Source organism: Haemaphysalis longicornis, unplaced genomic scaffold (genome assembly GCF_048455015.1).
Source record: "Haemaphysalis longicornis isolate Haplotype H1 unplaced genomic scaffold, Haemaphysalis longicornis Haplotype H1 scaffold_71, whole genome shotgun sequence".
NCBI classification, from domain to species: domain Eukaryota; kingdom Metazoa; phylum Arthropoda; class Arachnida; order Ixodida; family Ixodidae; genus Haemaphysalis; species Haemaphysalis longicornis.
The window spans coordinates 1,162,025-1,224,563 of record NW_027526425.1 but is presented as its reverse complement, the minus strand read 5'-3'; the positions used below and the strand labels follow the sequence as shown (position 1 = coordinate 1,224,563).

Below are 62,539 nucleotides of genomic sequence, written 5' to 3'. Positions count from 1 at the left end.
CGGAGGCCGTGGTCTGTACGACGTCGTGCAGACGTCTGATTGGCGGGTTGACGAAGATGTGGGCTATGACAACCGGTGCATATTACCGTTATGATGCGTTATCTGAGCTACGGCCATTGCAACCGCACCTTGCAGAGCCACCGGCCTGTGCCTTGCGCATGGCGCTCGCCTTTTGGAGGCGCTGGGTGGCATAAAGTGGGGATCGGCTGCCACGCCTCCGTCTCAGCAGGAGAACGCCTTCGAAGCTGTGCTGTGTGTCGAACACGAAGACCAACGGGACCCTAGCATTGAAACCACGATGGAAGTGCTGCTCTTGTGGGCGCGGAAACGTGCGACAATGGCGGACATCAACGCGTTGCTGGTGGGACACGACGTTGCACTCGTGTAATTACCCAGTGGTCGTGAAGAAGCTCCACACCAGAAATGAGTTGTCTTCTCACTAAAGACAGATCACGCTGAGCGATGACGTCATCGTGCGCTCGCTGCGTTAGGGAAGGACTCATGTCGCCCCCTTTCGGAGGCGCTGTTACAACTGGTACGAGCATGGCTTTGGCAACGCGTCGCGGGGAGCTCGATCGCTTTGTCGCCTGTTGCGACGAGTGGTGCAGTTTTGACGGGGCAAAGAGAAAAATTAATACCAAAATGAAAGAATTGCCGAAAGTCCGAAAAGCGATGAGGTTAATGAACTTGTTAATTAGCGTCTCACACGCCAGACCACACAAGCCGAACGGTGGCCACCGAAGGAGTTCGAGATTTTTGTGCAAACGCTCGTCCCGCTGCACCCTCCGCTGTGGAGATTCACCGAAAAGGCGGTGGGTACGCCTAAATTGTACATACTTTAAAGACGGAGTATGGGGGGCTAACGACGACACCACGTAGAAACCTTGGCCGAGTCTCCAAGCATAAGCACGCATAAACTTAGCCGAATTCGCTGTTTGCCCAGTCTTTGCGCCAGTAGCGTGTAGCTGCCCCTCCTTTTTTTGTATTTCACAAGGCATTCATTGCGAAAAACAAGCGACAAGAACACCGACCCACAGAAAGCACTGCGAAGAGAACAACTGCTATTCACCTGCATGGCAAGCGTATGGTAATCATGGGGCTTTGACCCACTCAGCGATTGGGCCCCTGTTTTTTTTAAGTGCGAATCCCCAAACCATCCACCGCCGGCGGCGTTGGCGTCCGCAGTGCTCCTCTATATTTGAATAAGAAACAGCATCCGGCGCCAGGTTTCGATCCGAGGACTTTGCGGCCGCAGCGCGACGCGCTACCGACCAAGCCACGGACGCGACGGTGATATCAGTGTTAGTGACGCGCCTTATAGCTTTAACGAATTCAAACTACGTCGTCAGCGGCGTGCGTTGGCGACTCAGCGGCGTTATAGCGGCTTGATAACTGCGTGGTGTACACGTGATACTACAAACCCGATGGAAGAGATGGAAGAGAAGGCGGCGAGGCGGTGGGCTGCGGGGGCCGAGCGCAAGCGCCGCAAGCGGGCCGACAACCGTGCATTCGCACTTTCACATTCTCCCCCTCGGGGAAATGCGGGGGAATTTTTTATTCCTTCCTTTTTGGAAGGGGGGGATCTAGTGGCCGTGGAATAGTTATAGTCAACGTTTGTGCTAGTTCACTCTAAAAAGGGCGCTGGACTGCAGCGTTGCAGCGGTTTTAGCACATAGCAGCGCTTCCGCTGCTGGCTGCATGGCGTGTGGTAACCGGAGTGACCGGAGGTTCCTGGCTGTTTCACTTCCCCTATTCTAGTTCACAGTTTACAACGCACAGAACGGGCAGCACAAATCCAATCAACAATGAATCCTAATCAGTACGTATTCTCCTTTCTGAAGCTGCGTAAAGGTTCCAGGGGTGAAAGAACATGTCATCATCATCATTGTTGTTGTCAACGGCTTCATAGAGTGCACTCTAGAGGTGGGTGGTTTGTGATGCACAATTTGTCCATGCGTACCGGTGAAAAGCGCGGGCTTCTGTAAAAACATGTCTGCTGCCGCATATTGAAGTTTCACTGGGTTTGTAATCGCGATTTCGTTGTCTACAGCCTTTTCTGCTTGCCCGAATATTACGAGCGTGCTACCCCTACTGCGGAGATGTCTATGAAACTGCGGAGCAAGATCCTCAAGAGCTTTCAAATAAGAGGATTCACGTTGCGTAGGTGGGTACACGAGCGGTGTGCGGAAAACAGATTCTTTCACTGTTTGTGCAGAAAGTTGTTTCTTCTCGAGACTAATATCAGCATCCAGTGATGCCGATGTACGCTATCAGGGTGGTTGCCGGTTACTGAAATTTTGTGACTTTGAGCGAGCCGAGCCGGGTAATCCTAGCTGAAGTCGGGCTCACGTTATCGTAGCAATGTGCAAGCTTCAATCGAAACTAAAGGCTGAGTCTCCGGGTGGTGTGATCGTGTAAAAGGATTGGTAGCAGCGACCTGTAATGGTAGCGTTGCTCGTGCATGGTTCGTGCACAAAAACAATGCGTTTTTACAGCACATTGTACCGTGTCGGCGTAAATGCATTAAAGCTAATAATAAAGATGTAAATTTGTATATTTATAGATACTGTCGCTTACCCTCTTGTATCACAGCTCACTTGAAAGGACTATAAACTGCAAAATGCTGTGGGCACAAACTGCAGTTCGGTTGGAGCAAACTGGATTGGTTTCGTGTGGTAATTTTAAGCAAACTGAAGCTGGGATAATTCTACCGAACTTGTACCCGAATTGAAGCGACATGAACGGCATCGGTTTGTGGTGACTCTGATAGCTCGCATCCTTGCGGAGTCGGGCCGAAAGGGGCACGTCTGGACAATGTATTAACATAGTGGTGGACTTGATAATTCTCGTTTGATTTCCATAGCGGCAGCAGCGCGCAGTTACAGACAACGACTGCAGCACTTGCCATTTTTGTTGATTGTCACGCTGTTCAGGTAGCGAAAAACCTGACAAATTGAGCAGCTAACTTTGATGCTCAAAATCCCAATAAGTCAGCTGTAAAGCGGCTGGCGGGATATTGTAAACAAGCACTTATGGACTTGGGCTATGTACAGACTATACCGACGCAAAAGCCATATCGGGATTTTGTGGACTGTAGAAAAACGGCATTCCACGCAGTTTGGTTGGCTGAGACGTGAAATTACGTTATTCTTTGAAGTTATTACTACAGTTGTTGCGGCAACAGTCTGAACCCGGTTTTACAGTCACCTTACTCACAGCAAGCAAACATTACGCCATTAACCATGCTCTTGAAATTGTAGCTTTAAAGAATGCTGTATTCTCCCATAGTATAACCAGGATTGTTTCGGACGAATTTACTTTTTTTTTTTCGGCAATAAAATAATTGCCAAGGTGCTGAGGCAAAAGGCCACTGCAATAGTAGCCTGACTAGGCCCCTAGCACCTGACAGCGCAAGCGACAGGAACAGAAGCAACTATTCATCCCTAAATAAATACAAATACTCCCACACACTTTTAGGGTAATAGACGGAAATAATACCTACTACAAAAACATAATGGCTAAAGACATAAATACAGACATACACGCTTTTCTTACGTAAAAAAATTAAAATAAAATTTACCGTGCAAACACTCCACTTTTGCAAAGGACACAAAAACTATGTAAACACATACATAAAATAACAAAAACTTAGAGGAAAATCTCACACATCACGTAGAAGATATGTTTTCGTTTTCCATTCAAAATGTGCTCAATCATGTCAAACACTACCGGGTGACTGTTCAGGAGATTAAAAATTTGCCATTTAAGTGTTTGAGTGCCATAATTCCTTCTTGTTCGTATTTTTGTAAAGTTTTTATGCCGGAGATTATATGCCCCTTCAGGGCTGCATCCTCCTGCTGCTCCTTTATTCGACCTTTTCTTACCCACATGCTATTTACACGCTGCATTGACGTGTTCTTTTTCGTACTAGTGTTTTAAGTTTGCGAGAAAATAGTGTTCTCTAGAGATAAATTCCTCCGAATTCTAAGTGAATTCGTATTTTTATGCAGGTGTTACTGTGAACAAAACAAAAATATAATTTTTCTGTTTCAGTAAAGCCACCGGGTTATTTACTTATTTTTGTTACTGGCGGTACATAATTAACACCGCCCTAAAAATATTCCTGGCTGTGCCACTGGGTACAATCGTGTTCCCCTGCTGTTCAGTGATGCGAGCAAGTTCCTGGTGGAGTCCATGGAGCCCCTGGAAGAAGAGCGGCAGGACGTGTGGCTGCGACGGGTGCTGGGATGGCTGGAGAGCCAGCGCCTGGAGGGCCCCTTCCTCACCAAGGACCAGCTGTTGAGCTGCATCCGGGAGTTCCAACAGGCCGACAGCGACGGCACCGACAGCCGGCTTCTGCTGGCCGACGCCTTCTCCCTTGTTCCACTCACCTACTGGTGGGTACACGCCCACACATGCTCCTGCCTCTCGCACAAGACTCATAGTGGCCATACATAAGTTGATGTTAGGTTTAATGTGTCGATACAGGCCAGTTGGGATACCATTGTAAGGTTCAGGTTTGTTTAAGTGCCAGGCACGATTTTAGGAAAAGGAGATGCTAGATAGGACGGAGGTGCACTGACAGCTAACAGCTTGGTAGTTGCTAGTGCGCCTCTGTCCATTCTATCTTATTTTCTGGAAGTTGAACTTGGCGCTTAAACCTAAATTTTGATATTAGCTTCTCAATGAATGGCGTGATCCATCCAGTATTCACCATGGTGGCTCAGTGGCTAATGCATAGTGCTGCTGAGCCCAAGGACGGGGGTTCGATCCGAGGCATGGCAGCGGCTTTTCTGATGGCGGCGAAAAGTGAAAACTCCTGTGTGTCGAGATTTTGGCGCCTGTTAAAGATTCCTAGGTGGTCGAAATCGATTCGTTGCATTGCACTATACAGCACACCTAATAGCCCAGGTACAGCTTCGGCCTGTTACACCCCATCAATAATAGTAATATTAATAATAATGACACCCCATCTAGTAACATTTGGTGCAAAAGTGCTATTACCCTACCTCAGCCAGCATTGCAAGAGCCACGTCTGTTTGTGCTGTGCCTTTTTAAAACTGCATTCTATCTTGAGCAGGATGTTGCATGGCTACAAGCAGTCGATTGTCACTTTACGGCTGTTTCTGCTGCTCAGTCTATGTCTTGCTCGTCTGAATATGCGGCTCCCTAAAGATCACAGCATACCTGGCTGCACACATTGGTGGCCAGTTCATAGTTTACATTGCAAGTTGGATGCAGCACAGTGGCTGCTACACTGCTCTCAGCAATCCACCCACATGAGCACACCTAACTCACCGCGACATTCTACAGTGGTCGGGCAAAAAAAAAAAGTGGCATTAGGTGTTCGAGCCTTGGAGGGACCTGTCCGACCCCTTGCTTGGCAGGTGGAACTGAAATGTCCAAATGCCGCTGCAGTAAAACCTCATCACAAAAGACACACAAGGGAGACCCGGGAAACATGTCTCTTCTAAACAGGGTGTCATGTCAGGCTAGATCACTTTATATACATCAGCACCGAAGCGTGTCTAAACATATCAACTGAAAATTGCTCAGGATGGCTCAAATAAGTCTTTCACTGTAGTTATAGTGACCCCAGATTGTATTAGCTTCCTTCCCAACTTCTGGAGGTGAAGCACCTCTCGTTGCAAGCCTTTCTGTTCTCAATATACCATTTAAGTGCTGTTAGATATTTGTCACCCTTAACTGCCAACCAGTCATGGGCATGTTATCAGCAAAAAGTAACAGTGTTACAGTTGCAGTTACCTAAGCCAAAAAAGTAACTTTATTACAGTTACACTTACATAGCTTCCAAATGTAACTTGTTACAGTTACAGCTACTGTGAAAAAGTAACGTTGTTACATTTTTGTTACTACACAAAACTAAGTGATAAATCAAAAACCAAATGATTGAGTTTATTTTATTATAGAAATGTACGAAGGTATGCGTGTAGTCACAATTTCCAGCGGTGAATACCTAGATGAAGGGAACCTACAAGAGGGCGCACTCAAGCTGAACACCAACAATAGTTGCGTACGCTTAGTTTTCTTGCATCACGTTTTTGTTGATGCACCCTTGGCGTCATTTTGGGCGCCCCATTATCAGTGGGCCCCTCTGCGGTGGCTTTTCTTTGCAAGGGTAGGCCAGCTACCTCCCCAGTGAGGTCTAGTTGCGTTTCGTCTTCTTTTTGTTTCCGGTTGAGTAAAGACAAAAGAAAAATGTTTGAAGAAATCACCTTATAGATTGACCTAAGACCTCGGTCTTCTGCAGGGAAGATGGCCGCCTCTCCTAAACTGCAAGGGGAGCCCAGTTGCGGAAAGGTTAAAGGTGGAGAGGATATATGGGAAAGAAGAAAGTCCAAGAAAGTGGAAAGCACGATCTGTATGTCTGCATTTATGGGTTGCTTCTGGATTTTTTTTTTTTTCAAAAAAAAAAAAGGAAGTAACTGTAACAGTATTCTCTGTTACAGTTACTGTGAAAAAAAAGTAACAGTGTTACTGTTAGAAGTTCCTCCAACTTAAAAGTAACTGGTTGCAATTACAATTTGCTGAAAATAGTAACTAGAGACTGGTAATGCGTTACTATTAACTAGCTACTGCCCAAGACTGCTGCCAGCACTCTGCCCTGCAATGTCCTCCTCCTCTGGTCCATCTTTTAGGGCACCATTTAGTGGCACGAGCATCACATGATCTGTAAGCTCCTTAAGAACACAAGGTCCACATCTTCGGACACAAACTCCTCAAAAGGTTCTGGAACTTTTGTGGTTTCTTCGATGCTGGCCCAAGTTTCATCTTCAAGGCAGTATTCCACAGGATCTTTCATATAAGGCCCCTTTCTCCTCTAAACAGTGAAGAATTTGCTCTAGGAATCTAAAAAAGTTGCCCTCAGTAACGGAAAGTCTCTTGTAACCATGTCTTTTGCATGTGGTGTTGCTAACGTGGGAAACAAGAAAACCAACCAATCCATCTGAAATGTCTTTCTTACGACCATGTGTCTCTTGACATTGTTATTGTGACAAAGTTTTACTACAATGTCTTTTCTTGACCAGGCCTCTTTAGACTCACTCGTGTAAGTGGATTGTTGAGAACAATGTAGCATCCACAGTGCTGCACACAGCTCGTGAGATAAACTATGGCTGTCTACATGTGACAGAAGTTAGAAGGAGCAGCTAGTGTTTCGTTGTATTTTCCAAATGTGGTGCTCAACCGAAGAACTTCAGGTGGACCATTTAAGTAGGGCTGCCGCAAGCTTGTGGAAAGAATTTATTACCATCTCTGTGTCTACAGAGCCAGTTTTATCTTTCAAGGATGCTTGAACTGGCAGCTACTGTAGGACTTGGGGTGAATCTCACAGCAAAAAAGGTGTGTTTTTGGCACAGGAGTATACAGAATCTCTCCCACGTTCTGTTGCTGAGCACGAAGATGTGGGTTTGATTCCTGACCACGGCGGCCGCTTTCCTGATGGAGGTGAAAAGCAAAAACACCTGTGTGTCCGAGATTTCGGCGCATGTTGAAGATCCCCAGGTGGTCAAAATTAATCCGGAGCCCTCCAATACGGCACGTCTCATCGCCTGGGTTGTGTGGGCGCGTTAAACCCTACAATCAAAAAGAAAAAAAAAATCTCTCCCAGCGGAAAACGCATGGGGTAGCCTGAAAGGGGAATGAAAGGGCAACCGAATATGAGCTTGTGAAAAATAAGGAGGCAAGTAATTGTGTTTCAGACAGACAAAAAAAAATGCATTTAAGCTGTGTGTTGATTGTGAACATCTCACAAATCACAAGGGGAATGTGTAATGGCCCCCAGCTTTTTGTTTCTTTAAACACACCCATACCTTTATAGTACCTTGGCAACGGTAGGGAATGGGGCTGTCAGCTGTCAAGGCTTTGATTTTCACACATTTCATGGTTAATATATTGGCTGTTTGTTCACGTGCTATTTGTGCAGGTTGAATGTACTAGAAATGCACTAAATATAGACCAGTGGACTTTCCAGTCTGTTGTCGTAGTTGATGTCAGCAAATTAACTGGGAAGACAGGGCAAGGGAAACTTTCGAACGCACTTCCGTCAAAAAGAAACAAAATTTGTCTAAGTCGGCCCGAAAAACTCAAAACATGGCCTATGCATTATAGATTTCAATCTGATAACGCAATTATACAATGTTTACAACTCCTTTCAGCGTCCTTTTAAGACGTTTGAAACAGGCTTCAGTTCTTGACATCCCGAACAGTACGGAAGATACATGGAAAGCAACCTGCTCAACTGGAGAGCCAACTTTGTTGAGTGCTTGCCTGATATTTGGTTTGGGACTGGAAACTAACACGAACGCGGTCGTGGTGGCTACCTACTTTTTAGACGGAGGTGAAAAGCAAAAACCCCCGTGTGTTGAGATTTCAGCGCACGTTAAAAGCCAATGCACTCAAATTTCACCATAACCAAATTTCTTTTAAACAAGCAGTATATACCACCAAACTAACTGAGGCAAGACTGGTAGCCCTTTGAAATGCATTGTTAACCAGTTAGAAACGCTTAGAATAGCTCCGTCACAGGCTTTGCTGTACTTGCCGGTGCATCATGCAAATGGCCATGCAACGGAAGTGACATGACGGGGTGCTCAGTCCTCCAGCTAGCCAGAAAACCGGTTGAGAACCGCTGAGCATGCCTCTCCAACGGTTGTCGCGTGTGCAACGCTGTTGCGCACACGTTTTCTCTTGCTCACTCACAGGCTGCAACGCCAGTTCAGCCTGGCTGTAATGGCCTCGGTCCTCTCAATTTCGGTTTCAAAAACGCAGATTTTTGCTGGTCGTTTGCACCATGCACGCGCGCATTTCAGCGGTCATACTTTGCATATCACAGGCTCTTGTAAGCGCACTACGCGGACATAGGGTTTTCAAGAGGTCAAAATTTTCAGTGCTGTTCACCTTTAAAGATCCCCAAATGGTCGAAAATGATCTGGCACCCCCTGCTACAGTGTACCTCATAGCCCAGGGGTAACTTTGACGTGTTGATCCCCATTATTGATATAAATGAGAGGCTAACACAACTTTGTGCTGTGGTACTGAAGATTGCTGCTCTGTCTGCATTACAATGGAAGGGCGACGGCAAAAGTTTCTCTGTGGTTTGTGTCATACAATCTTTCTCAAGTAGCTTCCTCCAAGTTCTAAACATAGTTGCTAGCTCTGGGAAATACCTTTCATGAGCACATTCTCAGGGGGTTACTTTTTAGTAATTTCTTTGAGAGGGGGGAAGCGGGATTGACTGCGGGTCACAAAGAAGGCTAAGCTGCCGTCACCTTCCTCCTGAACTCTATTCTCCACCGCAGCCAAGAGCGGCGCAAGTTTGTCCCCCGCAAGATGGCCGGCCACCCACTGTCTCCGCGCCTGTTTGGCGATGCGGGGGCCAAGGCGTTCTTCTTCCGCGAGCGGTATCAGCTGGTACTGCAGAAGACCGCCCGGCACCAGTGCTTCTCCTCACGGCTGCCTGGAGCGGCGGGCTTTGACCTCCGACCTGTCGAGCACCTGCTGGGCACCAGGGGGGACACGGTCGTCGTGCTCGGCATGATCTGCCAGCTTGAAGAGGTCGGTCTGCATCCACTCTCCTTTTAAGGCGAAAGCCTTTTAAGTGCCCCATTCTGTGAAAAAACACCGTATCAATAAAAAACCCGTTGGTTCCGATTGGATTTGAACGCGGGTCTGCCTAGTAGCGGCTCAGTGCTCTACCAACTGTGCTACATCCGTACTTTCCAGTGTGAAACAAAAGTTGCCGTCGTCATTGCTGTTCCTTCATATGCCCACATGCATGTAGCACATGGCCACATGGTGGACTGGCCAGGAATCGAGAGTTTTGAGGGGCGATGTGCCTGCTTCACAAAATTCACTAAGCTATGAATTGGAGAAGTAGTAAAATGGTGCATGTCACGTGACACCTGAACGTGAGGGCATATGAGCAGAACTAGTGCGCACCAACCGTGCAGAACTCTACTTCTAGGGAAGCTGTGGCATGTGCCAGTGGGCACTTGAAGACGAAGAAATGAAAGCCAAGAATGGGTATCCAATCCTTCTTGAATTATTTGAATTCGCAAGCAGCTATTGCACAAGATTAGAATGTTTAGGCACTGTGGTTTTATTGACTGACTGCAAGCGGAAACTGTATGCTGAGTAGAGTAACCAGGCGCTAGTTTGCACGTGCTTAGTATTCATGTGGTTCCTTGTTATTGCTCGACTTATTTGCAGGGGAAGTACTTTCTTGAGGACCCGACTGGATCTGTAAGAATCGACACCTCAGGAACGGTATCCTTTGCTTTTTTTTTTGTGGATGAAGCTGCTGATGGGGGTGCAGGGGTGTCTTCCTTATTTTGAGGTGGCAGGAGAGAGGGACAGTGCATCTGAAAGATTGTCCCTGTGTTGTAGCAAACTTTCTTGTGATCAACATTTTGTGACATAGAAGCATTGGCTACACACAGAATCACAGTTGGTGGTACTTTTTCGTTTGTTGGCGTGAAGCTTTGCTCTTTTCGTAGTGTTGTTGCGTAACCTTGGCAGTCTAGCATCATTACTAGTTCTTTGAAGCAGTCATTTGAAGCAGTGCATTTTAGTTAGTGCTTTAAACATTGCAAACCCTCAGAGGAAGCACACCAACAAAATTGACAAATCTGTCTGGGTTAGTAATCTGCTGCTTAGGTCAACGAATTGAGTTGAAACCCTGAACAAAACCTTAACGCCAAACTTCCTCAACAATGAGGCTCCTGCAGTAGTGAATAAGACTAATTGAAGATGTATTGGTGGTTCCTTAAGAATGCATGAAAATCTCGCCCATCATCTCCATGGGGAACTTGTGAACGCCTTGCTCCACGTTCAGAAGTCCGAAATGCAGTGTTTCTCACACATCTTTCGCACACCGTGCCAAGCGTGCTTAGTGCCCTAAGCGGCTAAGCATCCCTGCTAGTTTCGTTGTTGCAGGATTCGACTGTGCTGCGATTTTTATGAACACAGACTTCAGTAAGCTTCGAAACAAGCAAAGTGGCAGAAGGAAACACATCTTCATAACAATTCTCAGGCGATCGTGGCTGCTTACTGCTTTTTCCAGCAAAGCTGTATATGGCTAGGTTCTGACCAAACCTGTGTCAATTGACAGAGCCGTGCCAAAAAATTTTCGTCTCCAGAGCTGGTGTAAAGTGCTCTGTAGCTCAATATAATGGACGTATCTTCACAGAAATCATATACTGACACTGACTGCTAAGACGGCTATCAATTGTGCCGACTTTTATTTATTTGTTGTAATTATTTCACGGTGAATTTGTTCACATTACAGAATTACCATCAGCTGACTTATGTCACTTTTTAGTAAAAGAGTATGTCTGCAAGAAGACATTTATTACTTCAGAGCCCCATATGGACAATTAGCGCAGACCAGTAATGTATCATCACACTCCCTTTAAACTGGACGGCGAAGGCGATGGCCGTGCAGATATGAGTCAAGCAGAGAGTTCACATTGATGGGAGTGGTAGTTGTGGTTGACCGGCCATTTCTGCCCTCTTGTTCGAGAAGCACAAAAGCAACGTTCTGGGGAAGGAGTGGGAAGAAGCAGCAAGATTGTGGGAGGTGCCTTGACCCTTGAACACCCAGAAATTCACCTCCGACCTCTTCCTGGAGAACAGCTTTGTGCTGGCTGAGGGCCGCTACGACGATGCCGTCTTCCAAGTGGACGCCATGGGACTGCCACCCATCGAGGTCGCAAGCGAGTCGCTGTGAGTGGCAGGGCTTCCTGTTTCATCAAATGCAGTTATTACCTCTTTTGCTATTGTTTTTTTCTTTTTTTTTTTTTTAGAGACGATAATCTTTCCAAGGCCACTTAGACCAGAAAATTTTGGGCTGTCTGCCTGTCTCTCCCTCAATTCAGCCGCCTGGCCAGACGTTAAAATGAATTCTTGAACAAGACATTTATATAGGCCAAATCTTTCCACACTACTAGGTCTAGTACCATACATCATACTTCTCAACATTATTGAGCAAAAAAAAATCCATTAGTTATATTTGAGGATAAAAACATCTCAACATAACTGGTACTAAGCAGTGTTCCTTTATTGAACATAGATCTGTGCTGGATATTTGCAATAGTGATTTGCAAATTTGTGGAACTTGTGTAGGCAATTTTTTTGAAAAGCACGGTGCAGCCATGTACACATGAAATAGAAGTGTCTGGTTAGCTTTAGTTGTAGTACGCACGCTTTAGAAAAGGCACAAACTTCAACTTCATAAGGATTAGCGAACGGCAGCCTCACTATCCCATGTAGTAGGCATTGTTTCAGTCTAGGTTTTGGCCACGTGTTTTCACTTCGTGAACAGCTGTAGTGGAAAGACTAATGAAGCTGAATAAGAGTGCAACTGCTTGTTCTCAATGCCAGCATACATGTGTCCAACAAACAGTGGTGAGGCAACGAAGCTGGCTGTCGACTTACTGTTCGTGCTTTCTGCACCTTCACCCAGGTGGCAGCAGCTCACTGCTTTGTGAGCATGTTGGCGGAGCTTGATCCTCTGTGTTTTTGTGACGCACTGCTCTACGTCGTGCGCAAAATTAAAGGGAAACAGAACAGAGAGACACCAGCTGTAAATGTTTGCTTGTGAAAAGAAAAAGATAGGGAAGGCCGTGTCATTGAATAAAAGCTGAAAGAGCTTCAAAAGCTTTCAATCAAATTAAGATATTTTCCAACCTTTAGTGTCACTCATTTCAAATAAGCCAAGAGGAAGCAGTGAAAATTGCTTCTTTGTACACAACTAGTTGCCATTGGAAGTACAGTAGACTCGTGATAATTCAAACTCCGATAATTCGTACTTTCGGTTAATTCAAACAAAATTCAAATTTTGGGTTGGCCCGCTAGTCTTTCAGTGTATTTAAAAGCCGCTTAATTCAGACTCCGTCATTCAATTAATTCAAACTTTTTGCGTGTCCATACCAGAAAATATCTACTGCTTTCCCGCAAATATCTGAAAATATTGGTGCAGTTATGATTGCCGTTTTTGGTGAAAATTTGAAAATCTGAAATCTGACATTTGAAATCTGAAAATTTTGGTGCAATTGTTATGATTACCGTGGGCAATCATAACAGTTAAAAAATGAAAAATAAGCGCCTCAAGCCTTCAAGGAAAAGGGCGTTGCTAGTAAACAAACATTCGAAACGAAGCACAAGTATGGTAGACCGTGATGTTTCTCAACTTTCTAGCCTTCTTTACCGTTTCTACGATGTGAATTAGAAAAACAAATCTAACAGGCCTAAAAGAATGTCTAAACATGATTGACTTCCTACCTTGTCGAAGTGGTCAAAACCATACGGGCCACTGTCGCAAAAACAAAAAGAAAAATGCACAATCACGCAGTCGCATGTCGCAGGTCAGCAAAAAAAATAAAAAAGAAAAAGAAAAACGACACAGAGATTACGAAGTGACACAAACGGCATTCGGCTTGTGGACCTTACGCCTCTGCTTTCTGTTTATTTTGCGCAGTTAGCGTTTAAAAACGCTTAAAAATGAGACAAATGTGATAAAATCAAAGCCTAATCCTAATGTATCCTGTCACCTTGCCCATACTCATATATATGAGAACTTCTGATAATTCAAATTTCGGTAATTAAAACAAAACTCTGGGGTCCCTTCGAGTTCAAATTAGTATCTTATTATATTATTATATAATTATTATATCGAGTTCGAAGAGAAGCATTATCTTCTCTTCTGGTCCTCTTTTTGTTGCATTTGACTTGTTTTGTTTGACTCATACCAAAATCAACTGAAGCGTGCAGATATCTTGCCGAGCGCTGATTGTACTGCCCCCCCGCCACACTCCCCCTCCCTCCTTTTTGGCTGCAGCAAGTACATGGGTGGTGCGAGCATCTTTGACCAGTTCCCCGAAAAGGCGCGGACTCAGTTGGAGTTGAGCGACGTCCCGGAGAACGCCATGTTTGTGCTGCTCTCGGACGTCTGGCTGGACCAACCTAAGGTGGGAGTGCCACAGGGGGAGGGGGGGATAGGCATAGACGGGAACGCCGGTGGTGAAACGCTGGTAACACCTGGATTTTTCAGGGCAAAGTTTGAGCTCTTAGTAGAGACTGACTTGAAGTCTGAAAGAAACGTAGACAAATTGCAGTCAAACAGTGTTAGCGTAATCGATATAACCCACATAAAATGTAAGAGTTTTGATTTGGTATATATAAGCCTCTTAATGCTGTAGGTAAGCTTTATTTTCCTTTTTTTTCCTACTGGTTTATTCAGCATGGTACCAGCAGTTCAACACCGAGTGCATATACCACTGCTTCTGGTTGAAAGCGAGCGAGTGAAGTTTTCAGCAAACACTGCCCCGGCGATGAATTTGTGTTGTTCTAGCGTGTTGAAAGGAACAATTCAAAATGTGGACGTGCTCTCTCACGAAACGGTTTTAAGTGCGACTTTCATGGCCGTGCGCTAAAATGTGGCCACAAACTACAACGTGTTGCACTAGAGCTGCTTGCACCCAAATCCAAGTGCACTGAATGTGTGGCGAGTATGCTCTCTGTGCAAAGTATTTGAAAACATGACGTTCAATTGATTTTTCTTTTTTTGGTATTTACAAGAATGGGGCCAGAGTATACAAATGCACCCAATGGTTATGTGCGGGACATTGCACTTGTGGTCTCCAGAGGCAGAGAACCGTGGAGAGCCTAATTAAGTTGGTGGTGCTTAGTTCTGAATTCAGTTAGTGGCGCTCAGTTCTGACAGCCAACGTTAACTTTTACTTTACTACAGTTGAACCTCGTTATAAGAGACACTGATGTAAGAGACAAATGGGTATAAGAGACACTATTCACCCACATGGTTGGCTGCCCTATCTCTCCCATTAAATCGACCTCTTTTATAACAGATATCGGATGTAGAAGATTGGTTATAAGGGACAAGTCATCCTTGAAGTTTAATCAATAATCTCGCTTGTAACAGACATTTTAACTTCAGACGCAGTGCCACCAGTCACTAATTGCAGTTGCTTCCATCCTGGAAGCACAGGTGGACGACAGACACCTGCAGTTGCTATTTATTATAACTTCAGCAAACACAAAGTGGTTCAGTCAGCTATGAAATGACAATGAGAAGCCCTGCCAATGAAAATGCAACTTACAGAAGTGGTTGAAGCTTACTGCCGTCCATTGAATGGAGCACGATCACACATGCGGGCTCTCCCACTCGCGTAGCTCCCAATCAAGAAGCACTGCAGATGTTGAGTCCTGCAAGCGTAATGAATAGCCTGAGCACACAGCGGAAGAAGCTGTGCGCTCTGGCTATTGATCAGGCTTGTGAACTCGACATCTATGATTCATCTTCCACAAACAAGGAAAGGAAAAAAAGCTTGTAGAATTGGTTGTAAAAAACAGTGTAAATACAGTCATGAAGCAAACAACGTTTCATAAATGCTTGTGCCAAACATTAATTAGAATGAATCTTTTTCAACATGCTGTAGCGTTCTTTTGAGCTTATTTTAGTCATACGGTGCCCGCAATGAACTATGGGTTGATCAGTTGGTAAAAACATGGCACCCTGCTTATAAGAGACATCTTATATAAGAGACAGAAACTGCTCCCCGGTACGTGTCTCTTATAAAGGGGTTCAACTGTAGCTGTTGGGTTTGGTTGATTCCCGCTTGTATTTAACCCTAATACATCTTACCATGATGAAGCTGAGATCTCTGATGAAAATGCATCAATGTATTTGAAGAAATCAAGTTCCAAATGAACAGGATGCAACCCACTGGCACAAGCGTAATAAAACTCAAAAGAAATAATACATGCAGTACACCCCACACTATCAAAAACTACATCGTTAGTCCTAAAGATTCCCTATTTCGTCCCCTAAATCGTCCCCTCTGTGCCATAGGCATTACGTCCTACCACAATGGTAGGGGCACCTCTGCAATGTGGATGGCGCTGTCCATTTGCATGGTGGTCATGTGAAGTGGCAATTGTAGCTCGCAGCAGCAATGTCCTGATGGCGGCACGTGCTGCTTGCTAGCCCCCAGGGTCACCAGGCCCCAGGGATTTTAGGGCTCGTAAATCTCGCTTGTGTCTCGAACACTGTGGGAGGTATACAGTAAAGCCCGCTTATATCGAAATGCGCGAGGTTTGTAAAATAGTTCGATATAGCAAAAATAGAAAGTGAAGCAAAAAAAAACTTACATGAGAGCAATCTTGCCAGCAGAGTCACGAGCTAACGCTGAGCTCTTACCACCCTGCAGTTCACTATTGATACGACACTTTCTCGGAAAGAAAACAATCATTTATTGGGGTGGAAGAACTGCGTGAGTGTAGCCTGCTTCTTGAGCACAACGCGTTGCTGGTGGCTGCTTGCTCCACGGCATCTAATCAGTCGACAAGCACAAGACCGCTGCCCTCAATGGCACTGCAGTATCGCCGTAGCAGGGCCACGGCAGCGACGGCTTTGCTCGTGCTCGGAGGTGGTACGAAGTCCTCGGCATCTTCGACAGAGCGGGGACAAGCATGGTACAAGCGAATAACGGCGAACCCAGCGAACCGAGCGAGTGCGCGCAGCGAGTGGCGCGGACTTGAAGTTCGGTGACAGCGCAGCCCGCAGCGCCCAATGTGGTGCTTTCGGCTCCGACAGCATGCATGCGTGGAGCTCACTGGTGGTGGAGCTGGTCCACTCTGCCATGGCCGGTTTGGACGCGCCCAAGCTCGCGCGGGAGTCGCTAGCGACACCCGCACTGCTCCTGCGCGCCGATGTATTGCGGGAAAGCCTGCCCCATGCCTAAGGAAAGCGAAAAATCTTGCGCGGGAGAGTTTGATGTATCCATTGTGGGCAAAATCGCGTTCGATATAAAAAGTTTTAAATACATGTAATTTTTACCAGAATTATACAAGGGTTCGATATAGGCAATAATCTGATATATCCGTGTTCGATATAAGCGGGCTTTACTGTAGTTACCGAAGCCAGTGGTGTGGAGCTGCCGGTGCATTGGGTGGGGCAGAACACCAGCAAGCCAACAGAGTGAGGCTTATGTGGGGGCATGGGGCAGCAGGAAGCCAATGTTTTCCTCCAGATGATGATGATGAGTACCCACAAGGGGTGATTGGCCAGGGCTAAATACCTTACTGTAATTCGTGAGGCCCTCAAAATATGAATTTATCTTGGAAAGATAGACGCTGTGAAGTGAAAGTTTGCTGTGATTAAAACCCAAATGACCCATTAATTTGTACCCTTCAGCAATTCAAGCGACCTGAAGCAGAGAGAAAAGCTTGAATTCAATTATATATATCCCCTTTTTGCATATCCCAAATTTGTTGCCCCGATAGATAATACAAGGGGAAGAGATACAGTCAACCCCAAAAGCTCAGTAGGGTCCTTCAAAAGCAGTTCTCTAGTGGCTCCCATCACACATTCCTCTTTGAACCCTGATCATCTTCCTCTTCAGCTCACCTTTCATCGCTCTAATTTGTCAACACTTTCTGCTTCTTTTCTTTACCTTTCTTGGGTGTCTTCTTCATTGGTGTAATTCAAAAATCTGCCTAGCGATCTTCTTATTGGCTGGTCCCTCTTCTTGCTCTTTTATCAGTTATTTCTTCTGGCCATGGGCAACCTCTCTTGGGCTATGGGCAAGCTCTGCTTCCTCTTTCTTGTCTCTGTACCCCTCTATTTGCCACGTGACAAACACACACCTTAAGATAATTTTGGCCCCTGTGTCGGGTGCAGTAGCTTGCGTACTCTTGAGACAGGCTGTGCGTTAAAAGCATTTGAAATGTGCTTGGCTGGGCCCCTTAAGTGGACTCACCCGTTAACATTCCTATAGGATGATAAGAGGTGACCCACGGGCTTAAAAACCATTGTGCACCGTGCACCTATACAAAAAGTTTCGCATCTCCATGAAAATGCTCCAAATGGAATAGTTTGCTTATTTTGGAAGTATGTCCCTTCTGTACTGAAATAAAGCGACAAAACTCTCACTTGCTAGACAGCTAGTGCCATCCAGTGAAAACGTGATAAACCAAAATGTGTTTTTTGTATACTTTTTATTTCAGTAAAAACATGACATATCTCTAAAAGAAGGTAACACTGGGGTGCAGGCAGAGCTTCTCCACCACAAATGGCAACTTGGTCGGTGTACCTTGGTGGCCATTTTGACAGACTACTTGGTCGGCTGCAGCCCTTGCGGGCTTGTGCTCCACTGTTTCTCCATGTTTGTCGTTGTGCAGGTGCTGTCGCAGCTGCGGGTGCTGTTTGCAGGCTTTGCCGAGGGGCCTCCCACCTGCTTCGTGCTGGCCGGCAACTTCCTCTCGCGCTCACAGGGACTCCAGAAGGACCGCCAACTGCTCAGGGGTCAGTCGGCGGTGGGGTCATCCGGGGTCAGGGGTCATTCCTTGGGAGGAAGGTGGTTGTGGAGAGGGTGGCGCTGCTTTTCACATGCAACGCGTTGTTTTGGAAAGGCAAGCATTTGTCTTTGGCTGTATTCATAAATGTGTGCGTCAAGAGACGCGGCTTAGTGCGTGCACAGGGGACAAAGCTCCTTCCTTGCGAGGAGTTTGGAGATGGTTCTTGTGAGAGGCAGTGGGGTAAGTGGGGGAGAGCCCTTTTTTTGGTAGCACTACAGGTGGCAGGGTCGAACGAGGGAAGGTCCATCTTGTTCAGCTTGTAGTTACACCCATCTGGCTCAGAGCATGATGTCAGATTAGCAGCGAATCGCAATGAAACAGATCTTTGTTTAGACAACACGCATGCCTCTCCTCCAGGTGGCCTTACTTGATAGTGTCATCGCAAAGGAGAAAGATACAAGGTCGTAAAAGAAGTTTTTCAAGCACAGCATACTCCGTCATTTGTGTGGTGCAAGCAACTCGGTTTAATAAAAGAGCCTTTGAGGTCAATCAAAGATGCCATTTTATGGCAAGTCTGTGTCAACACAGGAACATGGCCACAGTATTCCATTCTAGTGCTAGCCACGTAATCCACTCTGTAGGGCACACAATCCAAGTTTTCTCTGCACGGTGTCTACTATACGGCCTTCCTTCATTGAGGCCTCGAGTCGCCTCCACTCTGCCTTTGCCACTGATGTCCCCGTGCCTTCGTTTACCCTGCAGAAGGCTTCAAGGCGCTCGCCGACCTCTTGAACGAGTTCCCCCTCCTGGTGAAACACGCACGCTTCGTCTTTGTCCCGGGACCCAGTGACCCGGGCCTGTCCAATGTCCTGCCCAGGTGAATGTGCACCCCTTACACCAGAACACTCGAAAACTACTGGAGTGTCCAAAGCCGCAATGTGCAAAGCCTGTGCTGGGGGTTGCCATCCATTTAGCAGTACCCTGCCGTGGTGGCTCAGTGGCTAAGGCAATGTGCTGCTCAACCCAAGGATGCAGGGTAGATCCTGGCCATGGTGGCTGCTTTTCCGGTGGAGGCGAAAAGCAAAAATGCCTGTGTGTTCAAGGTTTCGGCGCACGCTAAAGATGCCCAGGTGGTCAAAATTAATCCGGAGCCCTGTACTACAGCGTGTCTCAGGTGTAGCTTCGGCGTAGCTTCGGCGCATTACAGGAGTACTGACACGAAAATTTTATGTTCCACTTTTATTGCTTTTATCGATGCTTAATGGTCTGGCAAACCCAAAACAGCACTTTAAATACTTCAGCGCGCGATAATTAATTACATTGAACGGCCTGAAAATCATTTGTTTCAAATTCCCGCACTTTCATCCCGAAAGGTGCATATGACAGAATCCCGGCATGACGTCACCGCTTTGTGCGGACGTCAAAACACTGCGGAGGCTGGTGGGGGCGTTGTTTTGACCGCACCGCCGCCGGAGCTGAACTGGCTGAACGGGTGGGCTGCCTGAAGTTGTAGGCCTACCATTGCGGCGGAAATTCGATGACTACTTTTAATAAAAGTCCTGATGGCAACCTCTATTGAGATTCCGGGCTATATTATCGCTTCTTTTCCCATGTGTGATTTTTTTCCAACATTATTTTTGCCAACAGTGCCTTTCTGGGCAGCGGTTATGCCTGTAGCTCAGGCTACGTGCACCCGTTTGTGATTGCGCCGGCGCGCATGAAGTGACGTCACGAGTTTTTGACGAGCGCTGTCGCGTCACTTCTTTTGGCTACCACGGGACGATATCACGCTGATGTCCATTTGCTAAATGCCGCTCCACGCGCTGCTCCATCGCCGCGATAAATGACATCCAATTGAAGTATGTATGTTCTTCATGTCGCAGGCCGCTCATATTTCAGCCAGGGTATTCTGTTGAGTAAAGGAAGCGAACTGTGCAATAATATTAATGCCGAAAATTGGTGTCAGTACTCCTTTAAACACGATAATCTAAACTGAATCCATTCAGCATTGCTTTGTTTATACAGTTGAACCCCACGATAACAAAATCTCGCTGGTACGAAATTCCCATGGGAACGAAATATTTTTGCATCCCCAGCAAACGTCCATAGACGCCCATGTATTTTATATCTCGCGGCAACGAAACATTTTTGGAAATTGATCGCGCGTTAACGAAATTCGGTGCAACTTTGGTCGGCATTTTACCTACCCCCTCGAGGTTAACTGTGTCCAGAAAGTGCACAAATGCATTTTTTTTGGACTCGAAGTGCGTAAACTTCTGCCACAGCACGCCTGAATGGCTGCCGCCACATTTGTTTACAAAAGACTGCGTAGCCGGCGGCCGTGGAGGCAGCCTCGCAGTGGCACCACCAGTGGGCGACACATGGTGACTCAAGTCGCGGCTTTGGCTTGGGCTACGTTAGCCCACTACCGTTGAACAGCGCGCGAGCGTTTGTTGTTTGTGTGCGGCGATCGGCATGTTTGGTCTCAGTAAGATGCCTTCGCCAGCCCAAAAGTGGAGGTTTTTATCGCTACGAGATAAGGCAACCATCATCGCCCAAGGCAGTGGCCCAAGGAGGATAGCGCCGACGAGTTTGGAAATGCCTGCAGCTAGCTCAACCATTTTGAAAAGCAAGGATCCCACGAGCTCTCAATGGCGCACGTGCGCAAAACAAAACAGTGACGGCTGTGGCCTTTCTGGACGTCAACAAAGCGGTGCTCACTTTGTTTTCTAAACAGTATTTGTGCAATGAGGTGCCACTGTGTCTGGCAAAGTTCGTAAACAGAAGAAGTTGGGCTTTGCTTGCATGATCGGACATACTCGGTGCCGAGGGCCAGGGTGAAAAACGTGCAGAGAAGGTGAACCCACGGAATGTTTTGGATGCGTTTGACACGATCTCGTTGTTCATAGGCGCGCATGGCGACTAGCAATGAACCACTTGTACAGTGAGAGCTGCACTGTGACGTTGGCTGCAAGGTAAGGCTCACAAAGTAATATAACCTACTCTAGGAAATAAATTTTTGGTTTGTGGCCAATTTTCTGGGAGTTTGTGTTTCATTCTCGCGGCAACGAAATTCCCGCAAAAGCGAATATTCTGGCTTTCCCCGGCGGTTTTGTTGTTGCGGGGTTCGACTGTAGGTGAGGGAGAGCTTCAGGCAGTGTTGTCCCCGTCTTTGCCCGTGCCTCTCAAGGACTCTATGGGGTGATTATGGGTGAACGAAGATTGGCAGGTGCAGCTCGGGTGCCGCCCCAGTGCGCTGATCTTTGCTTTTACCTGCACTCTAAGGCTGACTCAGCCCTTCCAGCTGCCTTTCGAATCCTTTCGAAAATTCCATTTTCCCCATTTTCCCCATTCCCCTGTACACAAAGGAAAAAAAATAATAAAGTGTGGCACAATACCCACTCCAGCAAAGGTATGGCTGGTTTAAAGCCAGTATAGACAGATGAAGCTAAAAGGCAAAATCATTTTTCGAAGAAGAGACAATTGGCAGGGGAAAAAAAAGACATTCTACTTTCCGTATGTTTGAGCAACGGGTAAAATGTGCATGGGAGGAGAGTAAACAGTCTATGATGTAAAAGGCAAATAAAAAAAAACACCAAGCAAAATGTCCAAATTGCGGGGCACAGTAGAAAAACATGTAGTTAAACAGTGGGAAAAAAGGAAGGAATCGGGCTAAGGAGCAGACAACAAGCGAAGAACACAAAATCCACTTCAAAGATAGAATTTTGCTGCAAATGTTAATCTAAAACTAGCAGTTTCAGCCTGCAAGAAGTAAATAAAATGTCGAGCTGCGGTGCAAGGATGCTGAGTTCTTTGTTGCACTAGCATGGGAAAGTTTCCACTGCGTCAAAGAATTCACGCACTCCTGATGCGAAGGTACAAGCACATGGAATGACAACACACAAGCCAGCAGGTCTGCTGTGCATCCCCTCTGGCTTTGCGGCACTAGCAACACGGGCGGGAGGGGAGTTCTCTTGAGTATACCCTTGAGCATGATGAACTCGCAGGCACATAACAAACTGGTGGTTTCCTGATGGACTTGTATTACGCAGGCCCGGCCTTCCCAGGCACATCACGGAGCCCCTGCGGCCTCCCCCTCGCAACGAAGGGGAGGACTCCTCTCCCCCATCCTCCTCATCGTTGGCCGATCGTTGCCACTGGGCCAGCAATCCCTGCCGCTTGCTCTATTGTGGCCGGGAACTGGTCTTGTGGCGGCAGGACGGTCTGGCCAAGGCCTGCCGCAACGCCGTCCACCGGCCCTGGGACCGCACGGGACTCGACCTCGCACAGATGGTAAGAGGAGGAGGGGGTAGATACCTCATTTACAGTTGTTACATTGGACAAGGCATCCATGTACCGAGATTTATCGCCTCTGTCATGTAGTGGTAGCGTGGTGGGTGAGCGGTGAGCAGATAAGCTGCCTTGGTGGTGACGACAAAGAGCCGAGGGCAAAACTTAGCTGGTTTTACTGTATGGCGAGGGATGAACAGTGACGATGTAGGAACAACACCCTTGCGGGCGAGCTTACAAGATGACTTGGAGAGAGCAGTGTTCCACACAGAAGCCCGATGCGGTCTCACATCGGGCACTGAAAGCGGTGAATTTATACACAGAATTTATACACACCGCTTGCCCACTGCTTTGCACATGACCCGAACAAAGTGCAGACGCACAAGAACACTTTTTTCGGTATTGTGATAGCTGGAGCATGTTGAGTCAGAGAGGGAGGAAAGGAGAAATCTCCGCAGGCGGCGTCCGCTTGTGGATTCAAGTCTCAGCACGCCCCCACTTGTCGTAGCTTGTTTGCGGAGGGCGGGCTTTCCTGCAGCACACGACAGCTTCACCAGTCTACATCAAACTTGCAGCATGCACGCACAGGGCTGCGGCGTGCTGAATCGTAACACAGGGGAAGGGACCACATGTCGCTCTACCACACTCGCTCAACCCGATCGCACTGAGGAACAGAGGTGCACTTGTTGGTGGGAAAAGTGGCCCTGTCTTTTGATAGACCTGTTGCTGATGGTGAGGAGGTGAAGGGCAGAGGTGCTTCAATCACAGAGGGGGGAATGGCATACTGCATGCCACTCTACCGCACTCACTCAACCCGACTGCTCTAAGGGCCAGTCTGAAGGGCCCGAAAGCAAATGAGGCACAGACAAGGTTCACATGTTTAGTGTCATAGGTTTAAGCTTTGATCGGTGGCCCTGTCTTTTTACGTGTCAGGTGGAACCCACCAGGCCGGTGTTGTGAGGGGACTGGACGTCACCCTGTGGTAGTGACGTGGCATCAGGAATGGAAGTTGGGTAGGAATGCTGCTTTGAAAAGGGGAGGTGTTGGAGCACCTGTTTCCCTTTGTCATCGCGCCAACTCCACCCTTGTGCTTCTATTTGTGCATCCCGATAACTTGGTGGTGCGTAAGTGGCCCCGAGCAGTGTTGTGTAGATAAGAAAGCCTGGGAACAGTCTCCAAATTAAGGAAAACTTGGGACTGCACACTGGTGCTGTCCCAAGTTTTTTTATAAATTTATGCACAACGTTGGTAGTGTTCTTAACTGTAATATGTACCCCTTTCTACTGCAGAATACATGGAAAAACAACAACCTTGTTCAACTTTGTACTTTGGCACCCAATAAAGCTTTCTTCCGTAGAAGGCATTGGCGCCACGGCACTGGCAAAACCTTTTTGTCTGCCCATTTTTGCTATCACACACTTATGTCACTTCTGGTCTCAAAGCTTTTTATATATTTATGTCAGGCATGAAGTGCCCTTAGCAGAACAAAGATGCAAGACTTGTTCTTGTGGGGCATTGAGCTGGTGAGAGCCACGTATTTGGTTTGTGCTTGTTGAACGATGACCTCTTCCTGCCAGGTCAGTCTGGGGTGAGGGGATGGTACAAGCCGCTTACCAAGTAAGTAGACCTTGCGTGTGAAGGTAGGACGATTAGGGTTCTGGACTTGGTCTCTGATGTCGGGTGCTTGAACAGGTGTTTCGGGGGCAAGCAGGTGAGCTCCTTTATTCCAGAACATACTGTATTTTCACGCGTATAACACACACCAAAAATGCAAAAATTCCAGGGGTGAAGTAGAGGTGTGGACTATATGCGAGGTATTTCTTGTGCCGTGTTGGGCCGTGATGCCCCTACAGCAGTAATAGTGACCAAGCCACTGTTATCCCATTGACAGTGTTTATTTTGCACACACAGCTCAGCAATATACCAACCTGAAAAAAATAAATGTGGCAAGTCATCCAGTTGCGCAGTCAGTTAGGTGAGCTCTTTTGCATAAACAAATGTGTAATGTTGCTTGAGTAGTAGTGTTGGTCCAGCCTTTCATGTATAAAATATGGGGGCAATACGCGGGGATATATTCGTTTTATTCGTCAATGGAAAGTCAGGGTGCGGGTTATGTGCAGGGGCGGGTTATATGTGCGAAAATACGGTATTACTCTGCTTGGAGACCCAGCGCAACCTAACTGGTCTTTTGATGGCGAAAAAAATGGGGTAAGGCACTAGCATGGGGCTATTTCGCACAAAGAGATTGCATGTTTTTTTTTTTTTTTTTTTTTTCGATCAGTCTAAACACTGGTGAATCTAGTAGGGTCATGTGAGCTACTGTGAGGTCTATCATGAGGGTTTCTGCCTCCTCCACTGTGTGGTAGCTGCAGAGATCAGTGTTGTTTTTGCCTTTGGTTGCCACGAAAGCAATCGCACACGTTGCCCTTCTGGGCTGCATAGGTGGAAGTGTCATTATTCTGGGGTTCCCTTGTGATATTCTTGTGAGTTGAAATTTTGGAAGGTGTGGTTCTTTTCTGCGGCTATGCCTTTACTTGCCACTGAACCTCTTGGGGAATTCCATATTTCTAACATCGGATCCTGGGAGAACCACAAGCAGAGGGTTGTAAAAGGGGAGGTGATACCACTACACCATGAGGGCATAGGCATGTGAGGTTTTGAAAATTCAGGTAGTAATTTAATGTGCCTTGCATTGCCCCATGCACCAAGTTGCTTTCGTAAACTTTCAAGAATGTATTTTAAAGTGTAAACATTCTATGGCTGCTTCCCTCAAAAAAGCGGGTCTTTGTGTAGCATGTTGCAGACCATAGGGATGCATGAGGTGTTATGTAGGTGTATTAATGACCGTTATTTAAGACTACTGACACTCTTGACTTGAATATTTATGGCTACATATTAAAGGGACACTGAAGTGAATTTGTCAAGCTCCCGTTTTTGCTTGCACTGCGTAGACTGGCTCAAATTAGCACACTTTTCATCGTTTATCCGGTTGACAAATCGGTAATTATTTTACAAAGCGCGAAAGAAGAAAAACTACCATGCGCGGTTTGCGGCGGCCGCACCAACTAAGGCTGTGACTTTGAGAGGAGGGGCGCCGTGATTGGACGATGCCCAAGGTTAGCAATCACACAAGTTTCGGTTTCGGTTTCGGTTCTGTAAAGCATAACCAATGGCTTTGTTGGATGGGCATTCTCAATATCTCAGTAATCATCGTACCGCGCTTCTGCCATGTTGTCGGCTGTAAAATGCACAAGATAAGCCTCCCAGGACGGCTTGTAGTCGTAGCATTCACTAGCTGAGACCTACGCAGTGCATGAACGCCCTCCGCGTACCCGAAGACACCCAAATGTCATGCGCTTTATCGCCCATATTTGGAGCTTGCCTCCCTCATGCCTGTATCGTAAAAAGCGTGTTCGCACCAGGCCAAGGGTCTGTTCATTCTGGCCTGTGCCCACTGCCTGCAAGCAGTCGGTGCTTATGGCAACAGCACGCCAACGAGAACTCGCTAGCGCGCCAGTGCCAGCCTGCGCGCGTTTTGTGAACTAGTTCGTGTAGCCATGAACGTTGCGGCCCCAAAAACGGTGAACTCAACATAGAAAACATCGGCGGAAAACAAAAAGTTAACTTACAAAAAAAAAAAAAAAGCACGTACCCGCGGGGATTCGAACTCCTGACTCGCAAAACATTTGCCGAGAATTCCTACCGCCTCAGACCGCTAGGCCACGGAGCGGGACGCCAATGTCATGCTAATATAGAGTATATATTGCACAACCGGTTTACACTTTTATTTAGTTTTGGCATTTCAAGCCGCTTAGGTGACTATTTGTTGTACTGCGATCGTGCAGTAAGCGTCGCCCGAGTTTCCACAATAGCTCACGTCTAGCAATTGCATTTCGTAGACGGAAAAGCGTTCGCAGATGCGTAGTCGTGCTGCTGACCGCTGTGCTTGTTCGCCCAGCGCAAAAACGTGCTTCCCGCGCCCTAGTTTTACGCTGTACGGTAAAAATATCAGTTGATTTTATTTGCTTAGTACCTATATTGACTTCGCTGACTCTTCTCCCGCCTTCAAGAGGCCTTATATTTTCCTACTGGCGTACCAGTCAGCGAAGCGTCGCATGTGCAGCGCTTGTGTGAAGCGACCTTGACTTGGAGCTAGATACAGTGTACAAACAAACCAAGTAAAGAAAGGCACATTCTTCCATTCACAAACGTGTCCTGGCTTCGTTTCAACTAAGCGAACGAATTGCGACCAAGCAATTTTTTTTTAACCTCCTTGATTGCGACGACCCGCCGGCGGCCGGCGGACGAAACGCTGGGCTGACTGGCTCTGTCGGCCGGGGAGCCGTGCAGTAGCGCAGCCGTGGCGCAGCCAATTGCCAGCTCATCCCCTCCTGACGTCACACGAAAACGCCACAGAAAATGGGCGAGCGTAAAGAGAGGAGGACAGCGTTTTCGAATTAGTTTTTCTACTAAATAAAATCGCGTAAACGCGCCTAGAGTGGTCGAAACATGGCCTGGGGACTCCGGACTACAATTTGCGCTAGTAATCCCGCAATGTTTACATATCACTTCAGTGTCCCTTTAACTACTTAGGAGCCACGAAGACTAATAATTATGCCAACTGAGGTCACTTTAAGGCTGTCTGTTACTGGAAGCCGAAATACGGCGGAAGATGTAGGCTAATGGAAACTGCAAGTCTGGCACCACTGATCATATTCTAGTGTGCGAGGGCACTCTTCCATCCATTTCTTCGTGAGAACTAGTTTGCGGCAAAGTGGTGTGTGAAATGCCGCCACTCCCTCCCCCTCTCCCCCCCTTCCCCCCTTGCTCAGTACACGCGCAGCCTGGCGGCCAACGGCCACCTGAGCCCCCTCTCCCCCGCGGTCACCCCCGTCTACTGGGAGTGGGACTTTGCCCTGTGGCTGCACCCACTGCCGGATGCCGTGGCCTGCCTCGACCCCTGCGAGGCCTTCACCATTGAACACGCCGGATGCGTCTTCTTCAACACGGTGAGCCTCATGGATGGAGGAGAGGGGGGGGGGCACACTGCCAGCGAGAATGCGGGGTGCCCTTGTTTCCCGAAATGGCAGACAGACTCAAATTTTCCTGGTATAGAAAGACCCTAAAGAAAGCGGTCACCAAACCCAAGCAGCTGGAACAATTTGAGTTAGTTGTTGACATAACTTGCGCTTTCTTTCATTCTGCAAGGACCTCATCAGTTTTATTGTAGTAGAACCTTGTTAAGGCAAAGTACTTTTGGCAAAATACTAGCTTCTTTGTTTTATCCAATAAAAGGCTTTATAAAAGTAGGTGCAACAACCACTGTGCATAAGACGAGGAAAACGCCCTCGGCCCTACCCTAAAACTAGCGCTGTATTGTGAACACTATTGTTTTCTGCTTCTTGCTTTTAACTGCAAGCTGCACTAAGAAGTTCGCAGTATTTACCGACGCTGTGAATACATTAACAAGCACACCATCCCGGACTAAGGACGCCCCACCGGGCGGGTGCCCTAACACCAGCACTAGCACCCGTAAAATAAACATTTATTGCTCCTCCTCCTCAATTAGGAAAAACACAAAGCTGCTTGGGCATTTTAACAGCAACAGTGTGCACTTGGGATGATCAAAAGTCGAGAACTCTGCATGCAATTTGTCTCCATCCCTACACAGTTAGTTAGGGAAGGCGAATACCAGGAAAACTTTGTGAAAAAATATTTAATTCTTCTTTTTTAAGCAAAGTAACAAAGCAGTGCTACAAATGTCCAGTTTAAAATCATTACCAACATTCTGTGTCCCTATTAATTCTGACATAGTTGACGCAAACTGTGCAAAGACAATGTGCATACCTGAGTCATGTAATGGGTTTTTAAGCTTCAGCTACTTGGTGAAGCCACTTCAAAGAACCACACAGAAACTTGCCAAAAGTGACCACTGCGTGGTTGTTGCAAAGTGAGGCGCACATGTCACCCCCTCCCCCCTTCTTCCTTGCTTGCAGGGCTCCTTCTCCAAGACAGACTATGGGTTCCGGGTGTACTACCCCGCCTTCAAGAGGGTCGAGGACAGCCAGATTGGTGCCGTGTCCGACTGATTGGCACCACCGACAGCAACACCACACCCAATATGAGTTGTGGGGAAACCAACCCCCACCCAAGCTCATGCCAGCTTCGGACCAGTGCAGCACCAATTAAGAGTGTTGGAGGAACTTGAATTACTTTGTCCAACACACACGTGCCCTCAACTAGTCGGCCTTATTCTGACCACTCAGTGCATTCCGTGGGAACTCTGCACCGTGATGCAGCGAGCACTGCGTCTTTTCTTGTTCTTGTGCACAGTTTACATGTAAAGTTTTCAAGAGACCTGTGGTTCAAACCTGCTAAGATAGTCTTTGTGCAAGCAGAGCTGCTTGTGCTGTGGTTTAGTGTTTCAGAACTGGCTCTGCAAGGAAAAGAGCAGACATTGTGAGGGGTGGCTCAGGCCTGCAAGTGTAGTCTGGCTTCCTTACATGAAAATCAGCCTTGGCAAGGCTGCTGTCTCTGACGACAAGTGTACACCCGAAAAAGGAAAAAGGCTTGATATCAGCTCTCTTTTTAGTACATGTGAGCATACAAAGCTCAAACTTTAACGTTTGTTGGTCGTAACTTGGCGTGCAGGCCTCAGAGCAGAAGCGCACCATGGGTGATTTTGTGTGACATGCAACGTGTTAGTTCCTGTGTCAACATTTTGGGTGAAGGGGCATAAACAAACGCACAAAGGTCTCTCAAAATAGGTATCTAGAGCAAATGAAGGAATCTCAACAGTCTTAAAACAACTTCTTTTAACTTTCAAGACAACTTTGTAAAACTTGTCAGTCTTGCTGCTTTTTTCCCACTGATTTCGAATATGCCAATGCTTTGTCAGTTGTTCAATTAGTTCCCAATATAATTAGAGATAATTAGCCATTTCTTGATCAAACAATAGACAAAACAGTGTTAGTCATAGAATTGTAATCTTTATGTTTTCCAATACTATGAACCCTGGTGAGTGCGATAACCGAAGCACCCGCCGCAGTGGCTCAGTGGCTAAGGCGTTTGGCTACTGAACACGAGGTTGCGGGTTTGATTCCCGGCCCCGGTGGCCGCTTTTCTGATGGAGGTGAAAAGCAAAAACGCCTGTGTGCACGGTATTTCGGTGCACGTTAAAGATCCCCAGGTCGTCAAAATTAATCTGGAGCCCTCCACTACGGCGCGCCTCATCGCCAGCGTTGCGTTGGCGTGTTAAACTCTACAATCAATCAATCAGATAACCGAAGCAGTTTTTTATGCATCGCTTGGAACTAATTTTACAGCTCATTAAACTTCGGTGGCACCAGTGGCAAGGAACCATTTCAAGCACCGAAGTTTAATGAGCTGTAAAATTAGTTCCAAGCGATGCATAAAAAAACTGCTTCGGTTATTGCACTCACCAGGGTTCATAGTATTGGAAAATATAAAGATTACAGTTCTATGACTAACACTGTTTTGTCTATTGTTTGATCAAGAAATGGCTAATTATCTCTAATTATACTGGGAGCTAATTGAACAACTGACAAAGCATCGGCATATTTGAAAGCAGTGGGAAAAAAAGCAGCAAGACTGACAAATTTCACAGTTTTCTTGCAAGTTAAAAGAAGTTGTTTTCAGACCAGTGGCACCCCCTTAGCAAAACTCCAAACAAGTGTTTCGCACACTTGTATATTAACAAATCAGCAGTCCCAAGTTTTTTTTTTTTTTTCTATGCTCCACTGAGCCATGACGCAATGGCTCCAGCAAGTCAGCCATACTATAGCACATTAGTTCTCTAGCTGTGCTTCTTTCCATTTTCTTGGAAATTCAGAGACAGCTGACAAATACGACATGGCCTGTTTGTCATTTTTCCGAAAGTTGCACAAGATGTCGCTGCGACCTGCACAAATATTTTGCTACACCAGGGGGCGGCATCTCATAGAAGGACCATGAAGCCGAATAACAAGTTTAGGTCATTTGAAAGACACTTCATGACAATGACAATAGAGTCTATCAATGTGGGCTCGAAATGACTAAACTACACAACAAAGAAGGGAAGTGAAAAAGTGGCTGCTTGCCAGCCATTTTTTTTTTTTTTTTTTTTTTTGCATGGCCCATGTGATTTCACAGGGACTAGTTCGTCCATCGACAGCTGTTGAAAAGCAGCCAATAAACACGATTGTGCAACGATAGTGGTGCTTCTAGTTTTGTTCCATCGCAGAACTTCAATGCTAGCATTGAGTTGACGACCCAGTAGCTGTTTTATTACCTCCCCCATGACACTGTAAGGCAGGAAATGTGAAACTTTGTCTATACTATTAGGGACGCTTCCCAGTCCAAACAGGGCTGGAATGAAACCGAGTTAGTTACAAAGGCTAGTACTTTTATTTTTAAAACAGGATAAGGATACATGGCATCATCCGGGTCCCCTTAATGGCTTCTGGGAGTAAAATATACTTGCAGTCAAGACTCAGCATGCTTTTACACACACTACTGTGTGCTGACAGCCAGCTGTGTGCTGACTGCCAGAGTTCTTGAAACTATCCGACTTGTGAAACTCAACCTCTGATTACGACATCCGCATAAAGCAATAATGGTCTACTGATACAATGTCTAGCAAAAAACAGAGGAATTGCAATAACTAGATGCTGGCCTACTGTTGTCGACGTTGCAAGACTTTCTTTTTTTCATTTTGCAGTTATAAAGCATGCCATCTTGATTATTTTAAGTTATAGAAATTTGGTGATGGGATGATTACCACATTGCTTTGCCAGCTAGTTCAACTTCCTGTCAACAGGTGGCAGGTAAATCTGTTTATTTCCCAGAACCAGGGGGAAATCAGGCGTCGCGTTTTTCATACATGGACACCGTGGGGACATATGCAACTCTATACATTGAACTGTGCTTGCAGTGTGCTACTGTTTTTTTTTTTTTTTTTAGAGAAGTGCTTTTCAAATAGAGCTGAGGGCAGAATTGTGGATTTTTATATTTCAAGCCAATGCTTAAATTGATTTCATGCTCTGAAGCAAATGCTCTTGGTTTTGCAAACATGCATTACTTGGTTTGGCCACAGTACACCCTGAATTCGAGTGAGGCAGCATTTGCTCAAATTGGCAGAAACAATAAACTAATTAGAATTATATGGAATGGAAACAAGCATTACGAAGTTGCAAAAAGCCAAGTGGCCACCACACATTTTAAACTACATTGTACTTTTTCGGTTCTTACTGCAAAAAGCTAATCTTCTGAGCAGCTAACCACAGTTAAGGGGGGACACTGCTCTTAAAACAACTCCTTTTAATTTTTAAGTGAACTCTGTGAAACTTGCCAGTCTTGCTGCTTTTCCCCCCACTGATTTCAAATATGGCATTATTTTTTGAGTGAGTCAATTAGTTCCCAAGAAAGTTAGGGATAATTAGCCATTTCTCAAGGAACAATAAAAAAAAACAGTGTTGGCCATAAAACTGTAACCTTTATATTTTCCCATACTATCGACCCTGGTGAATGCAATGAGAGAATAAGTTTTTTGATGCACCGCTTGGAACTAATTTTACAGCTTACACAGACATTTACACAGACAAGGGACAAGCTTTGCGTTGCATTACTATGGATCCTGACCAACTAGTTCCGTTAACCACAATTCTGCGTTTTTTATCTTTTTTTTTATGAATGACACTCCTTACAAGGCTGCAAACAAACAAGACAACAAGGTGGGTGAAAATTTTGGGCAAAACAGGCAGGTAAGAGAGGAACCAGAACCAGAGAGACGCCGTCCGTGACTTCAGAGGGGCACCTTTCCTTGACGACGCGTTTCGTTGTGACCGTGGCCCCCCTTGGTTTCATTTTTGACCCCAAACCTCGTTTCTTTCAGCGCAAGAGCCAACATGTTTTTGCCAGGCAGCATGTCTGGATTTCAGCGTCAATGTGCAATGTGCAGTTAAACACAAGACTCTGCCTTAGCGCACGTGTGAAGCTGGAAATAACAATGTGCGCTGATCACGGCAGCGTCACAGACTACCGAAATAATGTCGGACTGGCCTGCAGTGCACTTTGGCACTGAACAGTGCTTGCTGTTGCCTTCTTCAGCTTCAAGCAACTAGTATTGTTTTTCCAAGCACATTGCAGAGTTTTCTATTTAAGGGGGAACGCGGGAATCTGGTCGTGGAAATTGCCAAAAAAAAAAAAATCAATATTTGGAAACTGCCTGCTTTTGCTTCCAGAACTCTTATTCTGTACTGTATAAAAATGTGCTGAAAAACAGCCTGTAAAGGCGCTAAAAAAATTATTTTGTCAGCGGAGGCGGAAGTAAAACCGATAGCGATGACCGAAAAACACCCATTTTTGCAATGCCACATCAGATCAAGGGGCAAAAGCCCAAGAGGTCATTCTCTAGCAAGGACTATACATCCGGTGCCTTTTGAGGGACATCAAGTGCTCCGTAAACTTAGAGAGCCGTTTTCTCAAAAGTGCATTACAGGCTTATTGCTCATGAAGAGGATACCACCGCAACCACTGGACAGATTTTGTTCCTGTATTTTTTTAAATCCTTGAAGTGTTTTGCAGGGTATAACATTTCCCGACTTTCAATTTAGGGCCTTGTTATTTTTTTATTTACTATTTATGCCAATGCTAGTTGTGTCCAAATGGTTACAAATGAAAATAATGCTGCATATAAAAAGAACACAGGGTTTAAAAAATTCTAAGAAAGTCATACCCTGTAGTGTTCTTTTGACTACAATTTAAAAGTATTCAGAACTTCCTACCAAGTTTCGTCACATCACTAGGCTTTCCACGAGCGGTCAACGTGTGAATCTTTGTAACACAACTACGTAGGTATCGTTATGAAACTTTTAATATCACCATTTGGAGTGCTTTCCAAGGTGCTTAACAAATTTCTTTGCACTAGGCCAAGAAATAAAAGTTTGCTCCGATCCCCACCTCCCCCCTTAACATGGTCAGTCAAGTCCGACTGGACTCTCCAGTCTGGACATTTGGAGTTTTTGTGGATCATGTGTAGCAAGATTTCCACATTAAGTGTATTTTAATGTCCTGAGCACAAATATGCAGTCAGTTTTCATCGATTTGGCGCAAGTTCAAAGTTGTGCAACATGTTATGCCATTCCGCTTCGGGCAATTTTTTCATCACCTCTGAAATACTGAAATACTTTTTATCCCTTTGTGCTCTAGAAAGACCAGGGAGTGCAACTATACCACTGCACTAATTTTAGCACTGTTTCTGCAAGCACTGTAAGCTTATTAAATGCCAGTTCATCAATTACCAAAGGTTTTGTAAAACAAACTGCATAAAAAATTGTGTTAGCGGATTTTTTGTGGTTTTATTGCGCTGTTCAGGTCATCAGCTTTCTAATGCAGCAAAAATTATACAAATCTGATCAGCGCATCCCAAGATATTGTACCTGACAGTTGACCTCGCAGGAAAAAAGTTGTCATGCGAAAACAAGGCACAAAGTTGGAAAAATGTCGAAATGGTTATTTAGGCAACTTAAAAGGGCGACATCTTTGTAAATACTTATGGTGCAGCTATAATATTTTGCAGGTACATTCTTTGAAGGCTGTAGACTGCAAATAAAATTAATACAGAAAAGGGATTTTTTGACAAATTTTTGGTCGACCAGTGGAGGAGCCATGAAGAGAAAATACAACTTCGTTTAATTTGAAAGAACTAGGATTCAGTATCTCACTCAGCTCTATTACAGCCACAAAATATGTCTTTAACGAAAATTTGAAAGAACTAGGATTCAGTATCTCACTCAGCTCCATTACAGCCACAAAATGTGTCTTTAACGAAAAAAAGCAAGAAGTATTTAAAAACTTTCAAATTTTGTGCCACAGTGATGTGTTATGAGCAAGAATGACGTCACATGGGCCAACAATAAAACAATTTTCAGAGCGTTAACTGCACGTTAGCATTTAAGTGATGCGGTCAAATGGAACTAGAGGCCCCATTAGAGACGCCCAGTCGTGTGTCGTCGCGACAGGTCAGTTAGGTGGCAGCCAATTGCACAAACAAGGTTCCGTGACGTCATAGAAAAGTTGCGGGAAATGGGCTAGGGGGTCGCGACTGCTTCACACGTTTTCTTCAATATCTCCGTTATTTGTTCGAACATTGCGATGATATTGGCATCATTGTTATCGGGACTAAGCAGTCTTTCTAATAAAACCAACTTGTATTTTGTCTTCATGGCTCCTTTAATGTTCACAAGGCCTTGGTAGCTGCTCAAAGCACCAGAACGCCCACCATGGTAGCTCAGTGGCTAAGGCACTGTGCTCCTGAGCCCAATGACACGGGTTCGATTCCTGGCCGCAGCGGCCGCTTTTCTGATGGAAGCAAAAAGCAGAAAAAGCCCGTGTGTTTGAGATTTCGGCGCACGTTAAAGATCCCCAGGTGGTCAAAATTATTCCGCAGCCCTCCACTACGGCATGCCTCATCGCCCAGGTGTATATCTGGCGCATTAAAACCCCACAATAAATCAATCAAATCAATCGACAACACCGTCAACTGCAAAACATGGGTAGCCTGTCAGGTGCACACCTTAAAGGAGTACTGACACGAAATTTTCGTGTTACGTTTTTTTCACTGCTATGCGTGCCTACCAGCCCACTAATCATAGAATGACAGATTAGACGGTCGAGCGCAGCGTAAACATTCATTTACAGCGTCGTTTATTCGTGCCAGTTTCGGTTTAAACTGAAAAACGCCGAGCGGCCGCCATAACAGGATGTATCACATGACGTCACCATTCTTGCCGCATCGCTGCCTCTCTGGAAGCGCGCGCGAGCGAGCGCACGCGCGCGCCCAGACCAGCCGAGGTCTTCGCCGTCCCCACAGGCCCGGGCAGCATGACGTCAGCCCCAAAACCATGACGTGTACACACGCCCGAGCAGCGCGCGCCAACCACAGCCAGCGCGTCTGCTTTGTCACGGGAGCCCCGACGTCGGCAGTTTGGGTGTCATGATGTCACGTCGGCCCGCTCTGGGCTTTCTCGTGCGGGCGAAGATTAAAATGGATTTTAAATATGTTTCGCTGAACTGTTGCTGTTGAAACTTGCTGGGAGATATCTCCTGATAAAAAGGAAGCGTTTTACATAGTTATCACAGCTTTGAAATTTCGTGTCAGTACTCCTTTAAAGCACACTGGTCTTAGAAGCTTTTTTTTTGCTTTCCAACCAATCTTCATGAAACTTTATGGGCTTGTTGAGTTTTTTAGCTGATTTTAAATATACAACTAGTTTTGATGTCAGGTGACTAGTTTCTGAGGTAATTAAAAATCTGCCTTGCTTGTTCTTGAGAACAATGAAAAAAAAACTAATCAACAAAAAATTACCAGTAAGGAGCGAATAGATACCAGGAGTTGCGGAGAATGGAATGTGGGAAGCAGTTCTTTTGTTTTGCAATCACATATACAAGTTTACAAAAATTGTAACTTATAGATTGGAATACTCCTGCAAACCAATTAAGAATAACACTAATTAAACAATTGCCGAAGCATAAAATCCAAAATCTGATTCCTAAGTTGCATGGCTTAAACGAGCCACGAAGAGAAAACACAAGTTTGGTTCGTTCAAAAGATGGCCTTGTTAGAATCATACTGACACCACTTTTAACTTAAACTTCGCTCAAATACGCTGAATAATTAGGAAAAAAGGGAATGGCCATGCGACCCACTAACTCGTTCCCCACAACAGAAGCTATGATGTCATACCAGACAGCTCTGCGATTGGCGGAGTGCGGCAAAAGCAAATGCAAATTAGGCAGAGCTTATAAGCTTGCCGAACGAGCTATTTGCATTTAAATTTAGGGCACATTCTTTTTAAAGCCCTAAGAATGGTGGCACAAACAGGGGAAGTTACGAAAGCACACGTAAACACAGAAGTAGCGATGCGTATCCTGCTGTTGGTACTGCGTGCACTATGCTTGGTTTAGCTGCACAGGACTGCAAGGCTTTGGGGTTGTTTCAGACGACACTGCCCGATTGATGACCAATTGACACTGGCACAAACTTGTCTTATGTGACCGTATTTATCGAGCGAGCACCATGTTTCACGAAACGATTGTCTCCATGCACAAAACTAGCCAGGTACAAATACGTTCACAAACAAACCAAAGGCAGAGAATGGCTTGCCCCGGTGTGGTGGCGCCATCTAGGTTCATTAACGGTAAACAAGGCCCAGTGATGTCATTGCAGACCATGAAAACGCACGATTTAGTGGGGAAATTTTTACTTAAATTATTTAATTTCTCAGTGAATAAAGCATCGTTTGCATTCGGACAAGCACTGGGGGTATTATAAAATACGAAATCTTTCGAATAACACAAACTTGTGTTTTGTTTTCATGGCTCGTTTAAACATTCAGCTTTACGCTGCAAGAAAAAAAAAATATCTTTCTAGCTGCTCTACATGCTTGGGTGTGCCTCTCTAGAATTTCCTATCACTGCAATACCGCTCGGAGCAAAAAAGAAAATTATGAAAAAATTATTTTTTTTAAATCGAAATCAGGCCTGTACAGCTTTCACAAGTACCTGGTACTGTTCAAGTACCAACTTTTTAGAAAGAAAACTGTGCAAACTAAGGAAAAAAGTGATACCTAAAAAAATGCTCTTTTTGGCCATTTTTTGGTCCCCATGACCTCTGTGCCCCCTTAAAGGGACTGCGCAAAAATCTAGATTACGAACCTACTTTTTGAAATTTGTGGTGAATGGTCTCTGTCTCACTTTATGCGCCAAAGCTACACCAGGGAACGAGGCATGCTGTAGTGAGGGGCTACGGAATAATTTTGGCCACCCGGGGATGTCTAATGTGCACCGATATCTTGGTTCACACAGACGTGCTTATTTCACGTCTCCATCACAAAAATGCCTGCTGCAGCTGGAATCAAATGCATGTCGTTGAGCTCAGTAGCGCCATGTCTGAAGAACTGAGCCACACAGTAGTTGATGAACAACAGTGTGCGGTGAATGGGGCACGATGGCCATGACGGGCGGGCCGAAAATTGAGGTTGAATTAAGGGGGGACACTGGTCTTGAAAACCAAAAATGTGCCAAAAAATCAATTTCTGTACTAATTTTATTTGCAGACTGCACGTCCCAAAGAATGTACCTACGAAATATTACAGCTGTACCATAAGTATTTGCAACACTGTCACCATTTCAAGTCGCCTAAATGACTATTTTTGCCTACGTTTGCAAACTTCGTGCCCTGTTTTCTCGGAACCATTTTTTTCCCCTTGAGGTCAACTGTCCAATATCTTGGGATGTACTGGTTCAATTTGTATTATTTTTGCTGCATTTGAAAGCTTATAAAGTGAACAGAGCAATAAAACTACAAAAATATACAACTTATTTTTTGCTAGCCCGATTTTTTATGCAGTTCGTTTTATGAAACTATTATTTATTGATGACACGACATTTAATCAGTTTGCATACTTGCACTCCCTAGTCTTTCTAGAGCACAAAGGGATAAAAGGTATTCCAGTATCTCACAGGTAGATAATGAAAAAATGGCACAAAATGAAATGACATAACATTTTGTACAACTCTGAACTTGCACCACATAGACGAGAACTGACTGCATATTTGTGCTCAGGGTGTTAAAATACACTTAATGTGTAAATTTCAAGCACACAGGTTAAAAAATAACAAAAATGTCCACAAGACCAGTGTCCCCCCTTAATGCAAGGCTGGTTTGGGACAAGGTAGAACCCTGGGGACCTTGCAGTGAAGTGCGGTTATGCTTGGTGTCGTCCCTAAGGGCCACGGCTGGTTGCTAGAACCTTGCAGCCCGGAATGTCTACCACATCTTTCAAGTTTTTTAGGGCAACTCACAGCCATTACAACCTTGGCAATTTGGTGACGTCGGCTGTCACAACACTCGCAGGTCAACTGGCCAGGCATCACATTGCGATCGCATATAGCTTGAATAAACCGAGCGTGAACAAACACAAAGTCAGTAATTGGAGACACTTTTATTTGCCTAGGCAGTTCTTAGCCATTCCTGTCCAGTCTGCTCCTGCCATAATGGGCATTCTGTGGGAAAATAAAATATGGAGCTGCAAAGAACTGTTCTGAGCAGAACTGTTCACAGCAGTCCTGTAGAAGAGACCTAAATATCAAGAAAGAAGTGAACATTGGTACCTTGAAAAGTGAGACAGCGCTTCCCTCCAAAATCTACTCCAGGGACCTAAAGGTTTCACTCTGAATGGTTCATTAAATTTTGTAACAATGAAATTTCGGCAAATGGGACTCCCTCACAGAGAGGTTAAGAACACACCATGCATAGACTTGAAATGAGAAAAACTATTTAATTACATCAGGGGCTCCATTATGCTGAATTTCGTTGCACCAAGGCTTGCACTAGCCTTTGAAGCAACATGTTTCGTGCTGCCCTACCCTTCAAGTGTGAATACTCTTATGTCAGAGCATCATCAGAGCCGCAGAAAGAACCGCATCACTCCTTCAAGGTGGCAGTGACTTGTCTTTGCCATAATGACTGCTTGGCTGTGCGAATGACTTTACTACAAGAGAGTTCCGCTGCACTATGTGAGCACCTCGGGTGCCTTCTTGCCCGACCTTAGCTCGTGTATCTTTGCAAGGGCTGGCAGAGAAGGGTTTGGAGGAGTGTAAGAACCTCTCAAAGGCAACGTCACGACTTGGCTTCAGGTTCTTTGGGTGGGTGCAGCAGGTTGAAGCTGCCGTGACGACCGATGCCTGACAGGAACCGCTTCGCACCTGCGACGGGCAGATATGTGGAACATGAGGACACGGATGTTAAGTGGAACAAGTGCCTCACATTAAATAAGAGCAGACAGCATTGATGTGACACCCGTCACAAGCCTTCACTCTAGCTCCTGCGAGGCCCTCTAATATGCACGGGATGAGGACATCTCACGAGCATAGGTGGAATTACTGCTTCTGCTATAAGCGGTCTGAGTTGCGGTCTGAGCAGTGAACGTCCCGTCCCAGAAATATCTGCGACAGTCGCCGCTAATTGACGAGAACATGTCGGCTACGAAGGAAGGCATATTTTATGCATCCGAGTTCGCTGAAACAACAGCCCATTTGTGTTTCAGAAGATCGAAATACCTGAAGAAATACTCGGTAGTTTCTAATATTGCTAGTCGATTTGTAGCCAAATCAAATTTGCTTTGATATTTGAAAGACTCGAAGCCCACTTGAAGGAGCCACGAAGACTAAATACGAGTCTGGTTCATTAGCCCTGCGCCGTCCGGAAATTCTACCCACTTTCCAGCCGTTCCGGTCAGCAACTATTTTGCCAGTTTCTGGCGCTGCAATGAAAAACACAAACTGCGCAAGAAAAACTCGCAGGATATTTATTTTTTTCTCTTGCATTCTGCTCGCAACTCTTTTACCGATATTTTAGCAGCGTGTAAAACCGCTCGGAGCGTTTCCTAGGTGCAGGCCAGGGTTGTTACCGCAGGTTTTGCAGAAAAAAAGTTTCCCTCCTGCCTCCTTTACTATGCTATTGCTATACAAACAGCACAGTCCTTCTTGCTTCAGCCTGGGAGCTTGTAGATGAAACGGCTCCTCCCATCTAACCTTTCCTCGCACTCCATACATGCAGACAGGCCCCGCTTTTTGGCTCGAGCCCTCAGATCATCCACCAGCTGTTGGACGAGATTGTGGCGGTTCTTCAGGCTTCGCTGCTTTTTTTCTCGCCATGATCCTGCAGCTACGTGCACCTCCAAATAAAAGCATTGGCAATGTCTTTCGACAAAATGTGTAGCTCAGAGAGTAATGATCAGCACGGTGCTGTCTCCACGGCCGCTGTGGCCTTCGTCAATTGCTTCTGTCGAATCACTTTCATCACTTACTAAAGGAGGCATGCAATTCTCTTCCTCACTGAAGTCATCATCGCTTTTGCGAAGTGCACCACATTACCGTAGAATGCACGCGATAAGGAAGCGGCCATGATTCTCAGCGAACAGCGTGTGCGTGAAGAACGCTCTGGAATCCAGAAAGCCTGTGCTGAACATTGTGCTGCACCCTAGTGCAAAAAGAAAAACAACTTGAACAAAGTTCACTTATCCCTCAAGAGGTGGCGCATCATGTATACAAAGAATACGGTAGCATCACAGCGATAAAAACAGTGGAACTGAGTCCTGAACACTTGAACATCCAAGTCGGCAGTGGACAGCTACGGCCGTGTTGCGTTTTCAAGAAGGGGCCGACAACGAATTGCAAAGGGCTAAAAAGACTCCTTTGTTGCAATAACAATGACACCGATTTTACCGTAAACTTTGAACAAATCGAGAGAGGTTTGAGAAGACATACGAAGCAGTGGCGACTCTCCGTCCGCTTTTCAGTAACTTCTGTACGGCGTCACAGAATCCTGTTTGCGCCCTTGGCGGCCGCCGACGTAAGCCACCACCAAGGAACAGGATTGGGCGGTCGTAGTGGGGCCTCCAGTTCCGTTAGATCATATCCGTTAAACACAAATGTGCAATTAGCATACTTATGACTACCGTATTTTCGCGCGTATAACCCACCCCTGCATATAATCCGCACCCCGACTTTCAGCCCGCCGGAAAAAGAAAAAAATCCTCGCGTATAGCTCACACATTTGATACAGGAAAGGCTGCACCAAAGCTACTGCTCAAGCAACACATCACACACCATGTAGAGAGAAAAAGCGTATATTTAGCAAGTACCGTGTTTACTCGCATAATGAACGCACCCCGAATTTTAGTCGCCAAAATTGGGTTTCTTTTTTTTCCCCCGCGCAATAAACGCACCCCCAACTTGTCAATCCGCCAGTCCCACGAATGGCAATACTGTAGCTTTCCCACTTTACTCGCTCCTGCTGATGATGATCCCACATGCAACCTAGAGCCCTCTCTCGAACTAAAAACGAACAAACACTCCGGCGCAGTGTCGTGGGACAGCCAATCACAACAATGCTCACTCGGCTCAGTCCACTGAGCGTCTAGCCCTACTTTTTTCGTGATAGCGTTGTTACTTGCTTGCTTTTACGCTTGTCTTTCACTTTTCAGTCGGCGATGGGTCGAAATGTCGGTTACACGGCCAGTTTTAAGCTCAAGGTTGTGGAGTACGCAGTTGAGCATGAGAACCGAGCTCAGAATTGACGAATTTCAGAATTGACAAAGTGAATGAAGCCTTGACAAACGAGGACGAGTGTAGTTCAATAAAAACACTGTGTGTTTGCCAATTGTGTACGAAAGGTAGGTTATCTAATGCGAAAGGTAGGTTATCTAATGCAATATTTTGTGTCATGGTGGCCTTCTTTCGTCACTCCTGAAGAGCTTCCGGAAAATTACCCCGCATAATAAACGCACCCCCAACTTTTATTCGGTTTTTCGGGGAAAAAAGTGCGTTCATTATGCAAGTAAATACGGTACAATACACTGACTGCAAGGCGAAAGTCACAATTCACTCAGTGTCACTGCTCTCGCTAGAGCTATCACTTGAGCAGCAGTCCTCACTGTTGTACACAAGGTCATCTTCAGTTCCATCCGTGTTGTTTATGATGCAGCATTTTTTTGAAGCTTTTTAGGGTTAGTCAGTGAGGCTTAGTCAGTGCTACTGCGTAGGAGCTTCATGGCACAACACGCGTTGCCGTGAAGCTGCACTAAAGAAAAAAACACCGCGTATTATTTGCACCCTTACTTTGCCACTGGAATGTTCGCATTTTTGGTGCGGGTTGTACACGCGAAAATATGATATGTTCTTATTATTCTTATATTATGTCACTCCCGTCCACATTCTGTCACTGCAGCACAAAATTCGATAGTTTTTCAATGTTTCTTGCATTTTTCTTTTTTCGGTTAAAAAGAAACACCTCTTGTGGCAGGAATGCAGCTGAATGAGTTACCAAATGCTAGTTCTTTCAAATAAAACACCCGACACCCGTATTCCGTCTTCATGGCCCCTCTGAAGCTGATGTCAGTGACCTGGAAGAGGAGGGCAGGGACTTGCCTTGCACAGCCTCCGAGTTCAGCGCCCCCCGAGCTGTTTGCCGCTCGAAGGCCAGCGCTTGGGTCAGGCCCGCGCTGTCGAAGCAGGCGTGGTGAGTGGCCGCCCGGTCGGCCTGGACACAGCCCTGGGGAAACTTGGCTATGCAGTTGGCCAGGCTGACCGCTTGGCCCAGGGCTGGACATAAGGGGCGAGGGCATCACAGGCTGGGAGGACGACCTTCTCAAGACAGCTGGGTGGCACATGTGGCTGGTATCGAGAAACTGTTATTTGACTGCAAAGGATGCTAACAAACAATTGCTGTGCAGACAGGCACAGAAGTCACATTTCCTTTTTTCCAGGCTTGAGGGAAAAATTTAGATTATGGGGGTTTCATGCACCGAGGCTACACCTGGCCTATGAGGCACGTTGTAGTGGAGAGCTCAGGATTAATGAGCTTTTTAATTCAGCTGCCAGCCCATTCAGTCGTACGTAAGCCAGCATTTAGCACTAGCATCCCAAGATTGTCAATGCCAAATAGCAATAGCCACTTCTAGGTGAAACAGTATACTGGTTCTCTGGCAGACTTGAAAAAAACATGCAAAGAAGGTGCTTTGAGGGAGTACACATGGTAGTGATTCAAGGTTCAACTGCGTCTGCACAATTTTCGGAAAAGAAAGAAAAGAGAGAAACATTGTGTAACTGAAATGGTATGATAGAAGAATTGATACATAGTTTAAGGTTACGGCAAAGCACACATTCCCAATAAAATGCCCTGAAATTCCAGAATGACTGTAACATTGGAGGCTAAATACTGAAGGAAACCTATACAGTGGTGTTTGATGTGCAATACAAAGTTAACAAAATAACCCTGCAATCTCTTCACAGCAGCATTCAACATCAACAAATGAACTCGTACTTCTAGCGAACTTTAACACTGGACGAAGAAGGAAAAGACGAAACACACGCTAGACTTCAACTTGGTTTATGCTTGGTATACGTCAACTTGGTGTTAAAGTTCGCTAGAAGTATGCGTTCATTAGACAGTAACCAACTTGCCCAAATCTCCGCTCTAATTCAACACCAACCCAAATCTTCTTGTGAAGTCTTCTTGTGAAGTTCACAGCAAAACTACAATGCGAAAAGAGCAGACTACCGCAGCTTCACACGAAGCCGAAAGAACCAATACATGGCAGTCAAGCTGCTCTCTTCCTTAATGAACAATTAAACAGGAGCCTTCACTCACACAGCCAATGTGTACCATCTTCAGTGGGCAGCACAGTGGCCTGTGTTGCGTGTTTGCTCTACAAACGTGGACCCAGCTTTTTCTACATCCACACATTTTCTTTTATTCAATTTATTCATTTTTAACATGCATAAATGTATTCATTTTTAACATGCATAGAAAATTGGCTTTCCTCAATCAGTTGGTCTGTAGGGGAACAGCAAGGTATACGTCACAACAGTTACGGAGCTACCAAAAAAGGCAAGAAAAGGCAACACACAGCGCTGTGCTACATGTTGTCTTTTCTTGTCCTCTTTGGTAGTGCTGTTTTGAATTGCTGTGATCACCCAAATCACCGCCTTAAGGTATGCATGCATGTGGCAAGAATGCCTTGCCACTAGCCCCTCACCGGTTCCACAGGAGACCACCCGGTTGGCAATGCCCATCTCGTGGGCCTCCTTGGCCGAGACAGGCCGCCCCGTGAGGATGAGGTCGAGCGCCCGCGAGAGGCCGACTAGGGCAGGGAGGAGCGCCGAGCCCCCCGCCATCAGGGGCACACCTGCGTAGGCAGCAAAAGTCACATGAGTACTGCCCACACCACTCGTTCAGCACAACGAGCCACGTAGCAATAGCCAGTGACGAAGGCGAGTCTCCTTGCCGAAACGTTTGAAATGCACTGAGGCGGCTGCCTTGTCTAAAGCACAATCACCAATCGTCTTCAGAGACTCGCAACAGTCGTACCAAAGCGCCGTCCGAAGAGCCCCATGACGGCAGTCTCGTCCATTACGCGAAGATCGCACCAGAGAGCCAGCTCCATGCCGGCACCCACCGCGTAGCCACTCACTGCAGCCACCACGGGCTTCTTACGGGTCTCAGGCGTCCACTGCACACACACACACACACACACCACAGAGCATTGAGGAGTCGGAAGACGAAAAGGCGCAACCTCGTTGGCCAACTGTTGGGTCATCTACGAGGTACAGCTGTCGTGTGAGACATTGGGTGCACAGGCATTTCAACCCTTTCAGGGTCAATGACGTACATGGACGTCCCCGGCAAACACCTTCAAAATGGTGAGCGACGTTCATGTACATCATCGTTGGTATGCTTAAAAAGCACGCCTTTTTTGATCCTTTTTCTTGCTTGGCATGTGTTTCCACAATGCGGAAATGTGTGAAATTTTTTTCTTGCTTCTATGACTCTTTTCTTTTTTTATGCTTTACTATATATATACACACACATACTTTACTTTTTTTTATGCTTTACTTTATGCCGGCTATCGCTTGCGCATCGCATCACACGCAAGTGCGCGGCGGCTGGTTTCAGCTTCATGAGTCTGTGAAACTTTCTAAAAATTTTTATGTTATGCATGAATGAATCACATGTACCTAACAGCACAAACGATTTTTTTGTCACTTTACAATCACCCTAAAAAAATTTTGTCAATTTTTTTCTCGAAACAGATTCGTCTGAAGAATTGATATCAGCAATAAAAATATCGACCCTTGGGGGTCGCGTTTGGCGAAAAAATTTGACCCTCAAAGGAATTTGAATGACTGCCTTGGCAATTATGCCTACTCTCTGCATGCTTCAACAGTCAGCACTGTAGCCTGCTACAGCACTAGAGGTAGCAACACGACTCTCAAACAGGCCCATATCCAAGCAGCAATGGCTGACCATGTCCACTTGGTCTGAAACATGATGGCACACTACACACTTTGTGGGCAATAGCAGTTCGAAACGCGACCATCACGAGTTTAACTTGCTTTGAGCAGACGTAGCTGTGAAACCATGTCAGAAAGTGTGCGAATGGAGATGGTCCATTGAAAAGTTGCCAAGTGTGTGCTCGCATTCCCTCGGCGGCGTTAACAGTAAAGGAATTCACCATGGCTCCTTTATTTTCGTCCCCGACTCACCGCCAACTGTCTGAGACGCAGTCTGATATGTGTTTTTGACACATTTTCCAATTATGAGGAGAGTCCTCAAATTACTAATTAGTTTTAGTCTAAATTAGAAATTAGTCTAAAGAAACCACCCTACCGTAGGCCACTCGTCCAGACGGCCCTCTGCAAGTTCTTCCAGGTCGTATCCGGCACAGAAGCTCCCGCCTGCAAAAAACATAACACGTAACACATGTTGTCAGCAAAGAGAAACTGCATTATCATTGACACCCCACTTCAATCACGAATTCGCTGCACAATATTTCCTGTGGGGTCTACCGTGATTGGCTGCCTGCGCCGTTTCATGACGTTTTCGTGCACGCAGCCAATCACGCGATACCTCACGAGAAATCATCGCCACCAGAAGGTTTTCCAGCGCCCAGTACAGCTGTCTGCTTGCCTTTTCCGTGCAGCACAGCGACGTCCACGCTGTCATCGCGATCAAACTCCCGGAAGGACTCCCTTAGCATCCGCACGGCCTCAGCGTTCAGGCAGTTCCGCTTCTCGGGACGGTTCAGCCCCACGAGCTGGAGACGTCCCTCCTTGGTGCACACCACCGGACAGCCTGCGTGCCAAAATCCCGTCACAACTGAAACAAGCCTGTATCCAAGCATGCTGGTCCGCTACACGCTTCGCGGGTACTAGCAGTTTGAAATGCGACCACCGCGAGTTGAACTTTCGTAAGCTCTTAACACGCTTTCTGTTAGTCTACGCTTCAGACACTCTCCAGTCTATGCGGCGCATAGTTTACTCGTGTTTATTCTCTAAGCTAGCGCGTTTACCCTTTAATAAATGTCACACGTATTTCAGACCATCTTGAGACTAAAGACGGTTGTTTTTAGTACGTCCCCAAAGCGGGGGCAGCTCTGCAAAACCTGAATGTTGATGAGGAACGTGAGGTACTTGCGTCGGTGTCTATCGACATTCCGAGTTGCCGCCGTAGAGCCGATGAAGCTCGCACAACCGTCGCACACTTCGAGGAGCGCCGAAGGACCTGCATATTTCAGGTCAGCATTCAGCACAGTACAGTCGCTTTGTGGAAGACTATGCGGAGTTGCCGAAGAGAAAAGACCACGAGGAAAGCACGTTGTTTTGCTGCTGTTAAACAATTGATGTCGATGACCGTGCCGTACGCAGAATGTTCCAGTTTCGGTTTCGTTTCATTGCGTTTCAATCACTGACTGCAAAACTACCGTGCAACACGGGCGGGAAGTGCTTCTTTAGGAGCGTCAGCATATTGGGAACTTCAGACGGGTTACCCCTCCCTTCTATCCTTTGTTAAAAATCTTAGACATTTTACTGGGCACCCGTAACCACGGGCAGGGCGAAACATTTTGCGCTTCTATTTTATTTCCAGAGCCTTTAGGCTGGGTGATAGAGCCACAAAATTATTAAAGGTGTCGTGCCACCAAATTTTAAGTCTGTAAAAAGCCTGCTGTAGGCTTCCTCTGCATGCAACGACCCTCAACACGAAGTGCTGGGTACAGCAAGAGCTTAATATATATTTTAATTCGCTTCTAAAAATTACCTAAATGCTCTTCTGGAAATCGGGACCCATCGCTAGCGCCACTAACCATGACGTCAGTGAATTGCCAGCTCAGCAAACTTTGTGACGTCATACAACGCTAGCGACTCGAGCGACGTCAACGTGAACTCCAGTTACCACAGTTTGTTTGGTCGCTTGGTCGTATCGACACACAAAATCCTCCCTGTTCTGTGGACACACTATACCGATACGACGGCGACGACGACGCGACGCCGACGAGTCGTTAAAACATCGGCCAACTGCCGAATGGCCAGACCGCGTTGTCACACCACGCCGACGGCGACACAAACACGTCGGCCGATGGAAAGTCGCCGTAGTGTGACTGACTCGCCGACCGAAGACGCCAACAAAACCGGTCGCCTGGCTGTTCGCACGACGCGTCGTCAATCGACCGAGAAGCGAAAACTGCGCCCCGACAACATTCGTGCCGCAATGAACGCGGCTCTATTTTGTTAGTTTCTGGAGGGTAATAAACTCAATAAGTTCCATGAAGCCCATGCAACTCAACACTAGCGCTAATGCGATCCGTATTTTGGCGTTCGACGCTTCGGCCGTGCTCTTCTGCGACGCCGCTACCCCGGAATGCGTGTGCGATCGGCTCGCCTGTAGAAAATATAAGGTCAGTTTCGTGCAGAAGAACAGTTACGTAGGGTAATTTGGGTAATAAGAGATCAGTATCGGCAAAGGTTTTTTAACGTAAAACGTAAAACCAAAGTACGGCAAGCACTATCCCTTCAGTGCAAAATCGCAGTCGCAGCCGGGCACACTTATTTTTGCGAGCGCTTTCGCAGAAGAGCAAAGTTGATGGCGATAAGCTGTCGTGGGGGCTTCGCGGAACCTTGCTGCGCAAGCGCTATTTAAAAAATGTGAGTTTACAAGCCAGGAATTCTGTAAACTAGCTAGTAAACACCGACGTACGACTCCAGGGATGGGCCTCCATCTAGTACACCGGCTATATCGCGGTGTGGAATTGTTTGTTCGCTGGCTCAGTGGTCTCGCGCGTTCCGCCCGTACGGTCAACGTTGCCGGTTCGTTTCGCGGCGGGTGCACCTTTTTTTTTTTTTTTGAGCGTTTTTTTAGCATTTGTATGGTTTGCAAATCCATGGTTTTCATTTGTCTGCATCCGAGGATGCAGACAAAGAATCCGCGTCGGAGCTGTCGCGGCTTGACGTGACGAGTTGGCGTGTTTACTTCCGTGGTGAAGCACGTATGTGGGGGAGCAGACGCCGCAGTAAAGTCGCAACGTACCGCAGCGCCGCCGTGGCAGAGGCTCCTCGCAACAATGTGACGTCACTGCTTGAAGCGGCGCCCAGAAACCGAAACCGAATCCTGTTCACATGAATCGTGCGATAATAAATTTTTCACTCAGAATATGTGCGTGTGAGAGCATGTATCATGCTTTCTAACGAATTATAAAACGTTTGCAACAAAGAATGCACAAGCAACAAATTTGGTGGCACAACACCTTTAAGCTACGCATAAAGCCCTCATTTAGTGCCACTGCGCGCACATGGCTACGCACCTTCAAAAGCGTACCTGTCATAAAAGTACGGCTGGCCACGTGGTACACAAAGTCATCGGGTACGAGCTAGAACAAATTCGTCATATATGCGGTATTTCGATATAAACAGTTACAACTTACTCCACGTGGAATTGTCCTTTGAGAACGCCGAAGGCTTTAAACGGCGCATTGAAGCAAGCAGAGTTCTTCTGCCAACATTTTTTTTTTTTTTTAATTCCCCAACATCAGCTCGGAGAGGTCGAATGCCTGGCCTCTCCTATACCTCTCCTCTCTCTCTCTCTCCTATGAATAAATACCTCTCCTATATGTATAAATTAATTCATCATCATTGATTAAAAATACTGCCCAGAAACCTAAGTGCCATTTGTGAATGTCAGAACATAAATATCAAATTGAATGATATGAAGCTCAGGTGAAAATATTATTTTTTATTTTAGGCAATATCGCAGCCAAAGGCAGCAGCTGACATCGCCAGTGGCCAATCGCACGTGAGAATGTTGGTTGTTTATGTTTGTTATGCCTAAATTCAGGGTTAACGTGCGGGCTCCTTGATGCCGAGTTATGCACCAAGTGTCATCAAAATGATGTATACGCAGAACGATATCCATTCGTGGGTTTTTCAAGCCGAAGGCCACAACACATTTACAAGCCTACCTTTAGTTGGCTTAAGCACTGAATCCAAAATGACGCGTCAGGGATGAGCGGTTGACTTGCATTTCCGAGGCCCTGGGCTCGAGCCTGTCCCATCTGACGTCTTCGAGAGTTTTGTTTCAACTAAACTAGGTACTCCACTTTCATTCTCTTTTTTTTAGGAGTCTAAATTTGTGCCCCTACAGGTTCCCGACGGTGGCTTTTCTGCTCAATGCATCATTTAAAGGGGCCATGAAGACAAATTACAGCTTTGTACTATTTGAAAGAACTAGACTTTGTTAGCTCATTCAGCTCCATTCAGGATGCAAAGATGGTTATTTAACCGAAAAAAATGCAAGAAACATTGAACTTTCAAATTTTGTGCCATGGTGACGTAATGCAGTTGTACCTCGTTATAATGGACACTGATAGAGCAGATAATCGGCTATAGCGAACTAAACATAAACTTTGGTTGGTCGCGCTTTATTTCAATGACACTTTCTTTCATAACGAAATTGAAACTGCGAGAGCTGCCCGCGATATCGGATACATATAACGAAAAAATATTTGACCAGGAGGCTGAGAAGCTACTTTGCAAAACCCTCTGTAGTCCAGAACTACGGAAAATAAAGGCCCTTTTATACGTGGACACTGAAAAACTTCATCCTGCTCAGTGCTGTGAGTAGCCACCAGACGAAGATCCCATCCTTCATCAAATAAATAAGCACACACACCTGTTTTTTTCAAGTGAACTTTGTTCTCTTTTAATTTCACGTGCTCATGTTCCGGTACATTGAGCTTGTAATGCAACAAGGAGAAATGTAAGGATTATCTTGTTTATAGTGAGTTCGAATTTCTTAAAAAATGCATTCTTGTATCGAGTATTTTTGCACGAGCCACATTGTAAATTGGTTATAGCCGATTTTTACCTTTACTGTTTCAACGACTATCGGTTATAGGAACTAATTTGCTGTCACGATACCACTTCGTTATCAAGAGGTTCGACTATGGGCAGGGCTGACATTAAAAACATTTTTATCAGTGAGTCAATCATATGAAACTGGGGAAGCACTGCAATCGCCACATCAGGTTTTTAGGTGTGAAGCACCTTAGGGGCCCGGTCTGTCGGCGTCTGCTGTCGTCACGGTAAACAAAGTCGTCAAACAATGGTAAAAAACAAGTGTATAATGGATAAAACCAGTTCAAGATAAGCTAACATGATTTAAACTAATTTAAAACACAGGAATAATTAGGATTTAATTTCGTCATTAACAGAAATTTGTCAAATTCCATCTTGAAATTGGTTTCAAACGCCAGGTTTTCTCCTGTAAAGCACACTTCTTAGCACGCTGCGGCGTGTGACACGAAGACAACTTACAGACAGTTTGTCTCTCATTTAATTGCTTAATTCCGGTTCAACGCTAGAGGGCGCCACCGCCTCAGCAAGTGCGCACTTGCTCCTCCCACAGGCGCTCCGCTGGCGCCCAATCAGCGCACGCCATGGGGCAAGAGAGAGACTTACAATCTTTGATTACGCTTATACACTGCATCCTTCGCCCCTCCCCAGGTTTCGCGTTAGCGGAGATGGCCCGGGATTTTTTGGCAGTGGCTTGGGTCAGCGGCCGCCAATCGCACAAACAAGGCTTTGCGGCGTCATAGAAAAGTTGCAGAAAAGTGGGTGGAGAGCTGCCACTGTTGAATGTGTTTTTGGAGTTTGCAATAAAATTGGTATTGCTATCGGGATGAAAAGCCTTTTTTTTAAAGAGCTGAACTTGTATTTTGCCTCTATGGCCCCTTTATTGCCTCTGCATTGAAAGTAATTTATAGTACCCCCTACAAGTGTGGACATCGCTATAAAAGTGCAAGGGGGCCATTCGGCGCACTCGAAACTCAAACTAATTTACCGTTCATAATCCCCAGTTTTCTCAGGCCAACAAAAATAACTTAGAACATCGTTGCTAACATCAATGTAGCTGCAAACGTTGAACGCACATTTGTAATTTCATTGTGGACCACCAAAAAAAGTACTCTCGAAAATGGTGAAAAACCATTTGTTTCGTGCAAAGTCCTCTGCTACAAATACCCGTCACCTCAGAATTTCTCCAGAAGTGCCACCTATGTATACAGGGTGATCAAAGTTAAGTTGACATATTTTAAAAAAAATTAAGCGCTTAGATGTGCGTGAAGACCACCGCTACAGTGAGGTTATGCGCCAAGGGGGACACACAATGAGGTGGTAGCTACCGATGTTGGTGGATTCATTAATTAAAATTGAATAACTAACTTTTTAGCGGCTGCAGTAAGCAGGCATGTTTGTATTGAAAAGTTGGACGCAATCTTATTTCTACGCAGTTTCATTTGGCAGAATTCTTCTAGCGCATTCGTACTCCGAGACATCAAACTGCAAAGTTTAATTTCCGTTCACATTTACGCATGCTAGACAGTGAAGACCATTACAAATCTCCTCCCTTTTGTGGCGTGCCTGCTGAGTACGGTGTTCAGTTTGACAAGGTTGAGGCATATATAAAAGTGATAACTGGCACCCTTTCAGTCTTGGCTGGCGTTATCGTAATCTGCAGTAGGCGGAACCGCTATCAAAACACAGAACAAAAGAGAGGTGCTTTGCCCCGGGCGTCACTGTTTAGCATGCTTAGGTAATCATGCGAACGGCTATTAAACTTCGCAGTTCGATATCCCGGATGTGCTAGAGGAATTCTGCCAAATGAAACTGCGTAGAAACACGATTGCGCCCAACTTTTCAAGACAAACATGCCTGATCACTGCAGCCACTAAAAAGTTAATTATTCAATTTTAGTTTATTAAGACAACGACACCAATAGTTACCGCCTAATTCTGTGTACTCCTGGGCGCATAACCTCCCTATAGAGGTGGTCTTCATGTAAAGCTAAGCGCCCAATTTCAAAAAGACCTGTCGACTTAATTTTGATCACCCTGTATAGTGCAATCTCCCTGTGTTTTCTAGGGATAGTGACCGTGACCGAGAAGAGACTTAAGCGACTTTTTTTGGTGAAAGTGTTCAACTTTTCGTATGCCTCAGTACCAGCTGTTCCCAGAATGGAGGAGGCTGCTTATAATCGATAAAAGAGTAATAGAGCCAGCCTTGTCATTCCTGATGGCACCTTCAACTTTTCAGGAACTTCTGTGCACCCAGACGATGTTGCGAAAGCACTTTAACAGCAGAAAAATACTCCCTTCCTTTTCTAGTGCTGGTAATGACCGTGACTAGTGAACACTTTTTTGGTCCCATTTCAGCAAGCACACAATACGGAGGCTCAGGAAAAGAAGGAAACTGATGGTTGTAGAAAAATCGCCATTTATTGTATTTGGCATTTATTAAAATAGCATTTACTGTACACACATAAAAACTAGGGGTGTGCGAATATCAATTTTTTAATTTCGAAGCGAATTCGAATAATAAAAACAACGTTCGAATCGAATCGAATATTTTTCGAATACGAATACTTATTGTTTTTTGTAAAATTAATGTTTTCACCATCTAGAGACACAAAAACTGCAATATTGCACAACAAATCACACAAAGTAAAGTTAGGAATTACACAATACCATTTCACTCAGCAGGTTAAGGTCTGCACTCACTTAAATGTTAACCTGGAGAAAGGTTAACTGCTTATGTTCGGGGAGCAGTGACAACCTCCTGCTCGTCACCACTTTACCAGATGCCCGAGCCCGTGCACATTGCCGCGCGCTGATACAGTAAAATCTCGATGATACTAATCTCGCGGGACCGCGAAAAATATTCGTATCATCCGAAATTCGTATGAACCAACACAGACCAAAAAATTTAGCGCTGAAAAAAGTTTTCGTTTATTTCTACTTTCGCGTGAAGAAATTTGTGATTTTTTCTGCTTTTTAACCCCTTTTCGCAAAGCAGTCCTTTCTGGAGCACGTAAAGCTTCGCGCTCGTCTCCTCACTCGCTGTGCCCAAAGTCGCTACACGCCGCAACAGCCAAGCGTGAACCGCATGGTGCGTTTTTGCACGCGGTTCGCTCGCCTCGGCTCTGCGAGCGCTGTATTTTCACGCCCACATCGACGATTTAGCGCCCGCGGTAGCGCCTACCTCGGTCAGAAAATGACGCACGACGCGCGCTGCAGAATGGAGGAGCCTGACTACTTGCGACGAGATCGAGACAGCCGGCTTGGCTCCGCCGGAGATGGTTAGGCTTAGCACCCCGGCAAATATTTTATGGCCGCTTTCACTAGCGGCGCGCATGATGTTTTATAGTACCATTTGCGCATGCATTATCAGCTCCTTTACCGCACAAGCAACTTCGTATGTGCCTCGAGCCGCATTCTAAAGAGCGGTTAGAAGCGGTCGCTCGAGCGCCCGCGCCACTTCGCGGCTGGAGCCGACGCCATGTTGACGCCGCCGGCCGCGCCGCGCGCAGCGTGGGGGTGGTTTCGCGGCGGTGTCAGCGCGTTGGACGTACGCAGAGCGTTTTCGCAAGCAGAAAACAACAGCCCAGCCGTTTCTGGAGAAAGAGTGACAAACAGGGGAGCGAGAGCCGTCACTTGCTCGTTCGGCAGTCGGGTGCCTCGCCGGCTCGTTCGTATCTTCCGCCGGGCCGCGCAGGTCCGTTCGTAACAGCCGAACTTTTTCCCATTGCAAACGATGCAATTTCGCCGGGACTTTTCGGAAATTCGTATCATGCTGAAATTCGCAACCCCAGAATCGTATCATCGAGAGTCCACTGTAAATAAACACCGATGCAGACACGCTCTGAATTTTTTTTTTTTTAGTTTTGGGTGGTTCGAATATTTCGAACAATAAAAGTGTCGTTCGAATCGAATCGAATACCACAAAATTCGAATCGAATATTCGAAGTTTCGAATATTCGCACACCCCTAATAAAAACCGATAGCGAAAACCGGGCAATAAGCCCTGATAAAATAAGAACTAAAAAATTTAAATCCTGGGCCACAAATAAACGGGTAGTTTGGGATGAAACACAAAACGCCTGAACACACCGAGACTTTTATGACAAAAACATCAATTAGAGGTTTAATGTTGTTGGTTAGAATAAAGGCTAGGAAAAAGTTGCTTGAATGAATTCGGATGAATGTACTGACAAAAAAAAAATAAAGTATTTAAAAAGATCTCACAGGCAAAGGTATCATATATGCATGAAACACGGAACCAACTCACTTACGCATAAATACTGAATAGTTTTAGGCAGTCATTAAACAATATGAAATTCGATGTAAAAACTTGTTCTAACCGGGGACGACAACGACGCCATGTACACAATAAAAAACAGGCTAAAACGAATGTGCACACAAAACAGCCCCCAAGGAGGCAGGCCAACAAAAATACCTTAGAACATCGTTGCTAATATCAATGTAGCTGCAAACGTTGAACGCACATTTGTAATTTCATTGTGAACCACCAAAAAAAGTGCTCTCGAAAACGTTGAAAAACCATTTGTTTCGTAGAAAGTTCATTCACTTCACGTAACATATTCACACAACAAAGTGGGCTACACAAAAATTGAGAAGGAACATCAAAATCTGGGAACATTTGCTCAGACATTCACAAATGAATAATAAATGCCTGCGATTTGGTCTGATGCAGCATCGATGAAGGTATAGTTCTTCAAAATACTACATAGCTAGTTTTTTACCTCTGTTAATTTTGTTCTTTTGGCTTGTTACTTTTTATAAAAACTAGAAAGGGCAGAGGTCTTTTCTTTTTGTTTGTACTATGTAGCTACAGGCTACCTCATAAGGCCACAGAACTTTGTTGGTCAACACAAAGTTTCATTATCAGCACAGTTGAGCAAAGTTATGCAGAGGCAAGCCCATTTTGTGTATTGTGTCCCTACCAGAGTAACAGGTTTGATCCGTCAACGTATGTAAATCATCACCACCAACAGAAGAAACTATGCTCAACCATTCAAATAAACAAGACAATGTTGGACCAGTGCAACCGTAACAATTATTATATTAGTAATAAACAAAGAAGTTCCCAACGTCCACAACTGCCAACTGAAGCAAATCCACCCTGGGGCAGATTCAGGGCGGCATCAGTGCAGTGTCAGTGCAGCTTGGTGGTACAGGTCTACCCCAAGGGTCTTCTCCGAAATCCCACCAAACACCTCACAGACTGTTGATGGCGGTTGCGCACTGGGGCAGATTCAGGGCACCGTCAGGGCGGCACCAATGCAGTGTCAGTGCAGTGTCAGTGCAGTGTCAGTTCAGCTTGGTGGTACACGTTTGATTCAAGGGTCTTCTCGGATTCTTCTCAGAAATCCCAACAAGCACCTCACAGACTGTTGATGGTGACTGTACACTGGGGCAGAGTCAGGGGGGCGTCAGTGCAGTGTCAGTGCAGATCAGTGAGCTCTTGCAGGCGGGCCCAGTCGGGACCGGCGTGCAGTCTCACAGCCAGGGGCACCCTCAGGGGAACTGCACCTTCCATGCACTGCCGCACCAGTGCAGCCACTGGCGGCAGGTCGCGCTCCCACACCTCCAACAGAATCTCGTCGTGCAACTGAAGCACCAAGTGGGCACCGCCTAGGGACAAAGAAAGGGAGGAACAGGTATGCACGTTTCTCCACAGGCCGTGGCACAGCACGTGAGAAAACCGCAAAGCTGCTGCAAGAACTAAATTGTCAGAAAAGCAAGAGATGTGACTGGCGATGTAAGCCGAGCCGAGATGCTTGACTTGCTGCACTAAACGACCGAGGTAAGACAATGACAATAGTGATGATGAAAATGGTGATTATAATGTGTGCACAAATCTGTTCCATTACTGCTTGCATTCACTGGCGAGGCGCGCATGCAGGCAACCGTGGGAGTGCGCCACATTCGTTACGTCGGTCTTCGCGGGATGGCGGTACTACTTGTCCGTGCTAAGCACATGATTGTGTTGCACGTTAACAAACTCTACCTTGCCGAACGCAAAGTATTGCCTCGAGTCCACTGTGAGCGCGATTAATAACATCTCTGTTGACACCACCATTGAGATTCGGGTTGAAGCAGAGTAGGCGACGCACGCCAGTGTTTTTTTTTTATTTCGGCGTGCGGGCGCAGAAACCCAAGCTGCGCCATGTCCATGGCGCATCGACCATGTCTGTGGCCGTTTTCAGTGCTGCCAAGCGAAGAAATTGACAGCTAAACTTTTCAACGAATACCACCTATTTACTGGCTGCCTAGCTCTCTTATTAAACTAACTGGGTCAAAGTTCGGTATGACTATGAGCTTACCTCTGCCCGTTTAGAACAGAAGCGGGAAATGAGCTTTTTAACTATGACAGCCGGCGCTTCTAGAAAAGAGTACCTTCACACTGTTTATTGGTTGGTTCAGTTGGTTCATGCTTATTTCCAATAAGCATGAACAAACTAGCTCAACAAGTTTTGTTAAGCTGCATCAAAGCCTGAAGAGTGAAAAGCAAATCGCACCGCTGGTGCTGCGCCAAGCTGACATGTGAGGCGTGCTCTTTGCAACACACAGGCGTGTCAATACCCAGATCAGAAGGCTGTACTTAACAGCTGAATTTACAGATGTCTGCATTAGGATGAGGATTACACTTGAACCTCGTTATAAGAGGCATGGCTGTAAGAGACAGTCGGGTGTAAGAGACACTATTCACCCACCACATGGCTGGCCGCCCTATCTTTCCCATTAAATTGACCTATTTATAACAGACATCAGATGTAGAAGGCAGTTGGTTATAAAGGACAAGTTATCCTTGAATTTTGGTCAACAAGATCGCTTGTAACAGACATTTTAACTTTAGATGCGGTGCCAACAGTCACTAACTGCAGTTGTGTCCATCGTGAAATCAAAGGGGACGGCAGACCCCTGCAGTCGCTATTTATGATAACTTCAGCAAACACGCAGTGGTTCAGTCAGCTATGAAATGACGACAAGAAGCCTGTCAATGAAAATGCAACGTGCAGAAGTGGTTGAAGCTCACCACCAAGCGTACAAGCACGACCACGCATGTGGGAGTCTGCAGAAGTCACCGGGAGTGCGTGATGGGCTCTCCAAATCGCGTAGCTCCCAATCAAGAAGCATTGCAAATGTCAAGTCCTGCAAGCTTGATGAATAGCCAGAGCACAGAGCGGAAGAAGCTGTGTGCTCTGGCTGTTCATCAGGCTTGTGAACTTAACATTTACGACTCTTCATCTTTCGCGGACAGTGAAAGAAGAGAAAGCTTGTAGAAGCTGTTGTAAAAAACAGTGTAAATACTGTCATGAAGCAAACAAAGATTCAGAACTATATTTCATAAATTCTGGGGGCAAGACATAAATTAGAATAAACCTTCTGCAACATGCTGCAGTGTTCTTTTGAGCTTATTTTAGTCATACGGTGGCCACATTAATTTTAAACGAGGGGTTGACCAGAGAAAGAAAACATGGTACCCTGCTTATAAGAGAACTCTCATATAACAGACAGAAACGGTTCTTCAGTACATGTCTCTTATAAAGGGGTTCAACTGTACTCCTTGCGCCCTCTCTCCCTGTAAGGGGGTACAGGTTGACCAATGCACGGCGGTCCATGGGCCGTGTGGGGGTGTGACGTAGTGGCCCTGCCAGAGAGAACTCCCTCGTGGCCGCGCGCGCCTGAGTCACCTGTGAAAGACTGCCGAGCACCAGAATCCACCAGGTATTGTGCATGCTGTTCACTTCGCAGCTTCGGCTTGAAGCAGCCACCACATTCCCACAAGCGTGAGGTCGGCGTTCAAACAGGGAGCCGGATTTGCATGCACCCTCTACCTTTGCGCTTCCTGCATGCGCAGGTGACTTGAGTTGTTATAGGTTGCTCAGTCAGTCTGGAAGTCCGCTCTGGTTATCTCTGGAATCCACTACTTGCAGCGCTTCATGCCGCTGGACCAACAGCTGCTGATTCCCTGCCCTGTGTGGTCGGGCTTTGTGGGTAGACACGTACGGCCGGCAGGTACCCTTCTTCCTTCCTCAAGGCTAGCAGTGTTATACCAGGGACGTTATTGTACCGTGGAAAACCATGCATTAAAACCAGTTCTGAGGTGTTACTTTGTCCTTTCGGAGTGATTGCATTAGCATGGCAAAGGGAAAGGCCGACCCTGCTTTAGGCTTGGCTCGCTTGAACCCGTGTTTCCTGTTTGCAATAATCGTCTTCATTTGTTTATTAAATATGAAGCTAAGTGCCGCTCTTGTTTCTCACGGCAAACTAAATAAACTGCACAATGCGACCTTCATGTAAAGTTTGCACGCAAACGGAGGAGCAGTTCACTCAGGAAAATACTTTAAAAACGCTCATTTATCGACGTAACACCCTGTATCCACGGACACACCAATTTGCAAGCAAAAGCTGTGACTTAGAGATGCCGCAAAAACGCTAGATCTGAGTCCCCCCTGACGCACCCTTATGCGGCCGGTCTGGTTGAAGCAGCCCCCGCGACTCTGGGAACTCCCGCCCGAGCGAGTCGTCCAGCGCCAGCAGGGAGCGTCGGAGCAGGTCGGCGGCCGATCCCTGCACAGTCGTGTTGAGCACCTGGCGCTCCGCGCGGCCCCGCTCCGCGTCTCGCTTGCTCCGCAAGTCCGGCAGAGGCCGGCGCCGCCCCAGGAGCGTGCGGACCTCACCCGAGGCACGTGCTTGCTCCAACACGCGCTTGCTGTAGCGGTGCAGGCCTGCGAGATAAACGTTAGAATAAGATGCGATGCAGTCATGACAGCGTGGGCACTAGTGTGGACAAAAGAAGAGAGCGGTAACAGTACCACACTCTGTACATGAAGCACGGTCGCTGGTTCTTCCCTTAAAGGCAGACAAAATGCAAGTTTGTTTTATTCGAAAGATTTCGTGTTTTGTAGTGCCCCCAGCGCATATCCGGCAGCAAACGATGCCGTGTTCACTGAGAAATTAATCAATTTAGGCCAAAATTTTGATTCTCCCGCCACATCATTAGTTTTGGTGCCGTCTGCCATGAAGCCACAAGAGCGGGCATTCAAATGAACTTGCAGTGCGACATTCGGTTGTGCAGCCTTGCTTACAGTCAGTCGCCCCAGATGTCGCTACCATCCTCAGCTGTGGACCGTTGTTCGCCGTTGCTTTGTTTTTGACTGTATTTGCACCTCGCTTGCTTTTGTTACGGTACAAAGTAGTCGTTTTGTGAAACATCGACAAACAGGGTCACGTAAGACAACATCGCTTACGCCAGTCGGCCGGTGTCGTGTAAGACAACTCCCAAGGGGTGGTCTGCTGTGCAGCCAAAACAAGCATAGTGGGCCGAGTACCAACAGAAGTGTGCATCAGTACTTTTATGTTTACGTGTATTTTCATAACTTTCGTTGTTTACTCCACCAAGCTTATCAGCCGTGCCTAATTTGCATTTGCCGGCCTCAGCAAATCGCCCAGCTGGGCGTATGGCATCATAAGTTGTGTTGCAGGAAATGAACAGGGTTCATGCTGGTATCAAAGAAAAAAATTCAAGGGTTTTCAAGGACTTTCAAGGCCCAGCCAGCCTATTTTCAAGGAGGGCCTTACTTCCACAAAACACAAGTTTCAATGCATCAAGATGTATTATTTATTGCACAAGAAAACATAATAAGAGGTTTCTCACTTTACACAGTACAAGTACATTAGCGGGCCCAATTCTCTAAAACGACGGGCTGTCGCTCTGAAAAGATGGGGCAGCGCCATGCAAGTGCATCTGTTCCAGGGTTGGGGCTGTCGCTTTGAAGGGCGAGAAAGCGGGCGAAATGGCACTGCGGTGCACCGACAGCAGGGCGCAAAGCGACACGCGCTGCCCCCCATCGTTTTGCTTGGCACTTTGCGCCCTGCTGTCGGTGCACCGCAGTGCCATTTCGCCCGCTTCACTGTGAAGGCGTTGAGTCCACGGACTGCTCGCCTTGCGAGGGCACCAAAAAGTTCTTCATGGTGCTACTCACTGCTGCCTTCACGTTCCCGTCATGATTGGAGCTTCTCGCATGACTTTTCAGCGCTGACTCTCCCACAGCAGCGATGTCAAACGTTTTCGCGCAAGGCTTGCATTTAACCCTACGTGGACTCGCCGGGCCCAATGCAAGCCTGTGCCTATAACTGCCGTTGTTCAGCCACGAGCATTGAAACTTGGGTTTACCAGGCACTATGCTAACTCGCAGTTACTGCGTGCAGTAATTTCGACAGCACACATTACACGCCGCACAAACCACACCGAACGTTCGAGCTGCGAGAGAGAACAATGCAACTCCCGAAATAAACACGAAGGGATGGATTAGATATGGGTCCGGCTAGACCCTTTGAATCCAAAACTGATTTCAGCGCGGCCAGGCGTTTAAAATTATTTGCTAAGTGTATTGAAACGCAAAGGTTTCCTTGTAAAAACGTGGCGAAAATTTACGGAGGTGGAATACATATCTTCGTACGCAGAGTGGTGGCCTTCTTAATTTCGCTCCAAAATGAAGGGTTTTCAAGGACCCGTAAAAATTCAGGGACTTTCAAGGCCCTTGAAAATGCTACGGTACTTCTGAATTCAAGGGTTTTCAAGGATTTCAAGGACCCGCACGAACCCTGAATGAATTAGTCGGTCGCATTGCCATTCCCTTTTTTCTAAGTATGTAGCTTATTTGGGCGAAGTGGGCGTTAAAAGTGGTGTCAGAATGATTCTAACGAGGCAATCTTTCGAATGAACCAAACTTGTGATTTGTCTGCATGGCCCCTTTAATCAGGGCAGGCAGCTTTTCCTGGCTGGTGTACGTACCTGGGAAGGCTTGCCAGAACTGGGCGATCATGGCGTCCGCTTCCGAGCGCTCCACCCCCAGTTCGTTGGCGAGGGATTGGGAACCCTGGCCGTAGGTGATGCCATAGCAGATCTGCATCAAAGAGGAGAGGGGGACAGGGAGGGGAGATAAGGTCTTCCTTATCTCCTCTGTGGTCTTCCTCTGTGAGAACAAGACGCTCAGCTGACGGTGAACCAGATGAGGAGGCAGGAAAGGGCATCACGTGATACAACGCAAGTCATGCATGTCCACAGTTATTCCAAGAAAGGCTAGTGTAGGGGCTACTTGGTACCGCTGTAAATTCAGGTTTAGTGTGCGCGTCGTACTAACGCGTGGTTTGTTCGTGCCATCGAACCTGCCCATCATCATCCACGTGTGCAGTGCACGCCAAACTAGAACTCATGGCTATCCCCTTGCTTCCCAACACTAGGAAAATAACACGGCACGGGGCAGTTTAATTTTTACACACTCCAAGCTCAGGCAGCACAGCGCAAGTGAAAGGCAACATTTCAGAAATGTGCTGAAAATTTAACAACAGCAGGTCCTTTACATTCTCGGTTCCTTTTTTATTCTCACCCTCACAATGAGAAACATGCCTAATTTTTTTTTCATGTAGTTAAACACCGAAATAGCTTCCTCGATCATACAGTTGAAGTGGCCTTCCATACCCTCTGCCTAGGTCACACAGCTCCCCTAAATATAGGCCATCTAAAGAATTGGATATTTGAAGTTGCTATAGTAAACCCTTCTTGTAAACATGTCCTTGGGTTGGGCTTCATTATAAGCGATACTTTGTTGAAAGTGGAGATGGTTTGCTCTGAAAAAGCTGCAATGGGAACCATAAAACATGTTGAGTAAATGTTCAAATAAACCAATACTTCGAACAACATGATTCCGTTTTAAAAAAGATTTATTGCAATTTGGAAGCTTTAAAGGGGACATGAAGATAAAATACAGCTTCGTTAAGTTTGAGAGAACTATCCCTCAGTAACTCACTCAGCTCCCTACTAGCCATGAAATAATGTTTTTTACTCAGAAATACGCAAGAGATATCAAAAAAACTTTCAAACTTCACGCTGCAGTAATGCAACATCTGCAGGAGTGACGTAATACTGGAGGTAACAAACCTCTAACTAACGAATTCCTGGATTTAACGAAGTTTTTAAATCCCCCATTGCCAGTACCATTGAAGCACATGTGTTCGCGACCTCCTCTATCTAACGAAGGCGTTGCGACGGTTAACCTAGATGCAACAAATTCACTACGCCGATGAGTAATTGTTTTTTGCACTTTTTCTGAAAAATCAGCTAGAGAAGTGCACTCATCTAATTTCGCCTGCAC

The 62,539-nt window shown here is 46.1% G+C and overlaps 3 protein-coding genes across 3 annotated transcripts in view; 1 reads left to right on the top strand and 2 right to left on the bottom strand.

Annotated features, from left to right (window-relative positions):
• Positions 1-1,946: 1,946 nt before the first annotated feature.
• On the top strand, positions 1,947-29,560 carry Pole2 (DNA polymerase epsilon subunit 2). The gene is made up of 11 exons (XM_077679625.1): positions 1,947-2,164; positions 4,167-4,397; positions 9,321-9,576; positions 10,231-10,287; positions 11,624-11,745; positions 13,859-13,988; positions 18,220-18,343; positions 19,099-19,213; positions 22,389-22,629; positions 27,459-27,635; positions 28,623-29,560. The coding sequence occupies exons 1-11, from the start codon at positions 2,100-2,102 to the stop codon at positions 28,713-28,715; spliced, it is 1,611 nt and encodes a 536-aa protein (XP_077535751.1). The 5' UTR covers positions 1,947-2,099; the 3' UTR covers positions 28,716-29,560.
• Positions 29,561-38,614: 9,054 nt separating this feature from the next.
• Positions 38,615-46,875, bottom strand: LOC144148026 (putative enoyl-CoA hydratase). The gene is made up of 7 exons (XM_077679626.1): positions 46,663-46,875; positions 46,160-46,324; positions 45,860-45,927; positions 44,561-44,702; positions 44,229-44,378; positions 42,619-42,792; positions 38,615-39,393 (listed from the first exon to the last, which is right to left on the bottom strand). Exons 1-7 carry the CDS (start codon positions 46,757-46,759, stop codon positions 39,308-39,310), a joined length of 882 nt encoding a protein of 293 aa, XP_077535752.1. The 5' UTR covers positions 46,760-46,875; the 3' UTR covers positions 38,615-39,307.
• Positions 46,876-52,827: 5,952 nt separating this feature from the next.
• LOC144148024 (DNA polymerase theta-like) overlaps positions 52,828-62,539 on the bottom strand; it is a gene marked incomplete at its 5' end in the record, with an annotated part of 13,861 nt that continues 4,149 nt past the window's right edge. Inside the window, 3 exon segments of the mRNA XM_077679624.1 lie at positions 52,828-56,009; positions 58,844-59,110; positions 61,180-61,291. Of these exon segments, the coding sequence (XP_077535750.1) occupies positions 55,819-56,009; positions 58,844-59,110; positions 61,180-61,291 (570 nt within the window).

What these genes read in the sequence shown, in the direction of transcription:
- Pole2 (XM_077679625.1), top strand. Translation starts at nt 2,100, where the DNA reads ATGTCTATGAAACTGCGGAGCAAGATCCTCAAGAGCTTTCAAATAAGA. An exon ending in CTTGTTCCACTCACCTACTG is followed by an intron (nt 4,398 to 9,320) that starts GTGGGTACACGC and finishes TCTCCACCGCAG; the next exon opens with CCAAGAGCGGCGCAAGTTTG. An exon ending in GGACCGCCAACTGCTCAGGG is followed by an intron (nt 18,344 to 19,098) that starts GTCAGTCGGCGG and finishes TTTACCCTGCAG; the next exon opens with AAGGCTTCAAGGCGCTCGCC.
- LOC144148026 (XM_077679626.1), bottom strand. Translation starts at nt 46,759, where the DNA reads ATGCAGGTCCTTCGGCGCTCCTCGAAGTGTGCGACGGTTGTGCGAGCT. An exon ending in GTCGATAGACACCGACGCAA is followed by an intron (nt 46,325 to 46,662) that starts GTACCTCACGTT and finishes TTTGGCACGCAG; the next exon opens with GCTGTCCGGTGGTGTGCACC. An exon ending in GTCTGGACGAGTGGCCTACG is followed by an intron (nt 44,703 to 45,859) that starts GTAGGGTGGTTT and finishes GTGTGTGTGCAG; the next exon opens with TGGACGCCTGAGACCCGTAA.